Here is a 72,089-nt window from a genome sequence, read left to right on the forward strand (position 1 = left end):
CTCATCCCAGTTCCTTCCCCACCTCCTCTCCCATCTGGATCCACCCCCTTTCAGTCTCTTATTAGAAAAGGAACAGACTCCTTTCTATAATAATATAATATATTAAGATAAAAAACGATTAACACTCCAGAATTGGACAAAAGAAATAAATGGAAAAGTGCTGCTGCAGGGCCAGCTTTCAGCAGCTCAGGAACTGAAGAGGAGGTGGGAGTCAGGATTGATCACACAACTGAATTTTTTATCTGAGGGAATAAAATTTAATTCTCTGGGGCCAAGAAAAGGGGAAAAGCACACAGCCGCACACATCTTCAACATATCAAAGTCTTTCTCTTTTATTTTTCCCTTACCTCTTTCCTATTGTTTCTCTTCCATCTCTTTCTTTCTCTTTCCTTCTTCCTTTCTTTTTCTCCCTACAGCTTATATATCCCAGAAAAATCTTTCAGGCAACATAAAAATTATAATGTGGTTGCATTCTAATTTTCAAGTGAATGATTACAATGGTAACAAGTAAAACCACGATGTTCACCAATATCCTTACAAGATTAAACATTTTACGTATTACCAGTGACAAACAAATTATTCCCAAGGATCCACATAAATTCACGTCCAAGCAACATGTCACAGATTAACAAAGTGTAAGCAAAGAAGGTATTTTTCTCAGCCAGTTCTTAACTGGGAGGCTGCATTTTTCCAGTTACAAAGAAAGGGTCAATCAGTTTATTATTTATCTCAAAAGATAATCTTATAAAAATAGTAAAAGAATCACAAATCTAAACGTTTTTGGAGAGGCATGGCTCTATTTGGCTTACATGTCAGTTTATCATTGACAGAAGTCAAGGCAGAAATGCAACCAGGGCAGGAACTTAGAAGCATGAACTGAAGAAGAGGCCATAAAGGAATGCTGCTTAGTGGCTTGCTCCCCATGGCTTGCTCTGCCTGCTTTCTTGAATAATTCAAGACCACCAGCCCAAAGGTGGCCCCACCCACAATGGTCTGGATTCTCCCACATCAATTATTAAGCAAGAAAATCTGCCCACAGACTTTACTGTAGGCCAGTATACTTCTTCAGACCCAGCCTTCTCCTTCTGCTGCTATGATATGTTCATAGAGTGTAGTGAGTCCTCCTTCCTACATTCCATCTTAAAAATGGTTTCTATGTTTGGATTTTTAGTTGTTGTTGCTGTTTTTCATGGCCCTCCTGCCATCACACACTGTAAAGAGCATCTGCTTTCTCTCTTCAACTTTTAGATGCCAGTGATGGGAGAGTGGTTCTACTCTAATGTCCAATATCTATTTTGCCCTTTACTTTAACTGAGCAAAGTTGGACTATTTTAATGTTCCATGTTCATGGGGTACCTGGTCTCCTATATTCATGAAATATGTCTTCCCTCAAAGACATATTCAACTTATGATATATGACTAATTAAAATACATTAAATTGTTTTCTATGTCTACTTCCACACCATACATTTCAGTAAGACAGAATTATTTTAGTCTTGATAACTGCTGGGTCCTCAAACCTTAGTAGATGGGTCCATTTAAATTCTAACTGCTCAATCAATTTATATTCATATGTTGCATCAATAATTTACTGAAAATAAATTAGGAACTTAATTATGATTTATCATTTGACCACTGAAGTAGCAGTATGACATCTTTAGCCATAAAGTGGATTATAATACCAATGAGACAAGTTTCTTCATGTGGAGGACAAAATCAGACAATGACATGTTCACTTGCTCCTTATATGTGTAATACAACTGGTTGTTTAGAAATGTAATACTGGCATTCATGGCTTTCCAAGAGGTGATAAGAGTGGGTTGCCTCCACAGTGCAGATCATGCATTTAAAAGTTCCTTGGAAAACTGTCACTGAGATGTGTGCAAACTTGCTCCCTGGATTTCCTGTGAAGGTGCATAATAAACATTGACCTCCAATTTGGGATGAAACAAATAGTCCAACTAGTCCATCTTGGTGACTAAATGAGTTTATGAGAAGTCACTTACAGTGTTATGGAAGAGTTACTGTCCTCAGATTCAGACTCTGCACAGTTTTTCACATTAGGCTCTTCTTTTGCATAGCTTTAGGTCTGTAAGAAATTCAAAGTAAGCCTGTACTTATGTCACAACCAAAGTGACAGACTTGTCTGCCGGGTGACATAACAGACTCGTTGAATGTCATATATTCATGTGGACTCAATCCCAGGTCATATCAGGGTTACTACTCACCTTGTAGCCTGCTCTCACTCTGGTAAGAATGGCTTTGTCTGGTACCATCTGGCATGGAGAACTGTGAGTCTCTGCATTGCTCCCATCAGCTGCTGGTGGAGGCCCCTCTGATGACAATGGGGCTAGATACCAATCTGTGAGAATATACGACCATTAGTAGGAATCATTTTAGCCGGGCAGTGGTGGCGCACGCCTTTAATCCCAGCACTCGGGAGGCAGAGGCAGGCGGATCTCTGTGAGTTTGAGGCCAACCTGGGCTACAGCGCGAGCTCCAGGAAAGGCACCAAAACTACACAGAGAAACCCTGTCTTGAAAAACAAAAAAACAAAAAAAGGAATCATTTTATTGATTGTTTTTTCGATAATAGGTCTCTAGGTATTCAGAATCTACTTATTGGTCATCTAGGCAGTGTCAGGCATGGGCTCCCTCCCTTGGCATGGGCCTCAAATTAGATCAGGCATTGGTTGGTCACTCCCACAAGTTCTGGATTGCAGGTTGAAGGTTTTGTGACTGGGTTAGTGTCCCAGTCTCACCATTGGAAGTCTTGCCTGGTTACAGAGGATGGCTGCTGGTTCAGGCTCCAAATCCTCCTTACTTGGAGTCCTCTCTTAGGGACACCCTGGTAGAATCCCGACAGTTTCTGTTGCACTGTTTCCACATCATCCTCCTAAATGCCCTCCAGTTCCAGTTGTCTCTCACCATACCCTCCCTCCATCACCCTACCTGGTTCCTCCTGTTCTCATTATCACCTGCCCAAGTTCACTCACATAATCTATTCCATCTCCCCATTAAAAGACAATGGTATGCACTCACTTAAAGGTGAATATTAGCCATTAAGTAAATGATAATAATTCTACAATCCACAGACCTAGAGAGGCTAAGTAATAAGGAAGGCTCTAAGGGGCCACATATGAAAACTTGCCCTTTTTAAGGTGCAAGGTTGCTGCAGACCGGTGAAAGCCACCTGTGACTACTAAAAGTGAAAGTTAAACTGTGAAAATGGTGATCTCACATGCTACTGGGAAATAATACATACAAGCAAAACCAGTGAGCAGGGGGAAAATCTAAACATCTCACAACATGAGGTGGCTGAAAAAACTGCACTGTTTCTGGATCTTTAGATTTCATTGTTTTTATCCCACTTGCCCAGTAAAATTTTATAGTTTTCACCTATAGGGAGAATATGCTTTCTTGAGACTGGCTTATTTCAATTAAAATTATGTATTCCACTGCCATCCACTATGTACCACTAGCCCAAGGTGCATTTTTCTTTATTGTTGAAATATGTCTGATTGTATATTAGCTAGTTTTTATCCATTCAACTTTTCACCCCTATCAGCTAATGCCTTATCTTAAGTATTAGGAAAATATTCACAACAAATGTACTCAATCAAGGGTCTCTGTAGTATATATTTCCATTATCTATGGATGTTAACAGAAGATGTTGGGCTACCCTGGGTAAGAGTTCCATTTGCATCTTCTAATACCCATACCACCCTCTACAATGACTCCAGTAATTTCCAATGCCACCAATGCTGGACACAATTTGCATTTGCTGCACTACTTTATGAGTATTTACTTTTTTATTTAAAGAGGCATTAAAAATGGTGTGAGTTGAATTTTTTTAATTAAGAATTTATTTATTTTACGTGCTAATTACAGGTCCCCCTCTTTACTCCTCCCAATTCTTCAGCCTCCCCTCCCTAACCCCCCCCCCCCCATAAGGCATCCCATGGGGAATCAGCAGAGCCTGGTACATTCAGTAGAGGCAGATCCAAGCCGCTCCCCCTGCCTCAAGGCTGCAGGAGGTGTCCCACCATAGGTAGCGGGCTCCAAAAAACCTGGTGAGCTGAAATTTAATTGTAGTTTTTATTTTATTTTTATTATAACATGACTGAGCTGTCAGGTTTCTCTCCACCGCTTGGCTTTCACCTGGCAGGAAAGCAATACACAACTGTTGGAAAAGAAGTCATTGGTTACCAGACCCAGGCAGAGACGCCTAAGTTACAGTTATGGTATCCCAGCAAGACATACTCACTAGTGCAACCATGCTATGTCTGTAATGGGATAAACAACTGCTTTCTGCTTGGATTGGAGAGCTATGCTAGCAGATAGAACTCATGACTTATACTGTAAACCTGGTCAAGAGTTCACGTCTGGGAAGGTCACAGGCTCTAGAAGAGAATGCTACTGTTGTTTTGTAATCACAAACTCACTGCATATATGGTTATCTGCATAAAATGTAACAAGGTTGGGCCTGTCACCATTTCATTATTCATAGGAGAGGATGGAATGTGACCCTGAAGGACTATGGACAGAAATGGGTGTGTGATAAGGGTAACAAGTTTTTCAGTGATTTCACCACTTATGAGACCATATACCAGTAAATAATCTCCCTCCCATGCCCAGGCTAGGAACCACAAATAAACTCACTTTATTATCAAAGGGGAATTGTTGGCATGGAGAAGTGTTTAAGCAGGTAAGAAGGATGACAAGAAGGGGTAATAGGGTATAAAAATAGCCACAACTCACTTTATATGTATATGAAATTATCAAAATTGTTAAGATACAAAAGCAAATAATGGGAATCTGAAATTTCAAGATATAGAAAAAACATCCTAATTTGCAAAGAAAAGTAAATTTTATAAACACATGAAAAGAATCACACAGATGTATGCACATTCTCTTCACACACAGAGACTATAAAATTATGTAAAATGTCTCTTCATTCTTTCTTGACATTCAGGTTTATGAGATCATGTCACGTAGGCTAAATATATTTCACAAGATTTTCCCTGAAGAGAAGGTACCAGGTGTGTAAAACTGATGAGTTTGCATAACCATTGAATCGAACACCAAAACCTCACATCTTAAAATATAATTTTTCACATTATAAAATAAAATGTCTAATTTGTGGTATTCATTCTCTCCAAATATAAATATATGTGAAAATATAGTAAAAGCATCTATAGTGTCAAGATTAGAAGGCATTCAAAATGCCTAGAATATGGGTCATATATCACTAATTGATGCATAAATTGGACATAAATAAATGAATTTTTTTGTTCTTTCTATTCAAACACATTAACCTCAAAAGAATGGTCCTGAGGGTCAATACTGTTTTTTTTTATTTTTAGTATATTAGTTTCAAGATCAGGGATAAATCTTATCTCTGAAAGGTATTTGCCATGAAAGAATGAGACCCCGAGTTTCAATCCCCAATACTATCATAAAACTCAGGTTCAACCACATTGCTCTATAACTCCAGCACTCCAGCACTCAGGCAAAGAAACAAGCAGATCAAAATAGCTCTCTGATGAGTTATTCTAGCCAAATGGAAAATTCCACATTCAGCAGGAGATCTTATCCCAAAAAGGAAAACTGAAGAATGGTTAGAGGAGGAAGTTACAATCAGCTCCTGGGGTCTTCAATCCTACCTGTGTTTGAACCACCCTTTTTACCCACACACATCACACACACACACACACACACACACACACACTGTTATTTTCTGATTTTAATGAGGGCAGGAAATGAAAATGTCCAACTAACTTATTTTAAAATTATTTTTGTCTTTGTTTTTGCTTTTGAAACAGAGCCTCACTACATAGCCTTGACTGGCCTGGGTCTTGCCATGTTGACCAAACTGGCCTTGAATTCTTGGAGATCCTTCTACCTCAGGATTCTAAGTACTGGGTTTAGAAACATGAACCAACACACTCAACCAAATTTTAAATTCAAAATCATGTTTATAGAATTATCTTTTTACTGGTTATCTGTGCCGTTATACACAACCTTTTCTGAAAGCTCTCTTACTTTAGGCATGAAGATTTTTTTGTCATGCTCCTTCCATTTGCAGAAATAGCAAGAGACTATTCCGATTTCCTTTCATACTTAGCTAAAATATTTCTATAGTAATTCTCCTTTCCCAAGCCTCTGTCCATGCACCTACAAACATTTCACTGATAATTTTCTAATGAAATTCTAAACACACAGAGCTTCATCTACCTCCTTTAAGTTCTGTAGTGGCACAGAGGAATAGAAAACAATGGTATATTCCTCATGATTTCATTGTTTGTAAAAGAAACTTCATTTTGCTACTCATTTGAACTCATGAAAATTGAAACATAAGTCCAGGACTCAATGGAAACTTAGGGTGCCAGGCATATATTTATTGTTCCCACTTTTACTTTTTTTTCTATTCAGTAATAATTGTAACTTCTCATCAAGAAATTAGCAGTTTTTATCAAACCATATCATACAGTTCACATAGATTCTTAAGCATCAAAAAAAAAACTTTATACTCAAGAGTTGTTCACTTACTCTAAAGTATGCATAGGGAAAGTTGCAACTGAGACATGAAGCAGTGAGTCTCAGTTCTCATATCCATAGGGTCAGGAGTACACTATAGGCTGTAAGCTCAGACAATGCCTTATATGCACTTGCAACAATTACAAGAGCTTTGAGTAATCATCTCCTCTGTACATCTAGGCTGAGATTTTCTCTTGATTGTAGCATATTATAGGAAGATTGTCTGATTACAACAATACAGCCATTGTAGAGTATATATTGTGGAGCTAAAATGCAATGAAGATAGTTCAGAGGCAAGAAAGCTTCCTCACTCCAATTTTCCATGTATTTCTCAAGGCTGTCTGCATTTGTTAAACACTTTGAAGAAGATGGAGGCACCACCAGAAGCAGATGAAGGAGCTCAGCCTCACACTTCTGCTTTCCTGGTGTTTTTTGCTATGGTCTGTATCACTGTGGGAGGGAAGCTGCCACCCTTTTGACAGTAATAAGTTGCAACATCTTCAGGCTCCACATTGTTGATGCTGAGGGTGAAATCTGTCCCTGACCCACTGCCACTGAACCTGGAGGGGATCCCAGAGACTGACTGGGAAGCATACTTGATGAGAAGCCTTGGAGCCTCATTTGGTTTTTGCTGATACCAGTGTAAGCTTGTGCTGATACCCTGGCTGGCCTTGCAGGCCATGGAGACTCTTTCTCCTGGAGTCACAGGCAGCTGGAGACTGAGTCAGCACAACATCACCTCTGGAGGCTAAAAACATAGGAGAAATATTATTCAGAACATGACATTGAATTTAAAATTCACTTCTAAACTACTTTTAAAAAAGATAAGATTATTTTTGTATCAATTTCTTTCAACAGGAAGTCAAATTCCATGTGATCCTGTGCTTCCTAATGATGTAAAAAATTCTGTATGTGATTGACATCTCTACTTTTTGCCATGTCGAAAATCTCATACCTGAAACCCAGAAGAACAGAAGCCCAAGGACCTGAGATGTGGACACCATCTTCCAGCTTTCCCTGTGTTTATGTGTGTCATGACACAGTCCAAGAAAGACCTTCTTATAATATTCTAAGAGGCAGAAACACTAGAAGGAAGAAGCACTTATGCAAATGATACTGACTTCATATATGTCCAAATGAAGAACTGCTCAGCAGAGCAAGCTCTTGTGCTTTTGTGGAGTCTACCTCCCCCTTCTGGTTACCTGATGAGATGTTGAGATTTGAAAGAGACTTGTGCATGTATCTCACATACATGGATACAAAATCAGCACAGTCTAAGAAAATGTCTGGGATACACTCAGTAGTTTTAAATTAAGAGCATCTCTTAACCATTGTCTTAGTTCAGGATTATGTTGTTTTCCTTGATGTTTCTTACAATATGGGCTGAATCCCATTTCACTGTCTGAACAGTCCATGAAGCATCACACCATTTAATACTAAAGAGATATCATATTAATGGGATATCATGGACAGAAAAATAGAAAGTTTGGATGTCATAGGAAGAGGTATTTCTCCAGAGGGTGGAAGGAAAACATATTAAAGTTCACAATCTGCCACAATTCAGAAGAATTTCAAAGGTCAGGATATCAAAATATTTGTTTAGCACTGTCCAGATAAACTCTGAATGTTGCATCTTGTATGTTTTACCACCACCGAGAGTGGTACAGCGTTATGGGAAAGCATTTATGGAATGTTCAAACAAGTAGCTTACCTAGTACATGATTTTTCATGGTACATAAAAGGCAACAACTCTGATGTAGTTTAAATCAGAAGAGAAAATTTTACCAGGTCCTGTTGAAGAAAGGAGTATTCATTTCACTTGGGTTATGTAAGCAAACCATAGCATATTTTTTTATGTACAAATGTTGTCTAAACTTTTTGAAAGTCCTCAATATCCACAAAACCGACTATCAAGATGCTAGAGGAATGAAAATGGGAGGAAATGGGAGCCCTGATTCAGTGTTGTGGGAGTGCAATAACTATAGAAACTGTAAACAATACTTTGGGAATGAGGGCATAGTCTTTCAGATCACTTCTTGCTGATCAGGGGCACTGGCACTCTTATGGGGATCCTGAGAAAATTCTTGAGATAATGGTCAAGTCCTGGGAAGACTGGATATAACTTAGGTTGATACATACCATCTGTTAAAGTTCAGGAGGTCTTGCTTAATCGAATCTGATCCATGTTAACCTGGAATAAATCCATAGCCTCTTGCTTCCTGTGGGGGGAAAAAAAGAAGAGCCTGTTTTCCAAAGCAACATAACCTTAAATTCAAGTTTTAAAATCAAGACACCTTTAATATATGTATGTTTATTATGTTTAATATATATATATATGTTTAACCTAGTAGCCTTTACAATCAAATGTCTTTCTGCACTTAAAAATCCCCAAGACAACATAATCCAGATTCTCTTGTGTAATATCCATCTTTACATGGCTTATTATATTTTTATATATAATTTTTTTAAGACTTTCATCTTTTGTGTATCAATAATTCTTCTCTGATCATTGCAAACTGTAGCATGACTAAGGATGAAGCTGCAGCCCTGGCTGCTGACTAAACCCACCTCAGTTTCCCAACATGGTGGAGGTACTTAGGAGATTCACACTTACTCTGCCAACTCTTGGGTTTGTGCTGCCACCAGGAAGCAGGCAGTTGGCCCATATTTTTTTTTTGTAATAGCAATAGCTAAATCTACCATGCAATGTGATGTGCAGCTTAGAGACTCCTCTGTGTTTCATGACAGGAATCTTCCATGCTGTACTCAAGCCCACATGCCGCAAACCCACCATGGCCAGGGGACACATCACTGTACTGGGCCTGTCATGAGCAACATGAACTAGGAAGGTGCTCTTAGCTACATTTATAATCTCTTCTTAAGCTCTTTCAGGTTTAGGTGGAAACTCTTGCCACCACATCTGGGCCCCATTTGTAGTCAGAAGTTTTTCTGGGTCCTGCCCATCCCACAACCACTCTGACCCAAGTAAACACACGGAGTCTTATATAACTTAATAACTGCATAGCCAATGGCAGGCCTCTTGCTAGCTAACTTGTATATCTTAAATTAACCCATTTCTATTAATCCATATTTTGTCATGTGTTCTGTGGCTTATTGGTCTGCTGGCATGTTGTTCCTTGAGCAGCAGGCTGGTGTGTCCTCAGCTCTACTTTCTCCTTCCTGCCTCTGTTTTCCCACCTGCCTCTAAGCTGCCTTGCCATAGGCCAAAGCAGCTGATTTATTAACCAATGGGAACAACATATATTCACAACATACAGAAAGATATCCCCCAGAATCATTTTTTTCTTTTTTCTTTTTTTGCCTTTAATAAAAATAGATTTTTGCCCCCTATAACATGTCCAGATTATGGTTCCCCCTCATCTGCTCCTCCTAGCCCTTCCCTACCTTCTCTCCCATCTGGATCCACCCCCTTTCAGTCTCTTATTAGTAAAAACAGGCTTCCTTCTATAATAATATAATATAATATATTAAGATAAAAACCAATTAACACTCAAGACTTGGACAAAACAAATAGAAGGGTGCTGCTGTAAGGCCAGGAACTGATAAGGAGGTGTGCAGTCAGAACTGATCACACAACTGACTTTTTTATCAGAGGGAATAAAGATTAATTCTCTGGGCCCGGAGAAAAAGGAAAAAACACATACCCACACACATCTTCAACATGTCAAGGTCTCTCCTATTTTTTTCCTTACCTCTTTCCTGTTCTTTCCCCTCTATCTCTTTCCTCATGTCTTCCTTCTAACTCCTTCCATCTCCCTACCTCTCGCCCCCTACAGCTTATATGTCCCAGCAAAATCTTTCAGGCAACATAAAAATTACAATGAGTTTACATCATATTTTTCAAGTGAATGATTACAATGAAAATAAGTAAAAACAGCATGTTCCTCAATACCCCAATATATAGCTAAACATTTTACATATTATAGGTATTAAACAAATTATTTCCTAGTACACACATAAATTCCTGTCTAAGCAACTTCTTATAGATCAATAAAGTGTAAGAAAATAAGATGTTTTTCTCAACAGTTCTTTAACTGGAAGGATGCATTTTTGCCTTTAAAAAGAATCAATCAGTTTATTATTTATCTCAAAAGGTATCCTTATACAATATTAAAAGAACCACAAATCTAAATTTTTTTGGAGATGAAAGGCTTTATTTGATTTACAAGTCAGTTCATCATTGACAGAAGTCAAGGCACGAACTCAAGCGGGGCAGGAACTTGGAAGCATGAACTGAAGAAGAGGCCATGAAAGAATACTACTTATTGGCTTGCCCCCCATGGCTTGCTCTGTCTGTTTTCTTGAATAACTTAAGTCTACCAGGCAGAGGTGGCCCCACTCACAATAGTCTGGATTGTCCCACATCAATCACTAAGAAAATGTGCCCACAGACTTTGCTGTAGGACAGTATACTTCTTTAGACTCAGTCTTCTCCCTCTGCTGCTGTGATATATTCAGAGTGTAGTGAGCAGTTACCTTTCCTACATTCCATCTTAAAAATGATTCCTTTGTCTTGTTTTTTAGTTGTTGGTTTTTTTTTCTTTTTTGTTTATTCCTCAAAGTTCATGGCCCTCCTGCCATCACACACTTTAAAGAGCACCTGCTTTCTCTCTGCAGCTTTAAAGATGTCAGTGATTGTTGAGTGGCACGACTTTACTGTCTTCTGTCTATTTTGTCCTTTATTTACCTGAGCAAATTTGGACTATTTTCGTGTTTGTAGGGTACCTGCTCTCCTATATTCATGGAATATGTCTTATCTCAAAGACATGTTCAGTTTATAATATATGACTAATTAAAAATACAATAAATTGTTTTCTATGTCTACTTCCATTCCATTCATTTCAGTGAGAGAGAATTATTTTAATGTTGATAACTGCTGGGTCCTCAAGCCTTTTAAGTTGGGTCTATGTAAATTCTAGATTCTCAATCAATGTCTATTCATATTCTGCATGAATAGTTTACCAAGAATAAACCAGGAACTTAATTATATTTTGTCATTTGACTACTGAAGTAGTAGTATAAGACCTTTAGGCATAAAGTTATTTTTTTTTCCCTTAGTGTACTCAACTCAACATTATTTATTTATTTGTTTGTTTGTTTATTCCTTTTTTTATAATAGCAATCTCTTTCTTTTTTCTTCTTTTTCTAAATTAAGAGGTTTTCTGTTCATTTTCAAATTAACCACAGGTTACCCTGTCCTCCCTCCTCTCACCCCCAGCCTTTTCCCCCAACCCCCCCCCTTCCTACCTCCTCTAAGGCAAGGTCTCCCATGGGGAGTCATCAGAGCCTGGTACATTCAGTTGAGGCAGGTCCAAGCCGGTCCTCCTTGCACCAAGGCTGTGCAAAGTGTCTCACCATAGGCACTAGGTTCCAAAAAGCCAGCCCATGCACTAGGGACAAGTCCTGGTCCCACTGTCTGGGGGGTCTCTAAACAGTTTAAGCTAAACAACTGTCTCACTTATCCAAAGGGCTTAGTCCAGTATCATGGGGGCTCCTCAGTTACTGGTCCACAGTTCATGTGATTCTACTAGTTTGGCTACTTGTCTCTGTACTTCTTCCAGTCATGGTCTCAATATCCCTTGCTCATCGAATCCCTCCTCTCTCTCATTGATTGGACTCCTGGAGATCCACCTGAGACCTGGCCATGGATCTCTGCATCTGCTTCAATCAGTCACTGGATGAGGGCTCTATGATGACAGTTAGGATATTAAGCCATCCTATCACCAGAGTAGGTCAGATCAGGTACCCTCTTGTCTATTGCCAGTTGCCTATGATGGAGTCATCTTTGTGAATTCCTGGGACCCTCCCTAGCACTCTGCTTCTTCCTATTCCCATGGTGACTTCATTTATCACTTGCTCTTCCACTGTGCTCCTGATCCAGGTCGAACTTCCTGCTCCCCTAAGCTGTCATTTCCCTGTCCCTTGCCCTCTATTACCAGCCCCTCACCCCCAGTTTGCTTATGTAGATCTCATCCATTTCTCCATCACTGAGCAATCCATGCATCTTTCCTAGGGTCCTCCTTACTGGCTAGCCTCCCTGGAACTGTGGGTTGCAGTCTGGTTATCCTTGGCTTTACATCTAGTATTCACTTATCACATAACAAGGGTTACTCTGTGATTTGGGTACAATCTCACTACCCCATCTCTGAGCCACAAGTGAAATGTATTCCAGGAATTTAGGGGAGTGGCTTGAGATCTGTTTTTAACAAGGAAACCTGGTTTCTCATGAAACCAGTTTGACAGTTGATGATGATTCTGTCCGCAATGTGAACAACCGTCTTACCTCGAAACTGTTAATTAAGAATTAAATAAAAATGAAAAAGCCAATACAAGTACAGAATTTAAGACATACAGGTATATTCATAGTATGATTTTTAAAGGAAGTGTTTGCATGTTAAGTATCAGTTTTCCTAGAAAACAGATCTCTCAGGTACATGGGTCATAGTTAGAAAAGCCTTGAGATCTCTCTGTCACCTTCCATGAGAAGGAAACTCAGGAAATCATTTTTTCCTGTTCTTCTCAGTGATGAAGAACATCAGGAAGCACAGAATTGAGACTGAGGCCCTGTGTTGTGTTTGAAGCCCTAAGCTATGCCCTTGTCCTGTTTCCTCTTTCGGTGAGCTGATATTAACAACAGTCTTAAATTTTTAAAAAATAGATCAAAAATTCAAATAAGGTTTCTATGGAACACAAAAGCTTACAAAGTCAAGAAGTTGCTTAAAGTTCACAGACCTTCGTAGAAAAGGGGGAGAAACACTGAAAGATCCAAAGGTGAGGGAAAAACAGAACAAAACAGAGTCTATGGACATCTCAGTACTCCTACTTTGATGCAGTCACAACAGCTGTGGCTGTCTGGATAAGACCTGCACAAGATTAAGGCAATCAAAAATAATACATGGAGGGGGCAGACATCATTAGGCTGCACCACTAGCTGAAGAGCTATTATTGATAGTTGATGGCTTCTAAGGGTGAGAAACATTTTCTCAAAGACTGTTGTCTCTGATGAATTGATATTCTCCCTCCTGTGGATGTTCCTACATCAATAAATATATGATCAACCCACATTGAACTCAGTGTGCAAGGTATATTTATATGTGGACTTGAAGTGGGAGGGGGGTGAGGGATGAGGAGTAGATTTGGTAGGAGTTAGAAGAAGAGTAGGGGGATGAGAATAATTGGAAGCATAAATGAAATTCTCGATTATAAAAATATTCCATTTTGAAGAATTCTGTAGATGAACCACAGTAAACAGGATAGTAGTCAATTGAGGAACATCTGGTATGTGTATATGTATATCTATGTATCTTGATAATCATAAAATTTAAGAACAGATTAAATATACTCCAAAATATATTATGTCTAATCAAGAGTTATTGAATCACTGTCAGATAATTAATATAAAGTGAACCATAATTAACAATTTTTTGTGTTAATTTTGACAATTCTGTAAGTAACTCTCCTGACAAACTTCACTGAGAGCTAAAGTGAATGAATACAAAAAAACCATAACGTTCAATTATGTATGTGTTATGAAGCTAAAATGGAGTGAAAAGAGGTCAGAGGCAAGAAAGCTTGCCAGGACTCTTCACTTCAATTGTCTGTAAATCTCAAGGCTGTCTGTATCTGTAAAACACTTTGAAGAGGGTAGAGGAACCACCAGAAGCAGCTGAAAGAGCCCAGCCTCACACTTCTCTTTCCCTGGTAGTTTTTGCTATGGTCTGTATCACTGTGGGAGGGAAGCTGCTACTCTTTTGACAGTAATAAGTTGCAACATCTTCAGGCCCCACATTGTTGATGCTGAGGGTGAAATCTGTCCCTGACCCACTGCCACTGAACCTGGAGGGGATCCCAGAGACGGACTCAGAAGCATACTTGATAAGAAGCCTTGGAGCCTCATTTGGTTTTTGCTGATACCAGTGTAAGTAATTGCTAACACCCTGGCTGGCCTTGTAGGCCATGGTGACTCTTTCTCCTGGAGTCAGACAGGGTGGCTGGAGACTGAGTCAGCACAATGTCACCTCTGGAGGCTGAAAACATAGGAGAAATATTAGTACATTACAACATTGCATATGAAAGTAACTTCTAAACTACTTTTAAAAAGATTATTTTATTGTACCAAGTTTCTAAAACAGGAAGTCAAATTAAGTGATGCTGTGCTTCCTAAGGATGTAAGAAAATTCTGTATGTAATTAACATCTCCAATTTTGCCATGACTAAAATCTCATACCTGAAATCCAGAAGAACAGAAGCCCAAGGAGCTCAGATGTGGACACCATCTTCCACCTTTCCCTGTGTTTATGTGTGTCATGACACAGCCCAGAGAAAGACCTTCTTATAATATTCTAAGAGGCAAGAATGTAGAAAGAAGAAGCACTTATGCAAATGATACTGACTTCATATGAGTCCCAATAAAGAACTGCTCAGGAGAGCAAGCTTTTGTGCCTTTTGGGAGTCTACCTCCCACTTCTGGCTACCTGATGAGATGTTGAGATTTGAAAGAGACTTGTGCATGTGTCTCACATACATGGATACAAAATCAGCACAGTCTAAGAAAGTGTCTGGGATACAGTCAGTAGTTTGAAACTAAGAGCATCTCTTAACCATCGGCTTGGTTCAGGGTTATGTTATTTTCCTTGATGTTTCTTACAATATGGGCTGAATCCCATTTCACTGTCTAAACAGTACATGAAGCATCACAACATATAATACTAAAGAGCTATCATATTGATAGTTATCATGGACAAGAAAATAGGAAGTCTGGATGTTGTAGGAAAACATAATTCTACAGAGGGTGGAATGGAAACCTTATTAAAATTTACAATCTGCCACAATTGAGAAGAATTTCAAAGGTTGGAATTTCAAAATATTTGTTTAATACTGTCCAGATAAACTCTCAATATTGCCTCTTGTGTGTTTTACCACTAAGAGTGATACAGGGTTATGGGAAAACATTTATGGAATGTTCATACAAATATCTTACCTAGTACATGATTTTTCATGATACATAAAAGGCAATCAGGAGAGAATATTTCATCAGGTCCATTTGAAGAAAGAAGTATTCCTTTCACTTGGGCTGTGTAAGCAAGCCATGGCATATTTTTTTATGTACAAACAATGTCTAAGCTTTTTGAAATTCCTCAATATGCACAAAACAGACTGTCAAGATTCTAGAGGAGTGAAAGTAGGAGTAAACGAGAGCCCTGATTCAGTGTTGTGGGAGTGCAATAACTGCAAAAACCAATGTGAAATTTCCTCAGACAGCTACAAATATCACATGACCTAGCTATTCTTTTCCTGTCAGTGTACCTAAAGGACTTTATAGCCTATGACAGACATAAATGCACATCCATGCATTTTGCTGGGTCAGAGAATTACCCTGGGTCAGAGAATCTCACCTTGCTTTACCCAGCAGAGCTGCATAAAGGATGATTTCAACATGGGAATGCTTACCAGGTGTTTGGTGGGTCTACACTTGGCTGTGTGTTGTGCTTTTATCTTGAAAGTGTAGGTCTTTTCCTCCTCCCATTATCATGTTATAAAAGGCCTTTTGAATAAACCTCGAGGTTATTGGATATTGATCCAGTCACTCCTGAAGCTATTCTGTGTTTCTGTCTTTCCTCTTGTGGACTAGGTCTCTCTTTCTATCTAATATTTTCTAATGCCTCTTTCCTCCTCCTAAAAACTTTAGAATAGGCAGAACATGTGGGAGCAGGACTCTCAGATCCCCACAGCTGTTGTATTCACAATAGCTAGGAAATGAAATGCACTTAGATGTTCACAACAAACTAAATGGAAAAAAAATGTTGTACATTTGTACAATGAAATTTTGTTCAGATATAAAGAAACATTAAATTATGAAACTTTTGAGAAAATGGATGGGAATTGGAAAAATTATATTGACTGAATCAGTCCAGTCCCAGAATGATACGTGACACATTACTCACTCATATGTAAATCATACCATCAAATTTTTCCATTTCTCTATTTGACTTTGACTACACATACATGTAAGGAGCTAGAAAGGGATTACTAGAAAGGGCAGGTCTTTCAGAGGGGACATATTACAACACGTGCATTAGTAAATTAAAATACTTTGAGAAGAAATGTTTGTTTGTGGTTAGTGTGAGAGGTTGAAAAAGAGAAGGGTTAAATAAATTAAGATTATTATATTATTCCAAAATGAAAAATAAATCAGACTAGTAAATCATACTTGAAGAGCATTTTTAGGAGAATGAGTCATTTGTTAAAATGGAATATCTGTTGACTAGCACTATGCAGGCATTCAAAACAAGGAAAAGATGAGTGTAATCACCACACTTTTCATTAACTATCAGTACACAATATTGTAATTTGAAACAGCTTAAACAGATTATCAGGTTTTAAGCTGACACCAAAAATTATCAAAACACAGTCATACATGGATAAACTAAAGTATCACAGACAATGCCTCATTTCATTCTTGTTTTTTTTCCTTTATTGAAAATAGATTTTTCCCCATATAATATATCCTTATTATGGGTTCCCCCTCATATCCTCCCAGCCCTTCCCCACCTGGTCTTCCATCTTCAGTCTCTTATTAGAAAAGGAACAGGCTTCTTTCTATAATAATATAATATATTAAGATACAAAGGAATAACACTCCAAAATTGGACAAAAGAAATAGAAGGGAAAGTGCTGCTGTAGGGCCAGCTTTCATTAGCTCAGGAACTGAAGACAAGGTAGGAGTCAGGATTGATTACACAACTGACTTTTTTATCTGAAGGAGTGAAACTTAATTCTCTGGGGCCAGACTAAAAGGGACAACACACACCCACACACATCTTCAACATGTCAAGGTCTCTCCTATTTTTCTTTACCTCTTTCCCATTGTTTACCTTGTATCTATTTCCTTATGGCTTCCTTCTGACTCCTTCCTTCTTCCTTCCTCTCGCCCCCTACAGCTTATATATCCCAGCAAAATCTTTCAGGCAACATAAAAATTAAAATGAGGTTACATTATATTTTTCAAGTGAATGATCACAATGAATATAAGTAAAAGCAGCGTGTTCCAAAATAACCCAATACACAATTAACCTTTTTACATACTATGGGTAATAAACAAATTATTTCTGAGGACACACATAAATTCATGTCTAAAAAACTTGTTATAGATTAACAAAGTAAGAAAATAATGTACTTTTCTCAACAGTTCTTAAACTTCAGGATGCATTTTGCTATTAAAAAGAAAGGATCATTCAGTTTATTATTTATCTCGAAAGGTATTCTTAAAAAATATTAAAATAATCACAAATCTATACTTTTTTGGAGAGGAATGGCTTTATTTGGCTTACATGTCAGTTCATCGTTGAAAGAAGTCAAGGCAGGAACTCAAGCAGGGCAGGAACTTGGAAGCATGAACTGAAGGAGAGGCCATGAAGGAATACTACTTACTGGCTTGTGCTCCATGGCTTGCTCTGTCTGCTTTCTTGAATAACCCAAGACTGGCAACCAGAGGTGGCCCTGCCCACAATGGTCTGAGTACTCCCAGATCATTCACTAAGCAAGAAAATGTGCCCACAGGCTTTGCTGTGGGTCAGTATACTTCTTTAGACTCAGTCTTCTCCTTCTGCTGTTGTGATATATTCAGAGTGTAGTGAGAAGTTCCCCTTCCTAAGTTCCATCTTAAAAATTCTACTGTCCTCTGTCTATTTTGTCCTTTACTTTAACTGAGCAGAGTTGGACCATTTTCATGTTCATAGGGTACCTGCTCTCCTATATTCGTGGAATATGTCTTCTCTCAAAGACATGTTCAGCTTATAATATATGTCTTATTAAAAATACAATAAATAGTTTTCTATGTCTACTTCTATCCCATACATTTCACTAGGACAGAATTATTTTAGTCTTAATAACTGCAATCCTTAGTAAGGTAGACCCATGTAAATTCTAGCTGCTCAATCAATGTCTATTCATTTGCTGCATGAATAATTTACCTAGAATAAACCAGGAACTTAACTATATTTTGTCATTTGACCAATGAAGTAGTAATGTGAGCCCTTTAGTCATAAGTGGTTTCTATTATCATTGAGATAAGTTTCTTTGTGTGAAGGGCAAAATCAGACAATGGCACCCTAGTTTCTTTATTACTTGGGTGATACAACAGGTTTTTTAGATATATAACACTGGTGTCTTTGGTAGATATCACTCTGTATGCTGTGAATGTGTTGCTCTGATTGGTTAATAAATAAAATGCTGATTGGCCAGTAGCCAGGCAGGAAGTATATGTGGGACAAGCAAAGAGGAGAATTCTGGGAACAGGAAGGCTGAGTCAGGAGTCGTCAGCCAGAAACAGAGGAATCAAGATGTAAAAGTATCAGTAAGCCACTAGCCACATGCCAACTTATAGATTAATAGAAATTGGTTAATTTAATATATAAGTACTAGATAGCAAGAAGCCTGCCATAGCCATACAGTTTATAAGTAATATAAGTCTCTGTGTGTTTACTTGTGTCTCAGCGGCTGCAGGAGCCGGGTAGACATAGAAAAATTTTAGCTACAAATTGTGCTCAATGGCTGGAGTTTCCACCTGAAACCTGGGAATACTTAATAAGCAATTCTAAACAAAGCCAAAAATAGGTTCCTGCCCAATGTCGCATGTGGGCAGCGAGACACGGCAACATGCAGGCTTGAGCTACTCTATGGTGGGTTTGCAGCATATGGACTGAAGCTACACCATGGCACATTCCCTCCAAGTTATACAGATGTTTCTACAAGCTAAACAGCATGGTGCACTGTGGATATAGGTTTTGCTACTAAAAAAAAGAAAAGAGAAAAAAAAGGTTTCTGGACTACATGCTGCTTTGATAGAAGCATAGATCACTGCTTCCAAGAGTGAGTGGTGAGCATGGTTCCCCAAAACTGGTGGTGAATGTAGTTCCACCATGTTAAGAAGCTGAGGTGGGTGGAAAATGCTACAGTTTAAAGCAGTATTTCCACAATGAGACAGATTCAGATGGGATAAACCTCTAAATGGTTTACAATGTGCATAAAAATGTACATAGGCTTGGAAGAGAGGAAAAAAGTAATATATGCAATTATATAAAGAAATAGTTTTAAAAAATAAAGTCTTTAAAGAGAAAGTCAAAGTAATATAAAAAATAAGCCACATAAAGATGGATATCACACAGAGAATCTGGATTGTGTTGTCTTTGATATTTTTAAGTGCAGAAAGACATTTGATTGTAAAGGCTGCTCAGTAAAACAAATATGTATATTTTAAAGATATTTTGACTTCAAATTTTGGATCTAAAGATATGTTGCTTTGGAAAGGAGGCTCTACTTTTGTTTCCACAGAAAGCAAGAGGCTATGGATTTGTTCCAGATTAAGACACATCAGGTTTGACCAGCCAAGACCTCCTGACAGGTCTCCAATGACAACAAGGCCTAGATGATCCAACATCCAGAACGGTTTCAAGGCAACTGGCTCAAACATTGCAGCCTCACAGGCTACTCCAGTCAGGACTTGACCATAATTCTTATTTTTCTCAGGATCCCCATAAGAATATAGTGCCCTCATCCAGCAGGAAGTAGTATGAGAAGCTACACCCAAATTCCCAAAATATTGTTTATGAATGTTTATTTTTATTTAAAGAAGGTTAATTATAAATGCAATCCCTTTCTAAAACAGAAAAAGGGATAGTATAGACAGGATAGGATGAAAGGGTAGATTAATGAACCTACTTTTAAAGAGCAACTACTTGTTTAGAAATGTTTACATTGCTATGGATTTTAGTTTATTGATACAACTTTAAACTTAATTTTGTTATACTATATATATATATATATATATATATATATATATATATATATATATATATATATTTCTACTCTCATTTGAGGTATTGTTTTTGTAACTCATTTAGATTTTTGGATAATTAGAAATACAGATTAATATTAGTCTTCTATGATACTCAAACTTATAGTTACGTTAAGTTTTCTAGGTATACATAGATATAATTCAATTAGGTAGGTAATCTTCAAACACTTCAAAGACCTACAGAATATGGCATTTAAAATGTTTTAAAAACTTAGATTTTCTGCATGTCTGCTCCTGGTAGCACCGATTTTCTTCAAGAGGAAGATGGGCATTGAAGACACTCTATATGGAGTTTATCTTCTCCATGGCAAAAATAGCTATTTGGGCAAACAACTGTTCTTGCCTGGATTGATGGACAAAATGTTGCATCAACTGGACATGCAGGACCCATAGAAAGGTGAACACTGAACTTTGCAAGACAAAATGGTCCTTCAGGTTCCTGCTTTGCAAAGAAACTGCTAGACATTCTACAGGACACAGAGAAAAGTGACTGATAGGCTCTAGGCCTGTAGGTTGAAGACAGATGCCCCAACTTTATAGAGGAACTTTGGATGACTGCCCAGGCAACCAGCTGTCTCTGTCATTCTAGATTTTTGGAAGTTGCTTATAATACACTTCCTGTTTACCTAGGTAATATTATATCCTTCTGGAGTCTTTGATGTAGTTGAAGAATAGATAGTTATAATTTCCTTAGTTATGATAAAAGATAAATTAGATATGAAATCTTAGACTGGCAAATATAGGCTAGATAAGATAACTTCTTTAATTTTACCAAATACAAATAGACTAGATATTATAACTGTAATTCTTGCTTGATAATTGTTTTTTTATATGTAGTTTTACTATGTTAAAGTTAAAACAATCCTTTTGGGAAAAAAAAGGAAAAGAGAAGTGCTGTGAATATCGCTCTGTATGCTGTGAATGTGTTGCTCTGATTGGTTAAAAAATAAAATCTGATTGGCCAGTAGCCAGGCAGGAAGTATAGGCTGGACAAGCAGAGAAGAGAATTCTGGGGACAGGAAGGCTGAGTCAGGAGTCCCCAGACAGACACAGAGGAAGAAAGATGTAAAGCTATCGGTAGGACATGAGTCATGTGGCAAGGTATAGATTTGTAGAAATGGGTTAATTTAAGATGTAAGATCTAGTTAGCAAGAAGCCTGAGCCATTAGGCCATACAGTTTTAATTAATGTAAGCATCTGGGTGTTCATTTGGGTCTGAGTAACAGCGGGCCGGACAGCAATGTAGTAAACTCTAGCTATAGGTGTCCATGCCTTCCCTAGAAGTGACAGGAGTGGGTGGTCTCCACATTCCAGATCATGAGTGTAAAAAATTCTTGGAAAACTGTTACTGAGGTATGTGCAGCCTTGTTCCATAGATTTCCTGTGATGATGCATAATAAACATTGGCCTCCAAATTGGATAATACAAATGGTCCAACAAATGAGGTAACCAGTCCACCTAAATGCATTTCTGAGAAGTCACTTACAGTTATAGAAGAGTTGCTTTCCTCCCATTCAAAGACTTGACACAATTTTCATGCTAAGCTCCTCTTTTGCATAGTTTTAGCTCTATAAGAAAATTAAAGCAAAGCTGTGCTTATGCTACCACCTAATGTCAAAGCAGCAGAAGAGCTTGAAGGTTGACAAAACAGACCCTAGGAAAGCATATATTCATGTGGACTCAGTCCCAGTTCACACCAGGAGTGCTGCTGACACTAGCACTCTGGGAAAAATGGCTTTATCTGGTACAGTCTGGCATGCATAACAATTCAGTGTTGGCCTGGCACATAGTGACGTTTTGAGTTATGATCCTAATTAGTCTTATTAAATAAAATCCTGAAATAAAATATTAGCGTAAAAGCTGAAAGATCAGAAAAGCAAAGCAACTGTCACAAACTTCTTACCTCTATGAACCCTCAGACTGAATGGGGCTGAGATCCTGTCTCCACCTGGCTTATATTCCTGTCTCCTCCTCCTTAGTGCTGGGATTAAAGGCACACACCACCATCACCTGTCTCTGTTTCTCTTTTAGACTGGATCAATCCCAGGTAGCCCAGGGTGGCCGTGTACTCCTGATCTTCTTCTTCCTCCCAAGTGCTGGGAGTAAAGGTGTGTGCTACCACTACATGGTTTCTTTCCTTATCTAGAAGTCACAGGGCCTCTCATCTCCAGGCAAGCTTTATTTGTCAGAACACAAACAAAATATTATATAACATGAGTTACTCCATCATTTGGGTAAAATCTCACTACCTTATCTCTGAAGTCATGATTGAAATGTATTCCAGGACTTTAGGAGATTGGCTTGAGATCTCTTTTTAACAGGAAACCTGGTTTCTCATGAAACTAGTTTGGCAGTTGATCATGATTCTGTCCCAAATGTGAATAATCACAATACCTTGAAACTACATTATAACACTTTGTTGGTTAAGAATTCAGTAAAAAGGAAAAAACCAATATAAAAACAAATTATTTAAGCTATACAGGTATATTCACAAGATGGTTTTCAAAGAAAGTGTGTGTGCTAAGCATCAGTTTTCCTGGAAAACAGATCTCTTAGGTACATGGGTCGTAGGAAGAAAAGCCCTGAGATCTCTCTGTCACCTTCTATGAGAAGGAAACTCAGGGAATCATTTTTTTCCTATTCTTCTCAGTGATGAAGAACATCAGGAAGCACAGAATTGAGACTGAGGCCCTGTGTTGTGTTTAGAGCCCTAAGCTATACCCTTGTCCTGTCTCCTCTTTTGGGAAGCTGATATTAACAACAGACTTAAATTTTTAAAAAGTAGATTGAAAATTCAAATAAGGTTCCTATAGAACACAAAAGCTTACAGAGTCAAAAAGTTGTCTAAGGTTCAGGGACCATCATAGAAAAGGGGTAGAAACACTGTAAGATCCAAAGCTTAGGAAGAAACGGAACAAAACAGAGTCTATGCACATCTCAGAGCTCCTTCTTTGATGAACTCACAGGAGCTGTGGCTGTCTGGATAGGACCTGCACAAAATTAAGTCAATCAACACTGAAGCATGGAGGGGGAGGAGCTCATCAGTCCTCCATTAGCTGAGAAGCTATTATTGATAGTTGATGACTTCTAAGGGTGAGAGAGAGATTTTCTCTAAGAGTGCTGTCTCTAATAACCTGAATATGCTCCCTCCAGTGGATGGTCCTATATCCATGAATATATCATCTAACCACAATGAACTCAGTGTGCAAGGTATATTTATATGTGGAGATGAAGTGCGAGAGGGGTGAGGGATGAGTAGCAGATTTGGTAGGAGTTAGAAAAAGGGTAGGCTGCATGAGAAAAATTGGAAGCATAAATAAAATTATCAATATTTCATTTTGAAAAATTCTGTAGATGAACCACAATGAACAGGATAGTAGTCATTTAAGGAAAATTTGATATGTGTATATCTATATATTCTTGATAATAATGAAATTTAAAGAACAGATTAAATATATTCCAAACTATATTTCTATGGCCAATCAAGCATTAATGAATCACTGTCAGATAATTAATATTGTGAACCATATTTAACCATAATTAACAATTTTTGTGTTAATTTTGACAATTGTGTAAGGAAGTTGGTTCTTAACTCTCCTGACAAATTCACTGAGAGCTAAAGTAAATGAATACAGGAAAAATATAACACTAAATTATGTATGTGTTATGGAGCTAAAATGGAGTGAAGAGAGGTCAGAGGCAAGAAAACTTTCTAGGCCTCTTCACTTCAATTGTCTGTGTAAATCTCAAGGCTGTCTGTGTGGTGGTATTGTGTTCCCCAAAATATTGTGCACCTTAATAAACTTATCTGGGGTCAGAGACAGAACAGCCACAATATTAAACATAGAGGATGGGCAGTGGTAGCACACGCCTTTAAACCTAGCATTCCAGAGGCAGAAATCCATGTGTTCAAGTACACAGCCAAGCATGGTGACTCATGCCTTTAATCCCAGAAAGTGAGCCTTTAATCCCAGGGAGTGATGGTAGAAAGCAGAAAGATATATAAGGCGTGAGGACCAGAAACTAGAAGCATTTTGGCTGGTTAAGCTTTCAGGCTTCTAGCAGCAGTTCAGCTGAGATTCATTCTGGATGAGCACTCAGAGGTTTCCAGTCTGAGGAAACAGGATCAGCTGAGGAAATGGCAAGGTGAGGTAGCTTTGGCTTGTTCTGTCTCTCTGATATTCCAGCATGCACCTCAATAACTGGCCTTAGGATTGGTTTTATTAATAAGACTCTTTAAGATTCATGCTACGTGTCTGCATCTGTAAAATACTTTGAAGAAAGTTCAGGCACCACCAGAAGCAGCTGAAGTAGCTCAGACTCACACTTCTGCTTTCCTGGTAGTTTTTGCTATGGTCTGTATCACTGTGGCAGGCCAGCTGCTACTCTGTTGACAGTAATAAGTTGCAACATCTTCAGGCTCCACAGTGTTGATGCTGAGGGTGAAATCTGTCCCTGACCCACTGCCACTGAACCTGGAGGGGATCCCAGAGACTGACTGGGAAGCATACTTGATGAGAAGCCTTGGAGCCTCATTTGGTTTTTGCTGATACCAGTGTAAGTAATTGCTAATACCCTGGCTGGCCTTGCAGGTCATGGTGACTCTTTCTCCTGGAGTCACAGACAGGGTGGCTGGAGACTGAGTCAGCACAATGTCACCTCTGGAGGCTGAAAACATAGGATAAATATTAGTAGATCACAACATTGCATATGAAAATCATTTCTAAACTACTTTTAAAAAGATTATTTTGGCCGGGCGGTGGTAGCGCATGCCTTTAAACTCAGCACTCGGGAGGCAGAGCCAGGTGGATTTCTGTGAGTTCGAGGCCAGCCTGGGCTACCAAGCGCGTCCCAGGAAAGGCGCAAAGCTACACAGAGAAACCCTGTCTCGAAAAACGGAAAAAAAAAAAAAGATTATTTTATTATATCAATTTCTTTAAGAGGAAGTCAAATTCCATGTGAGGCTGTGCTTCCTAATGATGTAAGAAAATTCTGTATGTAATTGTCATCTTCACTTTTTACAGTGTCTAAAATCTCATACCTGAAACCCAGACGAACAGAAGCCCAAGGACCTGAGATGTGGACACCATCTTCCAGCTTTCTCTGTGTTTATGTGTGTCATGGCACAGCCCAAGAAAGACCTTTTATAATATTCTAAGAGGCAAGCACATAGAAAGAAGAAGCACTTATGCAAATGATACTGACTTCATATATGTCCCAATAAAGAACTGCTCAGGAGGGCAAGCTCTTGTGCTTTTGGGGAGTCTATCTCCCCCTTCTGGTTACCTGATGAGATGTTGAGATTTGAAAGAGACTTGTGCATGTATCTCACATACATAGATGCAAAATTAGCACAGTCTAAGAAACTGTCAGAGATACACTCAGTAGTTTGAAATTAAGAACATCTCTTAACCATCGTCTTAGTTCAGGGTTATGTTGTTTTCCTTGATGTTTCTTCCAATATGGGCTGATTCCATTTCACTGTCTAAACAGTCCATGAAGCATCACAACATATAATACTAAAGAGAAATTACATTAATGAGATATCATGGACAAAAATATAGAAAGTCTGGATGTCATAGGAAGACGTATTTCTCCAGAGGGTAGAATGAAAACGTTATTAAAGTTCACAATTTGCCACAGTTGAGAAGAATTTCAAAGATCAGGATATCAACATATTTGTTTAGCACTGTCCAGATAAGCTCTGAATATTGTTTCTTGTATGCTTTACCACCAAGAGTGAAAGAGGGTTATGGGGAAACATTTATGAAATGTTCAAACAAATCACCTACCTAGTACATGACTTTTCATGCTATGTAAAAGGCAACAATTCTGATGCAGTTTAAATCAGGAGAGCAAATTTCATCGGGTTCATTTGAAGAAAGAAGTTTTCCTTTCACTGGGACTATGGAATCAAGCAAAAGCATATTTTTTATGTACAAAGCATGTGTCGGCTTTTTGAAAGTCCTCAATATCCACCAAACAGACTATCATGGTTCTACAGGAAGAAAGTAGGAGGAAATGGGAACCCTGATTCAGTGTTGTGGGAGTGCAGTAACTATAGAAACCAATGTGCAATTTCCTCAGACAGCTACAAATACCACATGACCTAGCTATGCCTTTCCTGTGGGTGTACCTAAAGGACTGTATAGCCTATAACAGTATAAATGCACATCCACACATTTTGCTGGTGTGGAGGCCCAAATTTTCAGGGTCAGAAAATTTCACCTTGCTTTACCCAGCAGGGCTGCATAATGGGATGATTTCGACACAGGAATGCTTACCAGGTGTGTGAAAGGGTCTACACTTTTCTGTGTGTTGTGCTTTTATCTTGAAAATACAGGTCTTTTCTTCCTCCAATTGGAATGTTATAAAAAGCCTTTTGAATAAACCTCAAGGTTGTTGGGTATGGATCCAGTCCCTCCTGAAGCTATCCTGTGTTTCTGTCTTTCCTCTTATAGACTAGATCTCTCTTTCCATCTAATATTTTATAATACCTCTCTCCTCCTCCTAAGAACCCTAGAATAGGTGGAAAATGAATGAGCAGGACACTTTCAGATCCCCACAGCTGGTGTATTCACAATAGCTAGGAAATGAAATGAATGTAGATGTTCACAACAAGATGAATGGATAAAAAATGTTGTACATTTGTGCAATGGAATTTTGTTCAGATATAAAGAAATATGAAATTTTGAAAGTTTAGAGAAAATTGATAAAACTGGAAAAATTATATTGACTGAGTCAGTCCAGTCCCAGAATGATAAGTGGAATATTACTCACTCGTTTCTAAATCATATCATCAAATTTTTTCATTTTTCTGTTTAACTTCGACTACACCTACATGTAAGGAGCTAAAATGGCATCCCAGGATAGGGCAGGTCTTTTGTAGGGGACATATTACAAAATGTGTATTAATAAATTAAAAAGGGGAGATGCTTTGAGAAGTAATGTTTGTCTGTGGTTGGTGTGAGAGATTGAAAAAGAATAGGGTTAAATACATTAAGATTATTTTATTATCCTAAAAAGAAAAATAAATCAGACTAGTAAATCATACTTGATGAGCATATTTAGGACAATGAGTCATTCATTATAATAGAATATCTGTTGACTAGCATTATGCAGGCAATCAATACAAGGAACAGATATGTGCAATCAACACATTTTTCATTAGCTATAAGTAACACAAGATTGTAATATGACACAACTTAAATAGAATATCAGGTTTTAAACTAGCATCAAAATACACTCATACATGGATAAACTATAGCATCACAAACAACGTCTCAGTTCATTCTGTTTCCTTTTTTTCTTTTATTGAAAATAGATTTTTCCCAACATAAAATATCCCGACTTTTTATCTGAGGGAGTAAAACTTAATTCTATGAGGCCAGAGAAATAGGGAAAAGCACACACCCACACACATCTTCAACATGTCAAGGTCTCTCCTATTCTTCCCTTACCTCTTTCCTGTTGTTTCCCCTCTATCTCTTTCCTCATGTCTTCCTTCTGACTCCTCCCTTCTTCCTACCTCTCTCCCCCTACAACTTATATGTCCTAGCAAAATCTTTCAGGCAACATAAAAAATACAATGAGAATACATTATATTTTTCAAGTGAATGATCACAATGAATATAAGTAAAAAAAGTATGCTCCCCCGTCCCCCAATTCATAGCTAAACATTTTACATATTATAGGTATTAAACAGAGTATTTCCTAGTACACACATAAACTCCTGTCTAAGAAACTTCTTATAGATGAATAAAGTGTTAGAAAATAAGATGTTTTTCTCAAAAGTTCTTTAACTGGAAGGATGTATTTTTGCTGTTAAAAAGAAAGGATCAATCAGTATATTATTTGTCTCAAAAGGTATTGTCATAAAAATAGTAAAAGATTCACAAATCTAAAATTTTTTGGAGAGGTATGTCTCTATTTGGCTTACATGTCAGTTCCTCATTGACAGAATTCAAGGCAGGAGCTCAAGCAGGGCAGGGACTTGGAAGCATGAACTGAAGGAGAGGCCATAAAGGGATACTACTTACTGGCTTGCTCTCCACGGATTGCTCTCTCTGCTTTCTTGAATAACCCAAGACTGGCAGCCAGAGGTGGCACCACCTACAATAGTCTGGATTCTCCCACATCAATCACTAAGCAAGAAAATGTATCCACAGACTTTGCTGTAGGCTAGTATACTTCTTTAGACTCAGTCTAAACCATCTGCTGCCGTGATATATTCAGAGCATAGTGAGAAGTCACCCTTCCTACATTCCATGTTAAAAAATGGTTTCTTTGTTTTGTTTTTTAGTTGTTGGGGTTTTTTTTGTGGGGTCATTTCTGAAAGTTCATGATTCTCCTGCCATCACACATTTTAAAGAGCATCTGCTTTCTCTCTGCAGCTTTTAGATGCCAGTGATGGTTGAGTGGCACAACTCTACTGTCCTCTGTCTATTTTGTCCTTTACTTTAAGTGAACAGAGTTGGACCATTTTCATGTTCATAGGGTACCTGCTCTCCTATATTCATGGAATATGTCTTCTCTCAAAGACATGATCAGCTTATAATTGTTTTCTATTTCTACATCCATTCCATGCATTTTAGTAAGAGAGAATTATTTTAATCTTAAGAACTGCTGGGTACTCAAGTATTAGTAAGGTGGGGCTATATAAATTCTAACTGTTCAATCAATGTCTACTTGTATGCTGCATGAATAATTTACCTAGAATAAACCAGGAACTTGATTATATTTTGTCATTTGACATATGAAGTAGTAGTGTGAGCCCTTTGTGCATAAAGTGGATTCTAAAATCATTGAGATAAGTTTCTTTGTGTAAAGGGCAAAATCAGACAATGGCACCTGAGTTTGCTCATTACTTGAGGGATACAAGCAGTAGTTTAGAAAAATAATACTGATTTCCATGCCTTCCCAAGAAGTGATAAGAGTGGGTGGTCTCCCCATTCCAGATCATGAGTATAAAGGGTTCTTGGAAAACTGCCACTGAGATGTGTGCAAACTTGTTCCCTAGGTTTCCTGTGATGATGCAAAATAAACATTGGCCTCCAAATTGGGATAATGCAAACACACCACCAAATGAGGTAACTAGTCCATCTAAATGAGCTTCAGAGAAGTCACTTACAGAGAAATGGACAGTTGCCTTCCTCCTATTCACAGACTTGGCTCAGTTTTCATGCTAAGCTCCTCTTTTGCATAGTTTTAGCCCTATAACAAAATTAAAGCAAACCTGTGCTTATGTCACCACCTAATGTCAAAGCAGCAGAAGTGCCTGCAGGGTGACATAACAGACCCAAGGAAAGTCATATATTCATGTGGACTCAGTCCTGGTTCACATCAGCGGTGCTGCTGAACTTGTAACCTGCTATCACTCAGGATAGAATGGCTTTATCTGGTACAGTCTGGCATGCATAACAATTCAGTGGTGTCCTAGCACTGGATGGGGTATGAAGTGTGATCCTAATTAGTCTTATTAAATAAAATCTCAGAGTCAGATATTAGGGTGAAAGCTGAAAGATCAGAGAAGCAGACGAACAGCCACTAGACTTCTTACCTCTATGAATCCTCAGACTGATGGGGCTGATATCCTGTCTCCACTTGCCTTACATTCATTTCTTACCTCCTTAGTGCTGAGATTAAAGGCATGCACCACCACCACCTGTCTCTATTTCTCTTTTAGACTTGGTCAATCCTGTGTAGCCCAGAGTGGCCTTGTACTCCTGATCTCCTGCTTCCTCTTCCCAAGTGCTGGGATTAAAGATGTGTGCCACCACTACATGGTCTCTATGCCTAACTAGAGGGTAGCTGTGCCTCAGATGTCCAGGCAAATTTTATTTGTCAGAACACAAACAAAATATCTTATAAGAGGGGTTACTCCGTGATTTGGGTACAAATCTCACTTCCCCATTCCTGAAGCCAGGATGGAGATGTTGTATTCCAGGACATTAGGGGAGTGGCTTGAGATCTGTTTTTAACAAGGAAATCTGTTTTCTCACGAAGCTTGTTTAGCAGTTGATGATGATTCTGTCTCCAATGTGAAAGATCATTATAGCTTGAAACTGTACTATAACCCTGTGTTAGTTAAGAATTCAGTAAAAATGAAAAAGCTAATAAAAGTACAGAATTTATTTAAGACATACATGTATATTCACAGGATGATTTTCAAAGGAAGTATGTGTGTGTTAAGTATCAGTTTTTCCTATAAAACAGATCTCTCATGTACAGGGGTAGTATGAAGAAAAGCCCTGAGATCTCTCTTGGACCTTCCATGAGAAGGAAACTCAGGGAATCATTTTTCCTGTTCTTCTCAGAGATAAAGAAGATCGGGAAGGACAGAATCAAGACTGAAGCCCTGTATTGTGTTTATACCCTAATCAATACCCCAGTCCTGTCTCCTCCTTAGGGGAGCTGATATTAGCAACAGACTTAAAATTTTAAAATTAGATTAAAATTTCAAATAAGGTTTCTATGGAACTCAAAAGCTTACAAAGTCAAAAGTTGTCTAAGGTTCAGGGACCATCATAGAAAAGGGGTAGAAACACGGTAAGATCCAAAGGTGAGGGAGAAACGGAACACAACAGAGTCTACGGACATCTCGGTACTCCTTCTTTGATGAACTCACAGCAGCTGTGGCTGTCTGGATAAGACCTGCACAAGATTAATCCAATCAACACTGGAGCGTGGAGGGGGAGGGGCTCTTCAGCCTGCACCAGCTGATGAGCTGTTAGTGATAGTTGATGGCTTCTAAGGGTGAGAGAGACATTTTCTCTAAGACTGTTGTCTCTAATGACTTGAAAATGCTCCCTCCAGTGGAAGGTCCTACATCCATGAATATATTGTCCAACCCATTGAACTCAGTGTACAAGGTATAATTTATATGTGGAGATAAGGTGGGAGGGTGGTAAAGGATTAGTAGTAGATTTGGTAGGATTTAGAAAAAGAGTAGGGGGTATGAGAATAATTGGAAACATAAAATAAATTCTCAATTATAAAAATGTTACATTTTGAAAAATTCTGTAGTTGAACCACAGTGAACAGGATAGTAGTCATTTAAGGAACATGTGATATGTGTATATCTATATAGCTTGATAATCATGAAATTTAAAGAACAGATTAAATATATTCTAAACTATATTTTAATGGCCAATCAAGCATTAACGAATCACTGTCAGATAATTAATATTAAGTGAACCATAATTAACAATTTTTGTGTTAATTTTGACAATTGTGTAAGGAAGTTGGTCCTTTACTCTCCTGACAAACCTGACTGAGAGGTAAAGTAAATGAATACAGGAAAAATATAACATTAATATTTGTATGTATTATGGAGTAAAAATGGGTCAGAGGCAAGAAGCTTGCCAGGCCTCTTCACTTCAATTGTCTGTGTAAATCTCAAGGTTGCCTGCATGCTGTAAAACACTTTGAAGAAGGTAGAGGTACCACCTGAAGCAGTTGAAAGTGCCCAGCCTCACACTTCCGCTTCTCTGGTGGTTTTTGATATGGTCTGTATCACTGTGGGAGGCCTGTTGTAGCTTTGTTGACGGTAATAAGTTGCAACATCTTCAGGCTCCACAGTGTTGATGCTGAGGGTGAAATCTGTCCCTGACCCACTGCCACTGAACCTGGAGGGGATCCCAGAGATGGACTCAGAAGCATACTTGATGAGAAGTCTTGGAGCCTCATTTGGTTTTTGCTGATACCAGTATAAGTTATTGCTAATACCCTGGCTGGCCTTGCAGGCCATGGTGACTCTTTCTCCTGGAGTCACAGACAGGGTGGCTGGAGACTGAGTCAGCACGGTGTCACTTCTGGAGGCTGAAAACATAGGATAAATATTAGTAGATCACAGCATTCCATATAAAAGTCACTTCTAAACCGATTTTTAAAAGATTATTTTATTGTAACAAGTTTTTAAAACCTGAAGACAAATTTCATGTGAGGCTGTGCTTCCTAATGATGTAAGAATATTCTGTATTTAATTAACACCTCCACTTTTTGCCATGTCTAAAATCTCATACCTGAAACCCAGAAGAACAGAAGCCCAAGGAACTGAGATTTGGACCCCATCTTCTAGCTTTCCCTGTGTATGTGTGTCATGACACAGCCCAGAGAAGGACCTTCTTATAATATTCTAAGAGGCAGGAGCTTAGAAGGAAGAAGCACTTATGCAAATGATACTGACTTCACATATGTCCCCATAAAGAACTGCTCAGGAGAGCAAGCTCTTGTGCTTTTGGGGAGTCTATCTCCCCCTTCTGGTACCTGATGATAACTTGAGATTTGAAAGAGACTTGTGCATGTATCTCACATATATGGATGCAAAATCAGCACAGTCTAAGAAAGTATCTGGGATACAGTCAGTAGTTTGAAACTAAGAGCACCTCTTAACCATCCTCTTGGTTCAGGGTTATGTTGTTTTCCGTGATGTTTCTTCCAATATGGACTGAATTCCATTTAATTGTCTAAACATTCCATGAAGCATACAATATATAATACTAAAGAGATGCCCTATTAATGAGATATCATGGACAAAAAAATAGAAAGACTGAATGTCATAGGAAAACATGTCCTCAGAGGGTGGAATGGAAGCCTCATTAAAGTTCACAATCTGCCACAGTTGAGAAGAATTTCAAAGGTTGGGATATCAAACTATTTGTTAGCACTGTCTAGATAAACTCTGAATATTGCTTCTTGTGTGTTTTACCACCAAGAGTGATACAAGGATATGGGAAAACATTTACAGAATGTTCAAATGAATAGCTTACCTAGTACATGATTTTTCATGCCATGTAAAAGGCAACAATTCTGATGCAGTTTAAAGCAGGAGAGAAAATTTCATCAAGTTCATTTGAAGAATGAAGTTTTCCTTTCACTTGGGCTATGGAATGAAGCCATGGCATTTTTTTTTATGTACAAACAATGTCTCAGCTTTCTGAAAGTCCTCAATATCCACAAAATAGACTATCAAGATTCTAGTGGGATGAAAGTAGAAGGAAATGGGAGCCCTGATTCAGTGTTGTGGGAGTGCAATAACTATAGAAAGCAACATGCAACGTAGCAAAAGACCGCTACAAATACCACATGACCTAGCTATGCCTTTCCTGTGGGTGTACCTAAAGGACTCTTTAGCCTATAACAGACATAAATGCGCATCCACACATTTTGCTGGTTGTGGACCTAATACCCAGGGTCAGTGAATCTCACCTTGTTTTACCTAGCAGTGTAGTGGGTAGCCATTCCAGCTTTGATCTGGAAGTTCCAACCCCCATTGAGACTTCGGCAACTGTCACGCCTACAAGGCGGGGCGAAAGGAGGCGCCTGGGGACCCGAGATCTGGATCGGCGGGCGCTCTCTCTGTGGCGGGACCCTGGACTGGAGAGGTGGACCAAGCAGAGCTCCAGAGAACACTGCTGGACTGCGATACACCTTCCCCAGACCCCGCGACCTACCTATCCCTTAATTTGTAAGTTACGCCATTAAATAAATCTCCTTTTAACTACGTGGAGTGGCCTTAATAATTACACCAATATCGCAGTGCTGTATAATGAGATGATTTCCACATGGGAATGCTTACCAGGTATTTCAAAGTGTCTACACTTGGATGTATGGTGTGCTTTGATCTTGAAAGTGCAGGTCTTTTCTACCTCCCAAAGGAATGTTATAAAAAGCCTTTTGAAAAAAAACTTAGAGGCTGTTGGGTATTGATCCAGACTCTCCTGAAACTATCCTGTGTTTCTGTCTTTCCTCTTATAGACTAGGTCTCCCTTTCTATCTAATATTTTCTAATCCCTCTCTCTCTCCTCCTCCTCTTAAGAACCCTAGAATAGGTGGAAAATGTGGGAGCAGACTCTTTCAGATCCCCAGAGCTGGTGTGTGCACAATAGCTAGGAAATGAACTTAGATGTTCACAAAAAGATGAATGGATAAAAAATATTGTACATTTGTGCAATGCAATTTTGTTCAGATATTAAAAAACATGAAATTATGAAAGTTTTGAGAAAATGGATGGAACTGGAAAAATTGTATTGACTGAATCAGTCCAGTCCCAGAATGATAAGTGACACATTACTCACTCATTTGTAAATCATATCATCAAATTTTTTTCATTTTTCTGTTTAATTTTGACTGCACCTATATGTAAGGAGCTAAAAAAGGATCACCAGATAGGGCAGGTCTTTCAGAGGGGACATATTACAACATGTGTAATAGTAAATTAAAATGGGGGCATGCTTTGAGAAGAAATGTTTGTTTGTAGTTGGTGTGAGAGGTTGAAAAAGAGGAGGGTTAAATACATTAAGATTATTTTACTATCCCCAAAAGAAAAATAAATCAGACTAGTAAATCATACTTCATGAGCATATTTAGGACAATGAGTCATTCATTATAATACAATATCTGTTGACTAGCATTATGCAGGCATTCAATACAAGGGACAGAAGTGTGTAATCACCTCACTTTGCATTAACTATCAGGAAACAAGATTGTAATGTGAAACAACTTAAATAAAATATCAGGGTTTAAGCTGACACCAGAAAACATCAAAATACAATCATACATGGATAAACTAAAGTATCACAGACAATGCCTCAGTTTGTTCTGTTTCCTTTTTTCTCTTACTGAAAATAGATTTTTCCCAACATAATGTATCCTGATTTTGGTTCCCCCTCATCAACTCCCCCCAGCCCTTTCCCACCTGACCTCCCATCTGGATCCACCCCCTTTCAGTCTCTTATTAGAAAAGGAACAGGTTTCTTTCTATAATAATATAATATAATATATTAAGATTAAAAAAATGATTAACGCACCAGAATTTGATAAAATAGATAGAAAAGTGTCTCTGTGTGTCATCTTTCATCACCTTAGGAAGTGAAGAGAAGGTGGGAATTAGGATTGATCACACAACTGACTTTTTTGTCTGAGGGAGTAAAATTAATTCTCGGGGGCCAAAGAAATAGGGAAAAGCACACACCCACACACATCTTCAACATGTCAAGGTCTCTCCTATTTTTCCCTTACCTCTTTCCTGTTGTTTCCCCTCTATCTCTTTCCTCATGTCTTCCTTCTGACTCCTCCCTTCTTCCTACCTCTCACCCCCTACAGCTTATATATCCCAGCAAAATCTTTCAGGCAACATAAAAATTACAATGAGAATACGTTATATTTTTCAAGTGAATGATCACAATGAATATAAGTAAAAACATAATGCTCCCCAATACCCTCAATACATAGCTAAACATTTTACATATTATAGGTAATAAACAAATAATTTCCTAGGACACACATAAATTCCTGTCTAAGCAACTTCTTATACAAAGTGTAAGAAAATAAGATGTGAAAGAGAGCTTGGGGGAGCGGGAGATCCCAGCTGGATCAACAACAGAGAGGGAGAACAAGGAATAGGAGACCATGGTAAATGAAGACCACATGAGAACAGGAAGAAGCAAAGTGCTAGAGAGGCCCACAAAAATCCACAAAGATACCCCCACAACAGACTGCTGGCAATGGTTGAGAGACAGCCTGAACTGACCTACTCTGGTGATGGGATGGCCAAACACCCTAATTGTCGTGCTAGAAACCCCATCCAATGACTAAAGGAACTGGATGCAGAGATTCACGGCTAGGCCCCGGGTGGAGCTCTGGGAGTCCAATTAGCGAGAAAGAGGAGGGTTTATATGAGCAAGAATTGTTGAGATCAAGGTTGGATAAAGCACAGGGACAAATAGCCAAACGAATGGAAACACATGAACTATGAACCAATGGTTGAGGGGCCCCCAACTGGATCAGGCCCTCTGAATGGGTGAGACAGTTGATTGGCTTGATCTGTTTGGGAGGCATCCAGGCAGTGGGACCGGGGACTGTGCTCATTGAATGAGTTGGCTGTTTGAAACCTGGGACTTATACAGGGTCGCTTGGCTTGGTCTGGGAAGAGGGGACTGGACCTGCCTGGACTGAGTCTACCAGGTTAATCTCAGTCCTTGGAGGAGGCTTTGTCCTGATGAGGTAGGAATAAGGGGTAGGCTGGGGGGAAGTTGAGGGGGGCGGGAGCGGGGAGAACAAAGGAATCCGTGGCTGATATGTAGAACTGAATTGTATTGTAAAATAAAATAAAATAAAATTTAAAACAAAAAAAAGAAAATAAGATGTTTTTCTCAAACGTTCTTTAACTGGAAGGATGTTTTTTGCTGTTAAAAAGAAAGGAACCATCAGTTTATTATTTGTCTCAAAAGGTATTCTCATAAAAATAGTAAAAGATTCACAAATCTAAACTTTTTTGGAGAGACATGTCTCTATTTGGCTTACATGTCAGTTCATCATTGACAGAAGTCAAGGCAGGAACTCAAGCAGGGCATGAACTTGGAAGCATGAACTGAAGGAGAGGCCATGAAGGAATGCTGTTTACTGGCTTGTGCTCCATGGCTTGCTCTGTCTGCTTTCTTGAATAACCCAAGACTGGCAGCCAGAGTTGGCCCCACCCACAATAGTCTGGATTCTCCCACATCAATCACTAAGCAAGAAAATGTGCCCACAGACTTTGCTGTATGCCAGTATACTTCTTTAGACTCAGTCTTCTCCCTCTGCTGCTGTTATATATTCAGGGCATAGTGAGAAGTTCCATTTCCTACATTCCATCTTAAAAATGGTTTTTTTGTTTTGTTGGTTTTCTTTTTCTTTATTTTTTCTTTTTGGTTCATTCCTGAAAGTTCCTGATTCTCCTGCCATCACACACATTAAAGAGTATCTGCTTTCTCTCTGCAGATTTTAGATGCCAATGATGTTTGAGTGGCACCACTCTACTGTCCTCTGTCTATTTTGTCCTTTACTTTAACTGAGAAAAGTTAGACCATTTTCATGTTCATAGGGTACCTGCTCTCCTATATTCATAGAATATGTCTTTCTCTCAAAGACATGTTCAGATTATAAGATATGTCTAATTAAATATACAATAAATTGTTTTCTATATCTACTTCCATTCCAGACCAAAGCTGGAATGGCTACCCACTACACCATACATTTTAGTAGGATAGAACTATTTTAATCTTGAGTCCTCAAGCCTTAGTATGGTGGATCTATGTAAATTCTAACTGCTCAATCAAAGTCTATTCATATGCTACATGAATAATTTACCTAGAATAAACCAGGAACTTAATTATATTTTGTCATTTGACCAATGAAGAGTAGTGTGAGAACTTTAGGAATAAAGTGGATTCATAAATTTCTTTGTGTGATGGGCAAAATCAGACAATGGCACCTGAGCTTGCTCTTTACTTTAGTGATACAAGCAGTAGTTTAGAAATACAACACTGATGTCCATGCCTTCACAAGAGTAGTCATAAGAGTGGGTGGTCTTCCGATTCCAGATCATGAGTGTAAAGGGTTCTTGGAAAACTGCCACTGAGATGTGTGCAAACTTGTTCCCTAGGTTTCCTGTGATGATGCAAAATAAACATTGGCCTCCAAATTTGAAGATACAAAAGTCCAACAAATGAGGTAACTAGTCCATCTAAATGAGCTTCAGAGAAGTCACTTACAGAACAATGGAAGAGTTGCTTTCCTCCTGTTCACAGACTTGGCTCAGTTTTCATGCTAAGCTCCTCTTTTGCAGTTTTAGCTCTATATGAAAATTAAAGCAAACCTGTGCTTATGTCACTACCTAATGTCACAGCAGCAGAAGTGCCTGCAGGGTGACATAACAGACCCGAGGGTATCACTCTGGAAAAATGGCCTTATTTGGTACAGTCTGGCATGCAGGTACTCCTGTCTCCTCTTTGGTTGAGCTGATATTAGCAACAGACTTAAAATTTTAAAAATAGATTAAAAATTCAAATAAGGTTTCTATGGAACACAAAAGCTAACAAAGTCAAAAGTTGTCTAAGGTTCAGGGACCATCATAGAAAAAGGGTAGAAACACTGTAAGATCCAAAGGTGAGAGAGAAACAGAACACAACAGAGTCTACGGACATCTCAATACTCCTTCTTTGATGAACTCACAGCAGCTGTGGCTGTCTGGATAAGACCTGCACAAGATTAATCCAATCAACACTGGAGCATGGAGGGGAAGGGGCTCTTCAGCCTGCACCAGCTGATGAGCTGTTAGTGATAGTTGATGGCTTCTAAGAGTGAGACAGTTTCTCTAAGACTGTTGCCTCTAATGACTTGAAAATGCTCCCTCCAGTGAATGTTCCTACATCCATGAATATATTGTCCACCCCCATTGCACTCAGTGTACAAGGTATATTTTTATGTGGAGATAAGGTGGGAAGGTTTTGAGAAATGAGTAGTAGATTTGGTAGGATTTAGAATAAGAGTAGGGGGTATGAGAATAATTGGAAGCATAAGTGAAATTCTCAATTATAAAAATGTTACAGTTTGAAAATTCTATAGTTGAACCAAAGTAAACAGGATGGTAGTCATTTAAGGAACATGTGATATGTGTATAATCTATATAGCTTGATAATCATGAAATTTAAAGAACAGATTAAATATATTCTAAAGTATATTTTATGGCTAATTAATCATTAATGAATCGCTGTCAGATAATTAATATAAAGTAATATAATAAAAAATAAAGAACCATAATTAACAATTTTTGTGTTAATTTTGACAGTTGTGTAAGTAATTTTGTTCTTTACTCTCCTGACAAACCTGAATGAGAGCTAAAAGTGAATGAATACAGGAAAAATATAACATTGAATTTTGTATGTATTATGGAGCTCAAATGGAGTGAAGATAGGTCAGAGGCAAGAAAGCTTTCTAGGCCTCTTCACTTCAGTTGTCTGTGTAAATCTCAAGGCTGTCTGCATCTGTAAAATACTTTGAAGAAGGTAGAGGAACCTCCAGAAGCAGCTGAAAGAACCCAGACACACACTTCTGCTTCTTTGGGGGTTTTTGATATGGTCTGTATCACTGTGGGAGGCCAGCTGCTACTTTGTTGACAGTAATAAGTTGCAACATCTTCAGGCTCCACAGTGTTGATGCTGAGGGTGAAATCTGTCCCTGACCCACTGCCACTGAACCTGGATTGGATCCCAGAGACGGACTCAGAAGCAAATTTGATGAGAAGTCTTGGAGCCTCATTTGGTTTTTGCTGAAACCAGTGTAAGCTTGTGCTAATACCCTGGCTGGCCTTGCAGGTCATGGAGACTCTTTCTCCTGGAGTCACAGACAGGGTGGCTGGAGACTGAGTCAGCACAATGTCACCTCTGGAGGCTGAAAACATAGGAGAAATATTAGTAGATCACAATATTGCATATGAAAGTGAATCTAAACTGCTTTTAAAAAGATTATTTTATTGTATCAATTTCTTTAAGCAGGAAGACAAATTCCATATGATGCTGTGCTTCGTAATTTGTAAGAAAATTCTGAATGTAATTAACATCTCCACTTTTTGCCATGTCTAAAATCTCATACCTGAAACCCAGAAGATCAGAAGCCCAAGGACCTGAGATGTGGACACCATCTTCCAGCTTTCCCTGTGTTTATGTGTGTCATGACACAGCCCAGAGAAAGACCTTCTTATAATATTCTAAGATGCAGGAACACTGAAAGGAAGAAGCACTTATGCAAATGATACTGACTTCATATATGTTCCAATAAAGAACTGCTCAGGAGAGCAGGCTCTTGTGCCTTTTGGGAGTCTATCTCCCCCTTCTGGTTACCTGATGAGATGCTGAGATTTGAAAGAGACTTGTGCATGCATCTCCCATACATACATGCAAAATCAGCACAGTCTAAGAGAGTGTCTGGGATACAGTCAGTAGTTTGAAATTTAGAGCATCTCTTAACCATCCTCTTGGTTCAGGGTTATGTTATTTTCCTTGATGTTTCTTACAATATGGGCTGAATCCCATTTCAATTTCTAAACAGTCCACGAAGCACCACAACATATAATACTAAAGAGATATCCCATTAATGAGATAATAATAGAAAGTCTGGATTTCATAGGAAGACATATTTCTCCAGAGGGTGGAATGAAAACTTATTAAATTTTACATTCTGCCACAGATGAGAAGAATTTCAAAGGTGGAGATACCAATTTTTTTTTTGTTTAGCTCTCTCCAGATCTTGTGTGTTTTACCACCAAGAGTGATACAGGGATATGGAGAAACATTTATGAAATGTTCAAACAAATAACTTACCTAGTACATGATTTTTCATGCTATGTAAAAGGCAACAATTCTGATGCAGTTTAAATCAGGAGAGAACATTTCATCAGGTCCATTTGAAGAAAGAAGTATTCCTTTCACTTGGGCTATGTAAGCAAGCCATTGCATATTTTTTTTATGTACCAACAATGACTAAGTTTTTGAAAGTCCTCAATATCGACAAAACAGAATATCAAGATTCTAGAGGAAGAAAGTAGGAGGAAATGGGAGCCCTGATTCAGTGTTGTGGGAGTGCAGTAACTATAGAAAGCAATTTGCAATTTCCTCAGACAGCTACAAATACCATATGACCTAGCTATTATTTTCCTGTGGGTGAACCTAAAGAACTCCATAGCCTATAACAGATATAAATGCACATACATGCATTTTTTTTTTGGTTTTTCGAGACAGGGTTTCTCTGTGTAGCTTTGCTCCTTTCCTGGATCTCACTCTGTAGACCAGGCTGGCCTTGAACTCACAAAGATCCGTCTGGCTCTGCCTCCCGTGTGCTGGGATTAAAGGCTTGTGCCACCACTGCCGGGCAGCACATACATGCATTTTGTTGGTTGTGGAGGCCTAAATTTTCAGGGTCAGAGAATCTCACCTTGCTCTACCCAGCAGGGCTGCATAATGGGATGATTTTGACATGGGAATGCTTACCAGGTGTTTAGTGGGTCTATACTTGTCTGTATGTTGTGCTTTGATCTTGAAAGTGCAGGTCTTTTCCCCCTCCCATTGGCATGTTATAAAAAGCCTTTTGTGACCAGAGGTAAGTGTCCGGGCTCAGCCTAGACCCCATCCCCGGGCACCAGCCACTCTGGGGAAGACCTGCCCAACTTGGACCCAGGCTCTGGCCACTGGGCAGGTTCCCTTCTAGCCCCACCGGGAAGGATCCCCTTCTCCAAGACCCCTGGCAGGCCCTGCAGTCTCCACGACCCTGCCCCCATGCCCATCTGCCCGAGACCCCAGCCACTTCCTGAGACTTAGAGACCTGACCCCAGCTCCCATCCTGCCCCTGGACTTCCCTTCTGGACAAGAGCTCCCATCCTGCCCCAGAGTTCCCATCTGGACAAGAGAGCTCCCATCTGGGCAAGAGAGGGGGACTTCCTGATTCTGTCAGCTCTGTCTGAACCAAGTGCACTGATAAGACCAAGAACGAACCACAAGGAGATGGGCAGACATCAAGGCAGAAGTACATACAACAAAATGAAGAGCAATACAGCATCACCAGAAACTAGCCCTCCTCCAACACCTAGACCTGAACATCAAATATTGGAAGAAGCAGAAGAAAACAGCCTTGTGAATAACATCATGAAGAAGGTAGAGGCTTATATAGAGGAAAAGACAAAAAAATGGGAAGAACATTATAAAAAACTAGAGGAAAGGACAAATAAAGTAGAAGAAAACAATAAAGTCCTGGAAGAAAACAATAAAGCACTGAAAGAATATCATGAAAAAGCAATGAAACAAATGAAGGAAACAGTCCAAGACCTGAAAAGGGAAATAGAAAAAATGAAGAAGACACAAACAGAGGGACTGTTGGAAATACAAAATCTGAGTAAACGATCGGGAACTTCAGATACAAATATAACCAACAGAATGCAAGAGATGGAAGAGAGGATATCTAGTGTTGAAGATACGGTAGAAGAAATAGATTCATCAGTCAAAGAAAACACTAAAGCCAACAAAGTCATGACCCAAAATGTCCAAGAAATTTGGGACACCATGAAAAGACCAAACCTACGAATAATAGGGATAGAAGAAGGAGAAGAATATCAACTCAAAGGCACAGAAAATATATTCAACAAGATCATAGAAGAAAACTTTCTATGGATGTTAACAGAAGATGTTGGGCTACCCTGGATAAGAGTTCCATTTAAGCCGGGCGATGGTGGGGCACGCCTTTAATCCCAGCACTCGGGAGGCAGAGCCAGGCGGATCTCTGTGAGTTCGAGGCCAGCCTGGACTACCAAGTGAGTTCCAGGAAAGGCGCAAAGCTACACAGAGAAACCCTGTCTCGAAAGACCAAAAAAAAAAAAAAAAAAAAAAAAAGAGTTCCATTTACATCTTCTAATATCCAACCACCCTCTACAATGGCTCCAGTAAATTCCAATGCCACCAATGCTGTACACAATTTGCATTTGCTGCACTACTTTATGAGTATTTACTTTTTTACTTAAACAGGCATTAAAAATGATATTTGCTGAAATTTTTAATTAAGAATTTTTTTATTTATTTTACATGCTATTTACAGATCCCCTCTTTCCTCCTCCCACTTCTTCAGCCTCCCCTCCCTACCCTACCCCCCTATTCCCTCCTACAAGAAAGAAAAGCTTCCTATGGGGAGTCTGCAGAGTCTCATACATTCATTAGAGGCAGATCCAAGCCGCTCCCCCCGCCTCATGGCTGCAGGAGGTATCCCACCATAGGTAGAGGGTTCCAAAAAGCTTGGTGAGCTGAAATTTAATTGTAGTTTTTATTTTATTTTTATTATAACATGACTGAGCTGTCAGCTTTCTCTCCCCGCTTGGCTTTCACCAGGCAGGAAAGCAATACACAACTGTTGGAAAAGAAGTCATTGGTTACCAGACCCAGGTAGAGACCTGTAAGTTACAGTTATGGTATCCCGGCATGACATACTCACCAGTACAACTGTGCTATGCCTATAATGAGAATAAACTACTGCTTTCTGGTTGGATTGGAGAGCTACACTAGCAGATAGAACTCATGACTTTGAGTCATGTAAACTTGGTAAAGAGTTCATGTCTGGGAACGTCAGGGGCCCTAGAAGAGAATGCTACTGTTGTTTTATAATCACACACTCACTGCATATGTGGTTATCTGCATAAAATGTAACAAGGTTGGGCCTGTCACCATTTCATTATTCATAGGAGAGGATGGAATGAGACCCTGAAGGACTATGGACAGAAATGGGTGTGTGATAAGGGTAATAATTTTTTCAGTGATTTCACCACTTATAAGGCCATATACCACTAAATAATCTCCTTCCCATGCCCAGGCTAGGAACCACAAATAAACTCACTTTATTATCAAACCGGTATTGTTGGCATGAAGAAGTGTTTAAGCAGGTAAGAGGTAGGACAAGAAGGAGTAATAGGGTATAACAATAGCCACAACTCACTTGATATGTATATGAAATTATCAAAATTGTTAAGATACAAAAGCAAATAATGAGAACCTGAAATTTCAAGATATAGAAAAACCATCTCAATTTACATAGAAAAGTAAATTTTATAAACACATGTAAAGAATCACACAGATTTATGCACATTCTCTCCACACACAGAAACTATAAAATTATGTAAAATGTCTCTTCATTCTTTCTTGACATTCAGATTTATGAGATCATGTCACATAGTCTAAATCTTTTTCACAAAGTGTTCCCTGAATAAAAGGTACCAGTTATGCAAAACTGATGTGTTTGCATAACCGTTGAATCAAACACCAAAACCTCACATCTTAAAATACAATTTTTCACATTGGATAATATGTCTAATTTGTTGTATTCATTCTCTCCAAATATAAACATATGTAAAAATTTTGTGAAAATATAGTAAAAGTATATACTGTGTCATGATTGGAAGGTATTTGAAATGCCTAGACTATGGGTCATATATTACTAATTGATGCATAAACCAGAAATAACTGATTTTTTTTCTATTCAAACACATTAACCTCAAAGGAATAGTCCTAAAAACCAAGACTGTTTTTCTCTTATTTTATTTTTTGTAAATTATTTTCAAGATCAGGATGTATATCTGAAAGGTATTTGCCTTGAAAGGATGAGACCCCAAGTTCCAATTCTGAATACTATCATAAAGCTCAGGTTCATCCAAACAGTGGTGGTGCATACATTTGGTCCCAGCACTCAGGAGGCAAAGACAGGCAGATCTCTTTGAGTTCCAGGCCAGCCTTGTCTACGGCAGGAGATCCAGGACAGGCACCAAAACTACACTGGGAAACCCTGTCTAAAAAAAACCAAAAATAAGTAAATAAATAAACAAACAAATAAATAAATAATAAAATATATCTCAGGTTCAAACACACTGGTCTATAACTCTAGCACTCAGGCAAAGAAACAAGCAGATCAAAGTGGTTCTCTGATGAGTTATTCTAGCCAAATGGAAAATTCCATATTCAGCAGGAGATCCTAGACCAAAAAGTAAAACTGAAGAATGATAGAGGAGGAAGTTACTATCAGCTCCTGGGGTCTTCAATCCTACCTGTGAAGACCTTCTTACACAGACACATCACACACACACACACACACACACACACACACACACACACACACACACACACAACGAAGTTATTCTTGGATTTTAATTAGTGCAAGAAATGAAAGTGTCCAACAAACTGATTTTTAAATTATTTTTGTCTTTGGTTTTGCTTTTTTGAGTCAGGGTCTCACTATGTAGCCTTGATTGATCTGGGTCTTGCCATGTTGACTAAACTGGCCTTGAATTCTTGGAGATCCTTCTACCTCGGGATTCTTAGTACTGGGTTTAGAAACATGAACCAACACACTTCACCAATTTTTAAATTCTTAATCATGTTTATGAAATTATCATTTTACTGGTTATCCCTACCCCATTATTATACACAACCCTTTATGAAGGCCCTCTTACTTTAGGCATGAAGATTCTTCTTTGTAATGCTCCTTCCATTTGCAGAAATAGCAAGAGAATATTCAGATTTCCTTTCATACTTAGCTAAAATACTTCTATAGTAATACTCCTTTCCCAAGCCTCTGTCCATGCGCCTACATATAGTTCACTGATATTTTTCTAATGAAATGCTGAACACACAGAGCTTCATCTATCTCCTTTAAATTCTGTAGTATTAAAGGGGAATAGAAAAAGTGGTATATTCCCCATGATTTCATTGTTTGTAAAGGAAACTTCATTTTGCTACTCATTTGAACTCATGATAATTGAAACATAACTCCAGAACTCAATGGAAACTTAGGTTGCCAGGCATGCTTTTATTGTTACCGCTTTAATTTTTTTTTTTGGTACTATTAAATAGTAACTGTAACTACTTATCAAGAGTAGCAATTTTTCTCAAACTATATCATACTTACAGTTCACATAAATTCTTAAACATGAAAAATACTTTTATTCAGGAGTTCTTTACTTCCTCTAAAATATGCATAGGGAAAGTTGCAACTGAGACATGAAGCAGTGAGTTTCAGCTCTCGTATCCATGGGGTCAGAAGTACACTATAGGCTGTAAGTTCAGACAATGCCTTATATGCACTTCCTACAATTATAAGAGCTTTGAGTAATTATCTCCTCTGTATATCTAGGCTGAGATTTTCTCTTGATTGTAGTACATTGTAGGAAGATTGTCTGATTACAACACTACAGCCATTGTAGAGTATGTATTCTGGAGCTAAAATGGAGTGAAGAGAGTGTTGGTTATGCCACTGAGCTGCCCCTCGTGGCTGGTCACCGCCCGCGGCGGCCATGCCCGCGGAGGAGCGTGCCCGCGGAGGAGCGTGCTGATTGAAAGAATATTAGCCATGGTTACCTTTTTAGAGCTTTATTGTGGGGGGGGGAGACAAAGAAAGACAGAGAGAGAGAGAGAGAGAGAGAGAGAGAGAGAGAGAGAGAGAGAGAGAGAAGGGGGGGAGGGAGAGAGGGGGACCGACGGGGGTAAGGAGCGCAAAAGAGAGGGGCCAGAGAGGGCCCAACCGCTTTTTAGGCTGGGAAGCCCACGAAGGCTGATGACGTAATGAAAGGACATAAGTAAGGACCAAAACCTTACAGAGAGTTCAGAGGCAAGAAAGCTTCTTCACTCCAATTTTCCATGGAAATCTCAAGGCTGTCTGTGTTTGTAAAACATTTTGAAGAAGATGGAGGCAGCACCAGAAGCAGCTGAAGGAGCTCAGCCTCACACTTCTGCATTCCTGGTGGTTTTTGCTATGGTCTGTATCACTGTGGGAGGCCAGTAGTTGCTTTGTTGACAGTAATAAGTTGCAACATCTTCAGGCTCCACAGTGTTGATGCTGAGGGTGAAATCTGTCCCTGACCCACTGCCACTGAACCTGGAGGGGATCCCAGAGACTGACTGGGAAACATACTTGATGAGAAGCCTTGGAGCCTCATTTGGTTTTTGCTGATACCAGTGTAAGTTACTGCTAATACCCTGGCTGGCCTTGCAGGTCATGGTGACTCTTTCTCCTGGAGTCACAGACAGGGTGGCTGGAGACTGAGTCAGCACAATGTCACCTCTGGAGGCTGAAAACATAGGATAAATATTAGTCAGAACACAACATTGTATTTAAAAGTCACTTCTAAACTACTTTTTAAAAAGATAAGATTATTTTTGTATCAATTTCTTTCAACTGGAGGTCAAATTCTATGTGATGCTGTGCTTCCTAATGATGTAAAAATTCTGTATGTAATTAACGTCTCCACTTTTTGACATGTGTAAACACTCTTACCTGAAACCCAGAAGAACAGAAGCCCAAGGAGCTGAGATGTGGACACCATCTTCCAGCTTTCCCTGTGTTTATGTGTGTCATGACACAGCCCAGAGAAAGAACTTCTTATAATATTCTAAGAGGCAGGAACACTAGAAGGAAGAAGTACTTATGCAAATGATACTGACTTCATATATGTCCCAATTAAGATCTGCTCAGGAGAGCAAGCTCTTGTGCTTTTGGGGAGTCTACCTCCCCCTTCTGGCTACCTGATGAGATGTTGAGATTTGAAAGAGACTTGTACATGGATCTCACATAGATGGATACAAAATCAGCACAGTCTAAGAAAGTGTCTGGGATACACTCAGTAGTTTGAAACTAAGAGCATCTCTTAACCATTGTCTTAGTTCAGGGTTATGTTGTTTTCCTTGATGTTTCTTACAATATGGGCTGAGTCCCATTTCACTGTCTGAACAGTCCATGAAGCATCACAACATATAATACTAAAGAGATATCATATTAATGAGATATCATGGACAGAGAAATAGAAAGTGTGGATGTCATAGGAAGATGTATTTCTCCAGAGGGTGGAAGGAAAACCTTATTAAAGTAAACAATCTGTCACAGTTGAGAACAATTTCAAAGGTCAGGATATCAAAATATTTGTTTAGCACTGTCCAGATAAACTCTGAATATTGCATCTTGTGCGTTTTACCACCACCAAGAGTGGTACAGAGTTATGGGAAAACATTTATGGAATGATCAAAGAAATAGCTTACCTAGTACATGATTTTTCGTGGTACATAAAAGGCAAAAACTCTGATGTAGTTTAAATCAGGAGGGAACATATTACCAGGTCCTGTTGAAGAAAGGAGTATTCCTTTCACTTGGGTTATGTAAGCAAGCCATAGCATATTTTTTTAGGTACAAAAGTTGTCTAAGTTTTTGAAAGTCCTCATTATCGACAAAACCGACTATCAAGATTCTAGAGGAATGAAAGTGGGAGGAAATGGGAGCCCTGATTCAGTGTTGTGGGAGTGCAATAACTATAGAAACTGTAAACAATATTTTGGGAGTTAGGGCATAGCTTTTCATATCACTACTTGCTGATCAGGGGCACTGGCACTCTTATGGGGATCCTGAGAAAATTTGAGATAATGTTCAAGTCCTGGGAAGACTGGCTATAACTGAGGTTGATGCATACCATCTGTTAAAGTTCAGGAGGTCTTTCTTGATCGAATCTGATCCATGTTAACCTAGAATAAATCCATAGCCTCTTGCTTCCTGTGGGGGAAAAAAAAGCAGAGCCTGCTTTCCAAAGCAACATAACCTTAAATCCAAGTTTTAAAATCAAGACACCTTTTATATATATAGGTTTAACTTAGTGGCCTTTATAATCAAATGTCTTTCTGCAGTTAAAAATCCCCAAGACAACATAATCCAGATTCACTTTTGTAATATCCATCTTTACATGGCTTATTATATTTTTATATATTATTTTATTTTGTGAGACTTTCATCTTTTGTGTATCTATAATTCTTCTCTGATCACTGCAAACAGCAGCATGACTAAGGATGAAGCTAAAGCCCTGACTGCTGTCTCTGCCGACCTCAGCTTCCCAACATGGTGGAGGTACTTAGGAGAGTCACACTTACTCTGCCGACTCTTGGGTTTGTGCTGCTACCAGGAAGCAGGCAGTTGGCCCATAAAACTTTTTTTTAATAGCAATAGCTAAATGTACCTTGTAGTGCGATGTGCAGCTTGGAGACACCTCTGTGTATTATGGCAGGAATCTGCCATGCTGTGCTCAAGCCCACATGCCGCAAACCTGCCATGGCCAGGGGACACATCACTGTACTGGGCATGCCATGAGCAACACGAACTAGGAAGGTGCTCTTAGCTACATTTATAATCTCTTCTTAAGCACTCTCAGGTTTAGGTGGACACTCTTGCCACCACATCTGGGCCCCATTTGCATTCAGCAGCTTTTCAATGTCCTGCCCATCCCACAACCACTCAGACCCAAGTAAACACACAGAGGATTATATAACTTAATAACTGCATAGCCAATGGCAGGCCTCTTGCTAGCTAACTTGTATATCTTAAATTAACCCATTTCTGTTAATCCATATTTTGCCATGTAATCTGTGGCTTACTGGTCTGATGGCATGTTGTTCCTTGGGCTGCAGGCTGGTGTGGCCTCAGCTCTACTTCCTCCTTCCTGTCTCTCTTTTCCCACCTGCCTCTAAGCTGCCTTGCCATAGGACAAAGCAACTGATTTATTAACCAATGGGAACAACATATATTCACAAAATACAGAAAGATATCCCCCAGAATCATTTTTTTGGAGGGCTTTACTTCAATATCTAAGTCTCTGGGAAGTTTGGACTCAGTTTGGAAACAGGAAATGTCCCTCTTTTACCTGAAACTAGGCAATAAGTTAATGAGATGATGTTCTGCAACCGCCTTCCAGCATCAGTCTGAGGATTCACAGTTGGTGTGTTTTAAACAACTTTTAGTCAAAATCAAGAGCATTCGGCTCCATTTGTAGAATTATCTTAGTGGGTTGAACAACTATGTCTACTGCACTTATAAAAATATTCCATTTTGGAGACTTAGAGACCAGCCCCCAGCTCCCATCCTGCCCCGGACCTTCCATCTGGACAAGAGAGGAAGAAGTGGAGACACAGAGAGGTTGTGAAACTTATGCAAAGTCAATGGTTAAATAAATGAGGAAGAATTTGCAGATAGATATCTAATCCAAAATTTGATAAATAAGAGCAAAACAATCTATGGTATGATTAGATGCCAACACCAAACAAACATTCAAATTTTTACATTGAAATTGAAGATGTAAGGCCAGTAGGTAAAGGTGCTTATTGGTGAGTCTTTTCCACAGCTGTCCTCTGACTTCTGTGTATGGCCTGGACCAACAAATAATAAAGAATAAGTGACAGATGCAATAATACACTTTAAATTGAAGATATAAAGCAGAAATATGAAACAAGCATTATATTACAGAAATTTGTAAAAACAAATAACAAAGACGAGAGGCACAGGTTTAAATTGATTAAAGTATTAGCATCAATAAAGGAGTTACAGCACAAACATGGCCTTGAAATCTCAGAACCTATTCTTTAAATAAATAGATAACGCTTGTCAGATTTTATGTCACTTTGAGAAAAATTCTGACACCTGCCTATTAATCTAAAAATAAAACACTGAGTGAGCTGAGCCTCCTCAGGTGTGATTGAAATCTTGATGATTGAAATTTTAATGGTTATAATTCATCTTCTGATAATGGTTTATAGCCTTATTCTTCCTAATATTTTCTTTCTAGCATGTTTAACTACACTTTCCTGCTATAATCTGGTCCTTCGATTACCTGTGGTTGTAATAATCCATGCTATGTGGCCCCTCTTTCATCTGTCACTCTTCAGTGAGCATGCTCCCCACTCATCATTCAACCATAGGGTGTATATTATAAAAATCATACATATTTATTTAATTATTGACTAGTTTATTTAACATTGGAAGCAATTATGAATTTTTGTGTATTCTTTTCTTATAATTCTACTGTGAGTTTCTAGAAAGAAGTAGTCTTCAAACTTTGGGTTTTGTTGTATATAATATTCATACTGAACACTTTACTAACATATATCTGTTAAATTAGAAGATCATACCAACCTGAAAAAAAAAGTATTTTTACAGCACTAAAAAATTGGATACATTTTGGTTGTGAGCCTAGCCTTTAACGGCTAAGCCATCTCTCCAGCCCAAATGACGACCACATGAGAATAGGAAGAAGCAAAGTGCTAGAGAGGCCCACAGAAATCCACAAAGATACCCCCACAACAGACTGCTGGCAATAGTCGAGAGACAGCCCGAACTGACCTACTCTGGTGATGGGATGGCCAAACACCCTAATTGTCGTACTAGAAACCCCATCCAACTACTGAGGGATCTGGATGCAGAGATCCATGGCTAGGCCCCGGCTGGATCTCTGGGAGTCCAATTAGCAAGAATGAGGAAGGTTTATATGAGCGAGAATTGTTGAGACCAAGGTTGCATAAAGCACAGGGACAAATAGCCAAACGAATGGAAACACATGAACTATGAACCAATGGCTGAGGGGCCCCCAACTGGATCAGGCCCTCTGAATGGGTGAGACAGTTGATTGGCTTGATCTGTTTGGGAGGCATCCAGGCACTGGGACCAGGTGCTGTGCTCATTGCATGAGTTGGCTGTTTGAAACCTGGGGCCTATGCAGGATTGCTTGGCTCGGCGTGGGAGGAGGGGACTGGACCTGCCTGCACTGAGTCTACCAGGTTGACCTCAGTCTGTGGGGAAGGCTTTGCCCTGGAGGAGGTGTGAACAGGGGCCGGAGGGGGAGAACAAAGGAATCCGTGGCTGATATGTAGAACTGAATTATATTGCAAAATTAAAAAAAAAAAAAAACAGAGTTAATGATTCACTGTCAGATAATTAGTATAAAGTGAAGAATAATTAACAATTTTTGTATTAATTTTCACAATTTTAAAAGGAAGTTGATTCTTGGCTCACCTTGCCAACTTCACTGAGAGATAATGCGAATGAATACATGAGAAATATAATGTTCAACTATGATAAAACGCAAGTCAGCAGGAAATAACCACACTATCATAAACATTTGATTTACTAAACATGTCAGTGAATAAAAGCACTTCATCTAGGTTTGTTTTTCTCTTTTTCTATTAGTTTTGTCTTTGCCTGATTTCTACTACAGTGCTGAATGGAGGTTGGCAATTTTTATATAGAGTAATATGATTTAAAACACACATAGGAATTTACAACCTTGATATTATAAAGTATAAATAAATTATAAATATCCATGCTTTATTTTTGGAAAGTTATGCCAAACTGTTCAATTTTTCTATATTTTAATATACATTCAAAATGTAATTTTCTTAATGCTATAGCAATTTAATGTTGTGGGTAAACTACAATATTCAATAAATGTACTTTCATTAGTATCCATTGACAAGTTTCTTCTCTTAGAAACTGAACGAGATTTGATAATACAAGAACATGTAGGCTGAAGATGATATTGCATTCAAAGTTGGGGATGATGACTTGGTAGGAAGACAACCTCAAATTCTTTAGACAGTGGCTGGCATCAGATGGGTGGAGAGAATCCAGTAAGGTGAGGTATCAAGGGAACATCATATATGGATATGTGTAATCACAAGCAGAGATTGCAGATCAGTTGTTTTGCTTCAAGTGGGAAGGTAGAATACCCACAAGTTTTTGTAAACATGATAAACTTGAAAAAACCATCAAAATGGAGGACACAGGTTATTTAAATTGCATTAGACATAGCAGGTTAGGTAGGAAGTATTGTGACCAAACTATACTATGCTGACTGACCATGATTTTGTTTTATCCTTTGACTTTATATTAACAATATTAATGATTGTTATCAAAGAGAGATCCCCTTTGACTTCAGTAATGTGAATTAAATTCTGCTAGATTGCTTTGGTTTCTGAAACAGCATGATGAGATACACACTCAACTAGGAAGACATCAAAATAAGATGCTACTAATAGATTCTATAGAGACTCTGTCCTATTGTCCCAAGAGAAATACTGCCTCTAGTTAGAGAGGTGACAGACATGGCCCACAAGCAAATGGTGGTTTATAAAGGTAAAGGGAGAAACACTGTGTTAGGATGAGATGTTTCATTTTAATATGGCATGTTAATTAGGTGAGTCAAAGAAGTATTTAGATTCCTGGGATTCAACACTTTGATAATTGGACCTTGGTAGCCTCAGGAGGAGGAAGTGGCTAAATAAGGGAATAGACTTTGGTGGCTAGCTTTAGGAATGTAATCTAATAGTTTTTAGCAAGACAGAAGAAATGGAGAGAAGTGCATTATAAAAAGGGAGAAGAACAACACTTGCCAGAGCCATGTTTGCCATGTTTGATCTGGCTAGATTCCCTTTAATGTCCTTGCCAAGATGGGCAGATCTTTGAGATGCCAGAAAGCACACTCGACCACCAGGCTCTGCCCCCAGCATAGAACCACCACTGTTGCTGCTGCTAACACTGCTCATCCCAGCTAAATGGAAGAGAGGAAGGCAGAAGACCTCCCCAAGGGCTGCAACACTAATGGTCATGGCAGGGTGCCAGCATGGTGGCTGGTGCATAGGGCAGTGTGGGGCACAGCAGACTGGAAATCTCTCTGATATTGCTCACAAATGCTAAGCCGCCCAATCACATGATCACCCTCACATTGTGCAACAAAATATACTAGAAGTATAACAGTTCATTTTGTGGATTAAGCTTCCTGGAAAGACTTCTGTGGTCTATGCTGCTGCTGGGTGATATGTTAATTCCCTTGGTCCACGCTGCAGCCAGAAACCATGTGGAAGTCCATGGTCTGTGCTGCATCTAGTTGCTATGGGCAAGGAAGCTTCCTTTGCAGTGTTATCAATGACTGCAGACTCATAACTGATAATGAAGTTGAATGACATTGAAGGTTACTAAGACAAGTTCTGCCCTACTCTACCCCCCGCCAAAAAAAAACCAGTCCAGACAGGAAGCTATTGAAGCAAATCCTTAAAAATTATGATAAAGTTCTTTACAGTTGGTGGCTACTGGCAGGGGGTGGGTGGGTTAAGTTTTCTTGAAGGGGCTGCCCACTGAGAGTCTGACTATACTCCAATGAGTTTATGGGCAACACAAATTGGACTTGATGTATTTTTCTTTTCTGAAAGTTGGGAACATTAGAGAAGGAGCAACCAATTGAACTCTGGTATAAATTCTAACACAGATGAAAGGGGGATGTGCAGATTACACATAGAAGGAATTTAACTGCTTTAAATTATTTGTTCTTCTTTGGCAATGGGAACTGTAGAGTATGGACTACAGTTGCCTACCAAGAATAAACTTGCTACTTGAGATAAATAACACAAAGAATAAGATAAAAATTTACCTGTAATGGTTGTTAGTGACCTTGTATTTCTTCCTTTATTTCAGGTATCAGTGGAGATGTTATAATGACCCAAACTTCACTATCCCTTCCTGTAACCTTGGAGAGCCGGTTTCCATCTCCTGCAGATCCAGTCAGAATCTTAAATATAGCAATGCAATAAACTATTTGTCTTGGTTCCTGTGGGATTCATGCCAGGATATACAGGGCCTGATCAATAGATTTTCCAGTAGATTTCCTGGATGCTAGATAGGCATATTGGCAGTGAGTCAGGGACAGATGTCACACTGAAAATCACCAGGGTGAAGCCTGGGGACTTGGGAGTTTATTATTGTAAACCACATACATATTTTCCTCCCACAGTGATATAATTCTGAACATAAACCCTTCTGCTTCAGATGATACAACTGTCACATGTACTGCCTGTCTAAGGAAGCTAGTCAATAGATTTTTCACTACCAGAAAAACCCAAAATATATTAGATAAAAATCTACTAATTATCTGTGTACGCTGAGTTATTTTCTGATTAGGGTGTGAATAATGCTGCTTGTACATCTAATAGTTTAGTCAAATCATGTTTTATTTTCATAAAACTGTTTCCAATGGTCACATGCATTCTTGTGATTAGAGAGTACCTTGTTCAAATCATTTATTCATTCATTAAAGCATTAATTAAACACTGGCTAAATTTTAGCAAATTTTCTAGGCTACAGACAAGAAAAGGTTAATATTTGATACAATTTTGATATTGCACATCCTTCAAAGGCCTGTTTTAAAGTCCTGGTCTCCACTGTGACTGCTCTAGGTAAATGGTTGGATGTTTTAGATCTTCAGGCTATTGAAGATAATCCCCCAAAGGAACTGTTGGAATACCTGCTGCCTATGTTCTGCTTCATGACGAAGAAATGAGCCATCTTGATCTGCCTCAGACAAATGTATCTATGATTTTAGGAATAGATCTTACTACACAGCTCCTGAAGTCTGATTGCATATGCCATAAACCAGGCTTTTACAAACCTTCTTGGTAACTTTCTTTTCCCTGAAGAAAACTTAAATCTCACTGAATCTAAAATCCCCATCAGCTCTGTTCTTCTTACCAATCAGATATGTCCTTCACCTAAGCTTTCTCTTTCTCCTGTACCTCTCCTCTGACTTCTGCACACTAGAGTACTATTTATCTTTCTCAATTTCTACCACAAAACCTCTTTGTTTAAAGAAGAATCTCAGGCATAAAGAGATGAATCAGAGGAAAAGAGTACTTGATACTGTAGTGGGTAGCCATTCCAGGTTTGATCTGGAGGTTCCAACCCCCATTGAGGCTTTGACAACTGTCACGCCTATAAAGCGGGGCCAAGGGAGGCGCTGAGAGACCAGAGATCTGGATGGGCCAGTGCTCTCTCTCTGTTCTGGGACCCTGAATGGTGGAGGTGGACCAAGCAGAGCTCTGGAGAACACCGCTGTACTGCGATACACCTTCCCCAGACCCCGCGATTTATCTATCCCTTAATTTGTAAGTTACGCCATTAAATAAATCTCCTTTTAACTATGTGGAGTGGCCTTAATAATTTTGTCAATATGATACTCTTGAAGAGGATCCAGGTTTCATCCCTAGTACCCACATGGTGGCTCAAAAACACATGTAATACCAGTTCCATGGGATCCAACATCCTCTTCTATCATCTGTGAAGAACACATACACAGATGATGCACACATACATACACACACACTATATATGTAGTGTGTGTGCATATATATATATATATATATATATATATATATATAATTTTAAGTAAATAAGTGCTTTATAAGTATATTGATATAGGTTTTGCCTCTATATGTGCCTATATATGCATATACATACGTATAGATATGTTTGTATACATATGGGTACACACATATATATTGATGTATGGGCAAAACACTTATGCATATAAAATAAAAATAGATTTGTGGGCTGGAGAGATGGCTCAGAGGTTAAGAGCACCGACTGCTCTTCCAGAGGTCCTGAGTTCAATTCCCAGCAACCGCATGGTGGCTCACAACCATCTGTAATGAGATCTGGCGCCCTCTTCTGTATACATAATAAATAAATAAACATCTTTTTAAAAAAAATAGATTTGTTTTTGAAGATGGGGGAATCTTTGCACCTCAAACTTCAGCCAGCACATGCTTTCTGAGGACCCGCCTTTCTTCTTCCTCTGTCTTCTTCAGTCTTCTTCTTCTGATGCTGTGATGTCTTCATAAAGCACAGTGAGGGGATGTTTGCTCTTCCTATATATCATCTTTAAAAAATGGTCTGTTTGTCTTTGTTTTTTTTTTGTTCTCGGCTTTTTTTGTTTTTGGTTCATTACTGAAAATTCAGGGCCCTCCTGCCATCACTCACCTTAAAAAGCAGCTGCTTTTTCTCTCCGGCCTTCAGATGCTAGCAATGGGTGAGTAGTGCTAATCCACAGCCCTCTGTCTATTTTGTCTTTACTTTAACTGAGCAGAGTTGGACCATTTTTATGTTCATAGGATACCTGGTCTCCTATATTCATGGAATATGTCTTTTTTGAAAGACATATTCAGCTTATAATATATGACTAATTGCAAATACGATAAATTGTTTTCTAAGTCTGCTTCCAGTTACACATTTCACTAAGAGAAAATTACTTTAGTCTCCATTATTGCTGGGTCCTCAAGCCTTCATAATGTGGTTCCTTGGAAATTCTAACTGCTCAAACATTCTATACTCATATGCTACATGAATAATTTACATATATAGATATTTTCACACTCTGATTTTCAAAGGGAGTGCTTGTGTTAAGTATCAGGTTTCCTCAAGAGCTCTCAGGCTCATGTGTAGTAGGCAAAAAGACCCTGAGATCTCTCTGGAATCATCCATGAGAAGGAAACTTAGGGAAACAGAAATCATTTTCCTATTCTTCCTAGAGATGAAAATCACAAGAAAGCATAGAGCTGAGAATGAAACCTTTTGTTGTTTTGAGCCCTAAGTCATACCCATTATTCTGTCTCCTCTTTGGGGGACCTAATATTAGCAACAGATTTAAAACATTATAAAATAGATTAAAAATTCAAATAAAGTTTCTATGGAACATGAAAGCTTGAAGAGATTACAATGTCAAAAACTTGTCTAAGATTCAGTCACCATCATAGAAAGGGATGGAAATATTGTAAAAGCCAAAGATGAGAGAGAAACAGAGCAAAACAGAGTTTTGGGGGAATGACAAGACTCCTCCTTTGATGAACTCATAGCAGCTGTGACTGTCTGTAGAAGACCTCCACAAGATTATCTCAATCAGCACTGCAACATGGAGTGGGGGGAGCTGAAGAGTTATTATTGCTAGCTGGTGGCCTTGAAGGGTGAGAAAGACTGTTTTCTCTAAAAGTGTTGTCTCTGAAAAATTAGCAATGCTCCCTCCAGTGGATGTCCCTACATCCATGAATATATCGTCCACCCTTGTTGAACTCAGTGTGCAAGGTATATTTATATGTGAACATGAAGTGGGAGGGAGGTGAGGGATGATTAGAAGATTTGGTAGGAGTTAGAGGAGTAGTGGGGGGTGAGAATAATTGTATGCATAAATGAAATTCTCAGTTATAAAAAATATTACATCTTGAAAAATTGTTCATCTGAACCATAGTAAACAGAGGCATAGTCATTTGAGGAACATCTGATATGTGTATATCTATGTAGCTTGAAAATCATGAAATTTAAAGAACAAATTAAATATATTCCAAATTATGTTTTTAATACTAGGGCTAATTAGGAATTAAGGAGTCACTGTCAGAAAATTAATATAAAGTGAACAACAATTATCAATTTTTGAAAGAAGGTGGCTCTTAGCTCACCTGACAAACTTCACTGTGTGTTGTTGGCTCCGCTCCTTATCATCTATTCTACGAATATGCTATGGTGTTGAGGGTTTTGAAACTTTTCTCAGGATTGCAAGGAGTCTCCTGTTAGAAATGTGAGGAGTTAGGTAAGAGAGGAACTAAGAATGAGAGCTGAAAGGAAGCTGTATATGTAGAGAACCATACAACTAAGAGAGAACAGTGAAGATATCAATTAGCTTGATTAGAACAGTAAAGTGATGGACTGAAAGAGCACTGTGTGTGTTGATTCATTTGCTGTCCTCAAGATTAGAATCTCACCGCTTATAAGCATCTTCTCTGGACTCTGGGAGAAAATCTTTCTGGGCAGGTACCTGAGTGGCTTTAGATACTGGGAAAGGCAACCCAGTAGCAGTAAAAGGGCCCCTAGAGTAGACAAAAAGTCAGAAACATCATCACTTTACTGTTAGGAATCTCATGAAAGAAAGAAAGAAAGAAAGAAAGAAAGAAAGAAAGAAAGAAAGAAAGAAAGAAAGAAAGAAAGAAAGAAAGAAAGAAAGAAAGAAAGAAAGAAAGAGAAAGAGAGAGAGAGAAAGAAAGAAAGAGAGAGAGAGAGAGAGAGGAGAGAGAGAGAGAGAGAGAGAGAGAGAGAGAGAGAGAGAGAGAGAGAGAAAGAAAGAAAGAAAGAAAGAAAGAAAGAAAGAAAGAAAGAAAGAAAAAGAAAAAGAAAGAAAAGAGGCTAACAGCCATAGCATATATGCAGAGGATCCAGCAATGACCCATGCAGGCTCCATAATTGTCACTTAACTCTCTGTGAGCCCCTGTAAGCCCTACTTATTTAATGTCTATGGGCCATGTTCTTGTGGTGTCCTTGACCTCTCCAGCTCCAACAATTCCTCTTATCCCTTTTTCACTGGCTCCACAAGCTCCAAGGGGAGGGACCTGATGCAGATTTCCAATTTTGCCTCTGTCTCCGCCTAATGTTTAGCTGTGGATCTCTGCATCTGCTCCCATCAGCTGGTGGTGGAGGCCTATCTGATGACTATGGACTAGATACCAATCCATGAGTATATAAGAATATCATTAGGAATCATTTTATTGATTTTTTTCTATAATAGGTCTCTAGGCTATTCAGAGTCCACTTCATGGCCATCCAGGTAGTGTCAGGCATCAGCTCCTTCTCCTGGCATAGGCCTCAAATTAGATCAGTCATTGACAGGTCACTCCCACAAGTTCTGTATTGTAGGATGGAGGCTTTGTGGCTGGGTTAGTGTCCCAGTCCCACCTCTGGAAGTCTTGCCTGGATAGAGAGGATGGTTGCTGGTTCAGGTTCCAAACCCTCCATTACTTGGAGTCCTCTCTTGGGGACAGCCTGGTAGAGGCCTGGGAGTTTCTATTGCACTGTTTCCACATCACCCTCCTAAATGCCCTCCAGTTCCAGTTGTCTCTTCCCATAGTCTCCCTCCATCACCCTACCTGGTTCCTCCTGTTCTCATTATCACCTACCCGAGTTCACCCACAAAATCTATTCTATTTCCCTAATAATAGACAATGGTATATACTCACTTAAAGGTGGATATTAGCTGTGAAGTCTATGATAATAATGCTACAGTCCACATACCAGAGAAGATAAGTAATAAGAAAGACTCTAAGAGGCCATACATGAAAACTTGCTCTTTTTAAGGTGCAAGGTTGCTGCAGACTGTGAAAGCCACCTGTAACTACTAAGAGTGAAAGTTAAACTGTGAATGTTATGACCTTACCTCCTACTGGGAAATAATACACAGACAAAAAACCAGTGAGCAGGTAGAAAATATAAATATCTCAAAACAAGAGGTTGCTGAAAAAACTGCACTGCTTCTGGATCTTTAGATTTCATTGCATTTACTCGATTTTCCTAGTAAAATTTTTATAGTTTTCACCTACAGGGGAGAATATGCTTTCTTGAGACTGGCTTATTTCAATTAAAATTATGAATTCCACTACCATCCACTTTGTACCACTAGCCCAAGGTGCATTTTTTTGTTGTTGAAATATGTTTGATTGTTTATTAGCCAGTTTTTATCCATTCAACCATTCACTCCTATCAGCTATGCCTTTTCTTAAGTATTAGGAAAATAATCACAATAAATGCACTCAATCAGGGGTCTCTGTTTTATATATTTCCATTTTCTATGGATGTTAACAGAAGATGTTGGGCTACCCTGGATAAGAGTTCCATTTACATCTTCTAATATCCATACCACCTTCTACAATGGCTCCAGTAGTTTCTATTGCCATCTAAGCTGTACACAATTTGCATTTGTGCACTACTTTATGAGTATTTGCTTTTTTATTTAAACAGACATTAAAAATGGTGTGAGCTGAATTGTAATTATGAATTTTATTAATTTATTTTACGTGCTAATTACAGATCCCCCTCTTTCCTCCTCCAACTTCTTCAGCCTCCCCTCCCCAGCCCACCCCCCTATTCCCTCCTAAAAGAATGGAAAGCTTCCCATAGCGAGTCAGCAGAGCCTGGTACATTCAGTAGAGGCAGGTCCAAGCCCCTCCCCTGCCTCAAGGCTGTGGGAGGTGTCCCACCATATGCAGCGGGCTCCAAAAAGCCTGGTGAGCTGAAATTTAATTGTAGTTTTTATTTTATTTTTATTATAACATGACTGAGCTGTCAGGTTTCCTTCCCCGCTTGGCTTTCACCAGGCAGGAAAGCAATACGCAACTGTTGGAAAAGAAGTCATTGGTTACCAGACCCAGGCAGAGACCCGTAAGTTACAGTTATGGTATCCCGGCAAGACATACTCACCAGTGCAACTGTGCTATGCCTATAATGGGAATAAACTACTGCTTTCTGGTTTGATTGGAGAGCTACACTAGCAGATAGAACTCATGACATTGAGTCATGTAAACTTGGTAAAAAGTTCGTGTCTGGGAAGGTCATGGTCCCTAGAATAGAACACTACTGTTGTTTTGTAATCACACACTCACTGTAACTGTGGTTATCTGCATAAAATGTAACAAGGTTGGACCTGTCACCATTTCATTATTCATAGGAGAGGATGGAATGAGACCCTGAAGGACTATGGACAGAAATGGGTGTGTAATAATTTTTTCAGTGATTTCACCACTTATAAGGTCATATACCAGTAAATAATCTCCCTCCCATGCCCAGGCTAGGAACCACAAATAAACTCACTTTATTATCAAACCGGTATTGTTGGCATGGAGAAGTGTTTAAGCAGGTAAGAGGTAGGACAAGAAGGAGTAATAGGGTATAACAATAGCCACAACTCACTTTATATGTATATGAAATTATCAAAATTGTTAAGATACAAAAGCAAATAATGAGAACCTGAAATTTCAAGATATAGATAAACCATCTCAATTTGCAGAGAAAAGTAAATTTTATAAACACATGTAAAGAATCACAAATATATATACACATTCTCTACACACACAGGAACTATAAAATTATGTAAAATGTCTCTTCATTCTTTCTTGACATTCAGGTTTATGAGATCATGTCACATAGTCTACATCTTTTTGTCAAAGTGTTCCCTGAATAAAAGGTACCAGTTATGTAAAACTGATGTGTTTGCATAACCGTTGAATCAAACACCAAAACCTCACATCTTAAAATACAATTTTTCACATTGGATAATATGTCTAATTTGTTGTATTCATTCTCTCCAAATATAAACATATGTAAAAATTTTGTGAAAATATAGTAAAAGTATATACTGTGTCATGATTGAAAGTTATTTGAAATGCCTAGACTCTGGGTCATATATCACTAATTGATGCATAAACCAGAAATTGGACATAAATAAATGATTTTTTTTGGTTTTCCTATTCAAACACATTAACCTCAAAGGAATGGTCCTAAAAACCAAGACTGTTTTTCTCTTATTTTATTTTTAGTAAATTATTTTCAAGATCAGGATGTATATTTAAAAGGTATTTTCCTTGAAAGAATGAGACCCCAAGTTCCAATTCTGAATACTATCATAAAACTCAGGTTCATCCAGGCAGTAGTGGTGCATCTCAGCACCAGGAGGCAAAGACAGGCAGATCTCTTTGAGTTCCAGGCCAGCCTTGTCTACGGCAGGAGATACAGGACAGGCACCAAAACTACACTGGGAAACCCTGTCTACAAAACCCAAAAAATAAATAAATAAATAAACAAATAAATAAATAAACAAATAAATAAATAATATAATATATCTCAGGTTCAAACACACTGGTCTATAACTCTAGCACTCAGGCAAAGAAACAAGCAGATCAAAGTGGTTCTCTGATGAGTTATTCTAGCCAAATGGAAAATTCCACCTTCAGCAGGAGATCCTAGCCCAAAAAGTAAAATTGAAGAATGATAGAGGAGGAAGTTACTATCAGCTCCTGGGGTCTTCAGTCCTACCTGTGAAGACCTTCTTACACAGACACATCACACACACACACACACACACACACACACACACACACACACACACACATCGAAGTTATACTTGTATTTTAATTAGTCCTAGAAATGAAAGTGTCCAATCAATGGATTTCTAAATTATATTTGTCTTTTGTTTTGCTTTTTGAGACAGGGTCTCACTATGTAGCCTTGAATGACCTGGGTATGGCCATATTGACCAAACTGGCCTTGAATTCTTTGAGATCCTTCTACCTCGGGATTCTAAGTGCTGGGTTTAGAAACATGAACCAACACACTTCACCAAATTTTACATTCTTAATCATGTTTATAGAATTATCTTTTTACTGGTTATCCCTACCCTATTCTTATACACAACCCTTTATGAAAGCCCTCTTACTTTAGGCATGAAGATTCTTTTTTGTAATGTTCCTTCCATTTGCAGAAATAGCAAGAAACTATTCAGATTTCCTTTCATACTTAGCTAAAATACTTCTATAGTAACTCTCATTTCCCAAGCCTCTGTCCATGTACCCACAAATATTTCACTGATATTTTTCTAATGAAATGCTGAACACACAGAGCTTCATCTATCTCCTTTAATTCTGTAGTGGCAAAGGGGAATAGATTTCATTGTTTGTAAAAGAAACTTCATTTTGCTACTCATTTGAACTCATGATAATTGAAACATAAGTCCATGACTCAACGGAAACTTAGGTTTCCAGGCATACTTTTTTTGTTCCCACTTTCATTTTTTTGGTACTATTAAATAATAACTGTAACTGCTCATCAAGAGTAGCAATTTTTTATCAAACTATATCATACAGTTCACATAAATTCTTAAACATGAAAAATACTTTATATTCAAGAGTTCTTTACTTACTCTAAAGTATGCATGGGAAATTAGCAACTGAGACATGAAGCAGTGAGTTTCAGCTCTCATATCCATGGGGTCAGATGTACACTATAGGCTGTAACTTCAGACAATGCCTTATATGCACTTTCAACAATCATAAGAGCTTTGAGTAATCATATCCTCTGTACATCTAGGCTGAGATTTTTCTCTGGATTGTAGTATATTGTCGGAAAATTGTCTGATTACAACACTACAGCCATTGTAGAGTATATGTTGTGGAGCTAAAATGCAGTGAAGAGAGTTCAGAGGAAAGAAAGCTTCTTCACTCCAATTTTTCATATAAATCTTAATGCTGTCTGCTTCTGTAAAACACTTTGAAGAAGATGGAGGCACCACCAAAAGCAGATGAAGCAACCGAGTTTCACACTTCTGTTTCCCTGGGGTTTTTTTGCTATAGTCTGTATCACTGTGTGAGGCCAGCTGCTACTATGTTGACAGTAATAAGTTGCAACATCTTCAGGCTCCACATTGTTAATGCTGATCATGAAATCTGTCCCTGACCCACTGCCACTGAACCTGGAGGGGATCCCAGAGACAGACTGTGAAACAAACTTGATGAGAAGTCTTGGAGCCTCATTTGGTTTTTGCTGATACCAGTGTAAGCTTGTGCTAATACCCTGACTGGCCTTGCAGGCCATGGTGACTCTTTCTCCTGGAGTCACAGACAAGGTGGCTGGAGACTGAGTCAGCAAGATGTCACCTCTGGAGGCTGAAAACATAGGAGAAATATTAATCAGAACACACATTGCATTTAAAATTCACTTCTAACTACTTTTAAAAAAGATGAGAAATTTTTTCGTATCAATATCTTTCAACAGGAAGTCAAATTCCATGTGATCCTGTGCTTCCTAATGATGTAAGAAAATTCTATATGTAATTAACATCTCCACTTTTTGCCATGTCTAAAATTTCTTACCTGAAACCCAGAAGAACAGAAGCCCAAGGAGCTGAGATGTGGACACCATCTTCCACCTTTCCCTGTGTTTATGTGTGTCATGACACAGCCCAGAGAAAGAACTTCTTATAATATTCTAAGAGGCAGGAACCTAGAAGGAAGAAGCACTTATGCAAATGATACTGACTTCATATATGTCCCAATAAAGAACTGCTCAGGAGAGCAAGCTCTTGTGCTTTTGACGAGTCTATCTCCCCCTTCTGGTTACCTGATGAGATGTTGAGATTTGAAAGAGACTTGTGCATGTATCTCACATACATGGATGCAAAATCAGCACAGTCTAAGAAAGTGTCTGGGATATACTCAATAGTTTGAAATTAAGAGCATCTCTTAAGCATCCTCTTGGGTCAGGGTTATGTTGGTTTCCTTGATGCTTCTTACAATATGGGCTGAATCCCATTTCACTATCTAAACAGTCCATGAAGCATCACAACATATATTACTAAAGAGATATCATATTAAGGAGACAACATGGACAAGAAAATAGAAAGTCTGGATGTCATAGGAAGATGTATTTCTCCAGAGTGTGGAATGAAAACCTTACTGAAGTTCATAATCTGCCAAAATTGAGAACAATTTCAAAAGTCAGGATATCAATGTATTTGTTTAGCACTGTCCAGATAAACTGTCAATATTGCTTCTTGTGTGTTTTACCACCAAGAATGATATAGAGTTATGGGAAAACTTTTATGGAATGTTCAAACAAATAGCTTACCTAGTACATGATTTTTCATGCTACTTAAAAGGCAGCAATTCTAATGCAATTTAAATTAGAAGAGAAAATTTCACCAGGTCGTGTTGAAGAAATGAGTATTCCTTTCACTTGGGCTATGTAAGCAAGCCATAGCATATTTTTTATGTACAATCAATGTTTAAGCTTTTTCAAGTCCTCAATATCTACAAAACAGACTCTCAAGATTCTAGAGGAAGAAAGTAGGAGGAAAGGAGAGCCCTGATTCAGTGTTGTAGGAGTACAATAACTATAGAAACCAATGTGAAAATTTCCCAGACAGCTACAAATAACACATGACCTAGCTATGACTTTCATGCAGGTGTACCTAAAGGCCTTTATAGCCTATGACAGATATAAATGCACATCAATGCATTTTGGTGGTCTATTTACAATAGCCAGGAAATGGAATCAACTTAGATGTTCAAAAGATAAATGGATAAATATAATGTTGTCCATTTGTGCAATGGAATTTTGTTTAGCTATTGAGAAACATGAAATTATGAAACTTTTGAGAAAATGGATGGAACTAGGAAAATTATATTAACTGAATCACTCCAGTCCCAGAATGATAAGTGACACATTACTCCCTCATATGTAAATCATACCATCAAATTTTTCCATTTCTCTGTTTAACTTTGACTACACCTACATATAAAGAGCTAGAAAGGGATCTTCAGATGGGGAGGTCTTTGGGAGGGCACATTATACTACACATGCAATAGGAAATTAAAATGGGGGGATACTTTGAGAAGAAATGTTTGTTGCTGGTGTGAGAGTCTGAGAAAGAGGTGTGGAGGGAGGAGGGAATAAGGGGGTGGGTTGGGGGAAGCCTGTGGGCGCTGGAGGAGGGAAGAGAGGGGAGTCTGTGGTTGGTATGTCAAATGAATAAAAAAAATTCTTTTTTTGTGATTTTTTTATTTAAAATTTTTTTCTTTCCTTTTACATACCAACCCCTGTTCCCCCCTCTTTCCCCTTCTCCAGCTCCCCAACCCACCTCCTCCCAACCCACCTCCACCTCCTCCTCATAGAGGGTAAGACTTCCCTTGGGTAGTCAACACAAGCTGGTATACCAAGTTGGGACTGGACCTAGCCCCTCCCCCTTGCATCAAGGCTCAGTAAGGCATTGCACCATAGGGAATGGGCTCTAAAAAGCCAGTTTGTGTACCTAGAATAAATCCTGGTCCCATTTTCAGGAAACCCACAAATACATTAACCATACAGCTTTTACCCACATTCAGAGGGCTTATTGTGGTCCAATGTAGGCTACCCAGCTGTCAGTCCAGAGTCCATGAGATCCCACTAGCTTGGGTCAGCTATTTCTGTGGTTTTTTCCTTCATAATCCTGACCCCCACCATTCCTTCTATAATCCTCCCTCTCTCTTCAATGGAACTCCAAGATCTTGGCCAAGTGTTTGGCTATGAGTCTTTGCATCTGTTTCCATCAGTCACTGGATATAGGTTCTATGATGACAATACAAATTAAATGGGCTGAGAAAGAATAAAAAAATTCTTAATAAAAAAATTAAAAAGATATTTTACTGTCCAGAAAAGGAAAATAAATTAGACTAGTAAATCACACTTGTTAAACATATTTAGGACAATGAGTCATTCGTTATAATGAAATATCTGATGACTAGCATTATGCAGGCATTCAATATAAGGAACCAATGTGTGTTATCACCACACTTTTCATTAACTATCAGTACACAAGATAGTAATGTAAAACAAATTAAACAGAATATCAGGGTTTAAGCTGACACCAAAAAGCATCAAAATACAGTCATACATGGGTAAACTAAAGTATCACAGATAATGCCTCATTTTGTAGTTGGAAGTTTTCCTGTGTCCTGCCCAGTCCTGCAGATGCTCAGACCCAATTAAACACACAGAGGCTTATATGGCTTAATAACTGCATGACCTATGGCAGGCCTCTTACTAACTAGCTCATCTATCTTAAATTAACCCATTTCTATTAATCCATGTTCTGCCATGTGTTCTGCCATGTGTTCTGTGGCTTACTGGTCAGCTGGCATGTTGTTCCTTGGGTGGCAGGCTGGCATCACCTCAGCTCTGCCTTTCTTCTTCCTCTTTCTCTCCTTTCCTGCCTGCCCCTAAACTGCCTTGTCAGAGGCCAAACCAGCTTATTTATTAACCAATATGAACAACATATATTCACAGCATACAGAAAGACATCCCCTAGCACTTCCCTTTTTCGATCTCATCAAAAGGGAAGGTTTTAGCTTTAATGTAGTAAAACTATATATAGCAAACAGGTATCAAGCAAGAATATTAGTTACAATATCTAGTATGTTTATTATTAAAGAAAATATTTTATCATCTATTCTATAGTTGTGAGTCTAAAGCTTCATTTCTAATTTATCTTTTATGATAACCAAGGAGAATTATAACTATAACTATTTAGTCTTCAACTTCATCAAAGATTCCAGAAGGATATAATATTACCTAAGTAAACAAGAAGAGTATTCTAAGCAACTTCCAAAAATCTAGAATAACAGAGACAGCTGGCTGCCTCAATAGTTACCCAAAGTTCCTCTGTGATGTTGGGGCATCCATCTTCAGCCTATAGGCCTAGAGTCTCTCAGTCACTTTTCCCTGTGTCCTGCAGAATGTCTGGCAGTCTCCTCTGTGAAGCAGAAACCTGAATGACCATCTTGCCCTGGTTTGGCAAAGTTCAGTGGTAATTTCTCCATGGGTCCTGCACATCTAGTCATTATAACATTTTGTCAAGCAGTCTAGGAAAGAACAGTTTTTTGCCCAAATGGCTAACTTTTGCCATAAGGAAAGCAAACTCCATATGGAGTGTCTTCAATGCTCATTTTCCTCTTTGAAGTAAATCAGTGCTGCCCTGAGCAGATGTGTCTCACTGTTCAGAAAGTCTAAGTTTTTAAAACATTTTAAATGCCATATTCTGTAGGTCTTTGGAGTGTTTGACGATTGCCTACCTAATTGAAATATATCTTTGTATACCTAGAAAACTTAACTAAAACGACTATAAGTTTAATTATCCTAGATGACTATTAATCTGTATTTCTTAATTATATATTGCAATTATAAGCTGTACAAATATAATACCTTAAACAAGAGTAGAAAATATATACACAGTGTAACAAAATTAACTTTAAATTTGTAATAAACTAAAATCAATACCAATGTAAAACATTCAAAGAAGTTGTTGCTCTTTAAAAGTAGATTAAATAATCTATCCTTTTATCCTATAATACCTATATCCCCTTTTCTTCTTTAGAAGAATATTGCATTTTAATCAAACTCCTTTAAATAAAAATAAACATTTGTAAACAATATTTTGGGAATTTGGGCATAGTTTTTCATATCACTTCCTACTGATCATGGCACTGACACACTTATGGGGATCCTGAGAAAATTCGAGATAATGTTCAAGTCCTGGAAGACTGGCTGTAATTTAGGTTGATAAATACCACCATGCAGCATGAACCTTAAAAGTTCTTATTAATAAAATCAAACCCGGGGCCAGTTATTGGGATGAAGTGCTGAATAGTCAGAGAGACAGGATGTCTTTCAGAAGCCCCTTGAGAGTGGTGAACTTGCCCCCAAGGACAGCCATTCCCAGTTCAAACTCCAGCTCAGGGATTTCCACACTACATGTCTCAGATTTGAGGAGGTCTCTGGTCATGTCTGAGGGATCTGTGATGTGGATGGAGGGTGATCTTGGTACCCAAAGGCTCTACTGCTCCTCCAGACTTCACCTCATTAGTCCGATGCCCACAATTCTCACAGTTGGTGGCCATGATGATAACCTCTTTAAAGTGGGGGATTTGGACTAGCTTCATGTTGTTCTGACCTGGGGCATTGCACTCTGGGCAGTTGGTGTTGAACTGGAGCACTTCATTTCTGAGGTCTTCCTCTTCTGACTTCTCTTCTGGTGCTTCTGCTTGGAGACCCAGCATCTCAGCCTGCTGTGGCATCCAGTTGTAGTGTGTGATCACCAAGGCATCATCTTTATGGGGAGCATGTGGGTTTTCTACAAAGCTGTTTCCTGAGGAATCATCAATGATCAGAGTGAATGGGGAAGCCCACTTGCATCATCTGTATATCTGTTAAAGTTCAGGAGGTCTTGCTTGATCAAATCTGATCCATGTTAAATGGAATGTGAATATATAGCCTCTTGCTTCCTGTGGGGAAAAAAAAAGCAAAGCCTGCTTTCCAAAGCAACATAACCTTAAATCCAAGTTTTAAAATCAAGACACCTTTTATATATATATTTAAATTAGCAGCCTTTACAGTCAAATATCTTTCTGCTGTTAAAAATCCCAAAGACAACATAATCCAGATTCTCTTGTGTAATATCCATCTTTATGTAGCTTATTATATTTTTATATATTATTTTAATTTTAAGACTTTTATTTTTATAACTCTCCATATCCTTTCTCTTCTCTCTCTCAAGCCTATGTACCTTTTTACACACAATGTAAACTGTTTGCAGTTTTATTCCATCTGAATTTGTCTTTTGTCTATCTATAATCCTCTGATCATTGCAAACTGCAGTATGACTAAGGATGAAGCTGCAGCCCTGGCTGCTGACTAAATCCACCTCAGCTTCCCGACATGGTGGAGATACTCAGGACAGTCACATTTACCCTGCCAACTCTAGGATCCATGCTGCCACCAGGAAGCATGCAGCTGGCACATAAACCCTTTATTTTTACTTATTTATTTTTTTGTCTGTAATAGCAATAACTAAATCTACCACGCAGTGCGGTGTGCAGCTTGGAGACACCTCTATGTATTATGGCAGGAATCTGCCATGCTGTGCTCAAGCCCACATGCCTCAAACCCACCATGGCCAGGGGACACATCACTGTACTGGGCCTGCCATAAGCATCATGAACTAGGAAGGTGCTCTTAGCTACATTTATAATCTCTTCTTAAGCACTCTCAGGATTTAGGTGGAAACTCTTGCCACCACATCTGGGCCCCATTTGTAGTCAGAAGTTTTTCTGGGTCCTGCCCATCCCACAACCGCTCTGACCCAAGTGAACACACAGAGGTTTATATAACTTAATAACTTAATATAGCCAATGGCAAGCCTCTTGCTAGATAGCTTGTATATCTTAAATTAAACCATTTTAATTAATCCATATTTTGCCATGTGTTCTGTGGCATACTGTTCTGCTGGTATGTTGTTCCTTGGGAGGCTGACTGGCAGCACCTCAGCTCTGCCTCTCTTCTTCCTCTCTCTCGCCTTTCCCACCTGCCTCTAAGCTGCCTTGAAATAGGCCAAAGCAGCTGATTTATTAACCAATGGGAACAACATATATTCACAGCATACAGAAAGACATCCCCCAGCATCATTTTATTCTTTTTTCCTTTAATGAAAATAGATTTTCCCCATAAAACATATCCTGATTATGGTTCCCCCTCATCTGCTCCTCTCAGCCCTTCCACACCTTCCCTCCCATATGGATCCACTCCCTTTCAGTCTCTTATTAGAAAAGGAACAGGCTTCTTTCTATAATAATCTAATATAGTATAATATAATAATATAAAAACCTATTAACACTCCAGAATTGGACAAAAGAGATAGAAAAATGCTGATATAAGACCAGCTTTCAGCAGCTCAGGAATTGAAGAGAAGGTGTGAAATCAGGATTGATCACACAACTGACTTTTTTATTGGAGGGAATAAGATTAATTCTCTGGGGCCAGAGAAATAGGGGAACACACACACACACACAAACACACACACACACACACACACACACCCCTTCAACATGTCAAGGTCTCTTTTATTTTTTCCCTTACCTCTTTCCTGTTGTTTCCCTTGTATCTCTTTCCTTGTGTAAACTTTTTTTGGAGACGTAAGGCTTTATTTGACTTACATGTCAGTTCATCATTGACAGAAGTCAAGGCAGGAACTCAAGCAGGGCAGGGACTTGGAAGCATGAACTGAAGAAGAGGCAATAAAGGAATGCTGCTTACTGGCTTGTTCCCCATGGCTTGCTCTGTCTGCTTTCTTGAATAACCCAAGACCACCAGGCAGAGTTGGCCCCACCCACAATAATCTAGATTCTCCCACATCAATCACTAAGCAATTGTGCCCACAGACTTTGCTGTAGGCCAGTATACTTTTTTAGACTCAGTCTTCTCCCTCTGCTGTTGTGATATATTTGGAGTGTAGTGAGACATTCCCTTCCTACATTCCATCTTAAAAATGGTTTTTATGTCTTGTTTTTTAGTTGTTGTTGTTGTTTGGTTCAATCCTGAAAGTTCATGATTCACTTCCCATCACAAATATTAAAGAGCAACTGGTTTTCTCTGCAATGTTTAGATGCCAGTGATGGAGGAGTGGCAGGACTCTATAGTCCTGTGAATATTTTGTCCTTTACTTTAACTGAGCAGAGTTGGACCATTTTCATGTTCATAGGGTACCTGCTCTCCTATACTCATGGAATATGTCTTCTCTCAAAGACATATTGAGCATAAAATACAGGACAAATAAAAAATACAATAAAATGTTTTCTATGTCTTTTTCCAATCCGTACATTTCACTAAGACAGATTTATTTTAGTCTTGATAACTGCGGGGCCTTCAAGCCTTAGTAAGGCGAGTCTATGTAAATTATAGCTGCTCAATCAATATCTATTCGTAGGCTGCATAAATAATTTACCAACAATAAACCAGAAACTTGATTATATTTTGTCATTTGACCAAAGAAGTAGTAGTGTGAGACCTTTAGGCATAAAGTGAATTCTATTATCAAGATAAGTTTCTTTGTGTGAAGGGCAAAATCAGACAATGGCACCAAAGTTTGCTCATTACTTGGGTGATACAACTGGCAGTTTAGAAATATAACACAGTTGTCCATTCCTTCCCAAGAAGTGATAAGAATAGATGGTCTCCACATTGCAGATCATGAGTGTAAAGATTCTTGGAAAACTGCCACTGAGATGTGTTCAAACTTATTTGCTAGATTTCCTGTGATGATGCATAATAAACATTGGCCTACAAATTGGGATAACACAAATGGTCCAACAAATGAGGTAACTAGTCCATCTAAATGAGCTTCAGAGAAGTCACTTACAGAGTAATGGAAGAGTTGCCTTCCTCCTATTCACAGACTTGGCACAGTTTTCATGCTAAGCTCCTCTTTTGCATAGTTTTAGCTCTATAAGAAAATTAAAGCAAACCTGTGTTTATGTCACCACCTAATGTCACAGCAGCAGAAGTGCCTGCAGGGTGACATAACAGACCTGAGC

General features: G+C 38.7%; 2 pseudogenes and 4 gene segments (V, D, J or C); all 6 read right to left on the reverse strand.

The window, feature by feature from the left end:
• Positions 1-6,945: 6,945 nt before the first annotated feature.
• On the reverse strand, positions 6,946-7,546 carry LOC128099647 (Ig kappa chain V-V region L7-like; annotated as a pseudogene).
• A 6,696-nt stretch (positions 7,547-14,242) lies between these two features.
• LOC128099648 (Ig kappa chain V-V region L7-like) lies at positions 14,243-14,896 on the reverse strand (annotated as a pseudogene).
• Positions 14,897-23,998: 9,102 nt separating this feature from the next.
• On the reverse strand, positions 23,999-25,555 carry LOC128099940 (Ig kappa chain V-V region L7-like). The segment is given in 2 exon segments: positions 23,999-25,083; positions 25,457-25,555. Coding segments are annotated over 2 exon segments (396 nt in total).
• A 6,218-nt stretch (positions 25,556-31,773) lies between these two features.
• Positions 31,774-32,487, reverse strand: LOC128099078 (probable non-functional immunoglobulin kappa variable 6D-41). The segment is given in 2 exon segments: positions 31,774-32,235; positions 32,439-32,487. Coding segments are annotated over 2 exon segments (396 nt in total).
• A 6,718-nt stretch (positions 32,488-39,205) lies between these two features.
• LOC128099649 (Ig kappa chain V-V region L7-like) lies at positions 39,206-39,915 on the reverse strand. The segment is given in 2 exon segments: positions 39,206-39,627; positions 39,829-39,915. Coding segments are annotated over 2 exon segments (471 nt in total).
• Positions 39,916-46,398: 6,483 nt separating this feature from the next.
• LOC128098949 (Ig kappa chain V-V region L7-like) lies at positions 46,399-47,129 on the reverse strand. The segment is given in 2 exon segments: positions 46,399-46,825; positions 47,032-47,129. Coding segments are annotated over 2 exon segments (396 nt in total).
• Positions 47,130-72,089: the final 24,960 nt, after the last annotated feature.

This window comes from Peromyscus californicus, unplaced genomic scaffold (genome assembly GCF_007827085.1).
Source record: "Peromyscus californicus insignis strain IS unplaced genomic scaffold, ASM782708v3 Scaffold_6__1_contigs__length_162567912, whole genome shotgun sequence".
NCBI classification, from domain to species: Eukaryota; Metazoa; Chordata; class Mammalia; order Rodentia; family Cricetidae; genus Peromyscus; species Peromyscus californicus.